Raw genomic sequence first — 72,089 nt, 5'->3', positions numbered from 1 at the left:
AAGGTCTCTGTGTTCAGCAACACTCCCTAGGACCAATAAGTGTACAAGTCCTGCGAGGATCTTTACCGTTGCAAGCAAATGGTTTATTAAGATCTGGCACATCCTTCTCAACCAACCTCCAATGTGCCTGTACATACTGGTGCAGCTTTCTCGTCTCCACTGTGCTTTCTATTACCATTCCAATGAAATTTACTGGCTCATCCAGTTTTCCTAAATCCGTCTTCCCATTTATTTTACTAAACCACCAACACTGTGAATTCAAATGGTCTACTTCATTGCAGTAAACTCACCTTTGCCTTTTACCCTCTCTTTCCTTTTTATGGGTTTCCATTATAAACTGTGGAAACCTATCTTTATTATCTTCAATGGAGTCTAGTTTGCCCTTGCCAACTGAGAATTTCGCTTAAGGTTAATTTCTATTCGTTATGAATTAAAATTGATGTTGGTAGCCAAGTTTTGATTAATGAACCAATCCATAACTATAAGCCATTTCAGCTGCTAACCTTTCAGTTTTAACTATCTGATCTTCCACATAAGTTTGCATGACTTCAAGAGATGATATTTTTAACTCCTCATAAATTATTGTCTTTAAGGGCGTCATAGGTTGGATCTATTTTTAACGCCTTTGTCCACTGAACAAAATTACTTTGATCTTTTCAAACTCAATGTATGGTTGACCAGGGTCCATCCTTAGATTCCTGAAACATTGTCTGTCAGTTGTCGGTACAAGCTCATGTACACTTCAGTATGGCTTTCTCACCCTCTCATACACCCATGATCCCTCTTCTGATCGTGATGCAAATATGGCACTCGCTATATCTACCAACTTTGTTTGGATCATTCAGACCAAATGGTGACTCGCCACTTCGTTTGTTTAGCCAGCTTCTGAAAAGAAATTAAAAAGGCATCTACATCCTTCTCATAAAATTTCGACAGTGCACGGATAAATTTAAACAGATTAACACCATGCCCCTGGCTATGATGGGTTTGCACATTATCACTATCATCCTCACTAAGATTACCTCCTCCACCTTCCCCTCCACACTTTTAAGTTGACTTTCCCTTCTAAGTGCCAATTTGTGAAGGTCAAAGTCTATCGCTTTCTCCTTTTCCTCTCTTTCTTTTCCCTTATGTTTCTTTGTGAGGGCATTCCTCTCCTTTTCTTCCTTTTCTGCGAGAATTATTCTTTCCTTTTTAATCTTTTCTCTGCATTAACCGTCACTGAAACTGTTGCAGCTACTTTTTATCTTCGAAATACTTCATATCCAATTTAAATCTCGTCAATTCCAAAGATTCGGATGGTGTTTGCTGCTAATTTAAATGTTGGGAAATTTCTGTAATTACCTCTCCCTTTCTCAGGCGAAGGTAAACACGACTCCAGCTGTCTGGCAATTCCAGCTTGCATTTCCTGCTCCTCGAATGCTGCCTGACATGCTGTGTTTTTTTCCAGTACCACAGTCTGACTTCCAATAGCTTTACCTTACTCGCCTTTTGTAAAACCAGCATACCTCTTCCCCGCCCCCGCCCCCCAGAAATCTGTCAGTGACTGAAAGCCATTACTGCACAAAACACTGTTTAAATCAATCGAATTGAACAACCCGAGCAGAAGACACTGTCACCTACCACTCGTCTTTGTATCCAACAACGCTAAACCGAAGGTGGAATGGTAGGATCAATCACGGGAAGAACCGTTATAGACTCGGCCAGACGCCCTCCAAATATTTTAAAAAGGTGGTCTGGCCCCTAAGCTTTTCTAATTATAAAGGAAGATGTGAAGTGGGTGGTCCTGATCTGATACAACTCGTCAAATCACTCAGCTTTAAGCAAAACAAAAATCATTTAAACACTACACTGGAAGCACAACCAAAAGAAAGCAGAATGTTAATTAACCCAACAGTGGAAAAACTCCACCGATCCGACGCAGTAACAAAGAATAATTAATTTTTCCAATACAGCAATAGCTGATAAATGGCAAAAAAGGTAAATTCCAACAAGATTCTTACAGGCCGGAGGGAACAACATCCAAAGAGACTCCAATAGAAAGTTACAATAACCCTTTACTGAAGCTTGCAACTCGCCAGCACTCCAGCAGGATAGCTAAGACTAAGTCGAGAAATAAACTTGAACTGGGAGAACTGACCACTTCCATGCCATTATTTAACTAGATGCTAAAGCACCTTTGCCTTTAGGACCTCTCCAGAAACAAGGACGAAATAGCTTTTCAAACTGACAGCATCGTCACACACCAATGTATTTTTTATACCACTTCTCCAACGATGGCATTAATCCTCAATCCCACCCTCTATTCTTTATCATGAATAGCTTGCTTGAAGATATTTAGTGTTATCTGGAATGAAAACTGAAAACCGTCCCGTGCTGTGTCCATTCCCAGGCCTTCAGATGAACAACTGTAAGTTTCCAGATTGTCAAGAACTTTTTATTGGCTGGGAGGATGGAATGCAGTACAGTTACATCCACGTAAAGTTAGTTAGGATGTGGAAACAAAATTCTCCAAAGTTGTTAATCTAGTCATGTTCTCTTATCCATTATTCGCAACTGAGTATGCAAATTCAGAAACTGGACAATTGTTCGAATGTGATGAGCTACAATACAGGTGTGGAGTCAAATTTTGGCAGTTGGGAAGACCAGACTACAGACTACAGGGATTAATGACAAAAAAAAACAATTCTCGATAGGAGTGAGAGAAGCAGGGTAGTTGTCAACGATCGAAATATTGACTGGGATCACTACAGTCCGAGTACAATAGGTGGGTCGGTTTTTGACCAGTGTGTGCTGGAGGGCTTCCTGACACAGTATGTAGACAGATCTACAAGGGCGAAGCCACTTCAGATTTAGTACTGGGTAACGAGCCTGGCCAACTGTTAGATTTGGAAGTAGGTGAGCACTTTGGAGACAGCGATCACAATTCTGTCAGGTTTACTTTCGTGATGGAAAGGGATAGGTGTACCCCACTGACTAAGAGTTACAGCCGGGGCAAGGGAAATTACAATGCAATTAGGAAAGATTTAGGAAGAGTAGAATGGGGAAGGAAACTGCAGGGGATGAGCTCATTAAAAATGTGGAGCTTTTCAAGGAAAAGCTCCTGTGTGTCCTACATAAGTATGCACCTGTCAGGCAGGGAGGAAGATAAAGAACACGTGAGCCGTGGTTTACTAGGGAAGTGGAATCCCTGGTCAAGAAGAAGAAGAAGAAGGCTTAAGTTAGGACAAAACGTGAAAACTCAGTTCGGGCGCTTGAGGGTTACAAGGAAGTCAGGAAAGACCTAAAAAGAGAGCTCAGAAGAGCCAGGAGGGGACATGAGAAGTTGCTGGTGGATAGGATCAGGGTTAACCCTCTAAGGCTTTCCATACATATATCACGAATAAAAGAATGACGAGAGTTAAATTAGGGCCAATCAAGGATAATAGTGGGAAGTTGTGTGTGGAGTCAGAGGAGATAGGGGAAGCACTAAATAAATATTTTTCGACAGTGTTCACTATAGAAAACGAAAATGTTGGCGAGGAAGATACAGAGATACTTGCATCGAGACTAGGAGAGATTGAGTTTCACAAAGAAGTGGTATTAGGAATACTGCAGAGTGTGAAAATAGACAAGTCCACTGGGCCGGATGGGATATATTCTCGGATCCTCTGGGAAGCAAGGGAAGAGATTGCCGTGCCTTTGGCATTGATCTTCAAATCATCATTATCTACAGGAATAGTGCCTAAGGACTGGAGGATAGCAAATGTGGTTCTCTTGTTCAAAAAGTGTAGTAGAGACAACCCTGGTAATTACAGACCAGTGAGTCTCACTTCAGTTGTTGGTAAACGGAGACATGGCTAGAACAGGGACAGGATTGGCTGTTGCAGGTTCCAGGATTTAAATGTTTTAGTAGGGTCAGAGGTGGGGGTAAAAGAGGGGGAGGTGTGGCATTGCTTGTCAAAGATAGTATTACAGTGGTGGAAAGGACGATGGATGAGGACTTGCCATCTGAGGTAGTTTGGGCTGAGGTTAGGAATAGGAAAGGTGAGGTCACCCTATTAGGAGTCTTTTACAGGCCTCCTAATAGTCCTAGAATCATTGAAGAAAGGATAGGGAAGGTGATTCAGGAGATGAGTGACAGTAATAGGGTGGTTGTTATGGGGTACTTTAACTTTCCTGATATTGATTGGGAAAGCTATAGCTCAAGTTCGTTAGATGGGTCAGTGTTTGTTCAATGTGTGCAGGAGAGTTTCCTGACACAATATGTAGACAGGCCAACAAGAGGTGAGGCCATACTGGATTTGGTTCTGGGTAACGAACCAGGCCAGGTGTTAGAATTAGAGGTAGGTGAGCACTTTGGGGATAGTGACCATAATTCGGTGATTTTTACACCGTGATGGAGAGGGATAAGTGTGTACTTCAGGGCAAGAGTTATAGCTGGGGTCAGGGAAATTATGATGCGGTGAGGCATGACTTAGGATGTGTGGCTTGGAAAAGTAGACTCCAAGGCAAGAGTGTAAATGATATGTGGAGCTTGTTCAAGGAGCAACTATTGAGTGTCCTTGATAATTATGTACCTGTCAGGCAGGGAGTAAAGGGTCGTGCGAGGGAGCCGTGGTTTAATAAGGAATTGGAATCCCTTGTTAAATGGAAGAGGGTGGCCTATCTCAAGATGAGACGTGAAGGTTCAATTGGGGCGATTGAGAGTTATAGGGTAGCCAGGAAGGACCTGAAGAGAGAGCTAAGAGCAGCAAGGAGGGGACATGAAAGGTCCTTAGTCGGTAGGATTAGGGAAAACCCTAAGGCTTTCTATAGATATGTTAGGAATAAAAGAATGACTAGGGTAGGAATAGGTCCAGTCAAGGATAGTAGTGGGAAGTTGCGTGTGGAGGCGGAAGAGATTGGGGAGACACTGAATGAATACTTTTCTTCAGTATTTACTCAGGAACAGGGCATTGTCGTCGATGTGAATACTGAGTCACAAATAAGTAGAATGGATGGCTTTGAGGTATGTAGAGAAGAGGTGTTGGAAATCCTGGAAAAGGTGAAAATAGATAAGTCCCCTGGGCCTGATGGCATTTATCCTAGGATTCTCTGGGAAGCAAGGGAGGAGATTGCAGAGCCATTGGCCTTGATTTTTATGTCCTCTTTGTCTACAGGAATAATGCCAGTAGACTGGAGGATAGCAAATGTGGTTCCCTTGTTCAAAAAGGGGAGTAGGGATAACCCTAGTAACTATAGGCCGGTGAGTCTCACTTCTGTTGTGGGCAAAGTCTTAGAGAGAATTGTAAGGGATAGGATTTATGCACATCTGGATAGGAATAATGTGATCAAGGATAGTCAGCATGGTTTTGTGAAGGGCAGGTCGTGCCTCACAAACCTTATTGAATTCTTTGAAAAGGTGACGAAGGAGGTTGATGAGGGGAAAGCGGTAGATGTGGTATATATGGATTTTAGTAAGGCGTTTGATAAGGTTCCCCATGGTAGGCTACTGCAGAAAATACGGAGATATGGTATTGAGGGTGAGTTGGAGGTTTGGATTAGGAATTGGCTGGATGGAAGAAGACAGAGGGTAGTAGTTGATGGCAAAGTTTCTTCATGGAGTGCCGTCACTAGCGGTGTTCCGCAAGGATCTGTTTTGGGACCATTGCTGTTTGTCATTTTTATAAATGACCTGGAAGAGGGGTTAGAAGGTTGGGTGAGCAAGTTTGCGGATGATACGAAAGTCGGAGGAGTTGTTGACAGTGAGGAAGGATGTGGCAGGTTACAGCAGGATATAGAGAAGCTGCAGAGCTGGGCAGAAAGGTGGCAAATGGAATTCAATGTAGCTAAGTGTGAGGTGATTCACTTTAGGAAGAATAACAAAAAAATGGGGTACTGGGCTAATGGTCGGATACTTGGTAGTGTGGATGAGCAGAGGGATCTTGGTGTCCATGTACACAGATCTCTGAAAGTTGCCACCCAGGTAAATAGTGCGGTGAGGAAGGCATATGGCGTACTGGCTTTTATTGGTAGAGGAATTGAGTTCCGGAGTCCTGAGGTCATGATGCAGTTGTATAAGACTCTGGTGCGGCCGCATCTGGAATATTGTGTGCAGTTTTGGTTGCCATACTATAGGAAGGATGTGGAGGCACTGGAACGGGTGCAGAGGAGGTTTACCAGGATGTTGCCTGTTATGGAAGGAAGATCGTATGAGGAAAGACTGAGACACTTGGGGCTGTTTTCATTAGAGAAAAGAAGGTTTAGGGGTGACTTGATTGAGGTGTACAAGATGATTAGGGGGTTAGATAGGGTTGACAGTGTGAGCCTTTTCCCGCGTATGGAGTCGGGTATTACAAGGGGGCATAGCTTTAAATTAAGGGGGGGTAGATATAGGACTGAAGTTAGGGGTAGGTTCTTCACTCAGCGAGTCATAAGTTCATGGAATGCCCTGCCAGTAGCAGTGGTGGACTCTCCCTCTTTATGGGCATTTAAGCGGGCATTGGATAGGTATATGGAGGATAGTGGGTTAGTATAGGTTAGGTGGGCTTGGATCGGCGCAACATCGAGGGCCAAAGGGCCTGTACTGCGCTGTATTCTTCTATGTTCTATGTTCTATGTTCTAAACTGTTGGACAAGATCATAACAGATAAGATTTATAACCATCTCGAAAAGAATAATCTGATCAGGGACAGTCAGCACAGTTTTGTGAAGGGTTGATCGTGCCTAACGAATCGTATTGAGTTTTTTGTCAAAGTGACCAAGCAGGTAGATGAGAGTAAACCGGTGGATGTGGTGTATATATATTTCAGCAAGGCGTTCGATAAGGTTCCCCACAGTAGGATATTATATAAAATGCGGAGGAATGGAATTGTGGGAGACATAGCAGGTTGGAGCAGTAATTGGCTTGCTGAAAGAAAAAAGAGGGTTGTAGTTCATAAAACATGTTCATCTTGGTGTCCAGTTACTAGCAGCGTACAGCAAGGGTCGGTATGGGTCCACTGCTGTTCGTCATTTTTATAAATGACCTGGCTGAGGGCTTAGAAGGGTGGGTTAGTAAATTTGCGGAGGACACAAAGATCGGTGGAGTTGTGGATAGTGATGAAGGATGTAATCGGTTGCAGAGAGACATAGATAGGACGCAGAGCTGGGCTGAGAGGTGGCAAATGGAGTTTAATGTGGACAAGTGTGAGGTGATATACTTTGGCTGGAGTAATCAGAATACAATGTAATGGGCTAATGGTAGGATTCTTGGGAGAGCAGATGAGCAGAGAGATCTCAGTGTCCATGTACACAGATCTCTGAAAGTTGCCACACAGATTGACAGGGTTGTTAAGAAGGTATACAGTGTTTTGGCATTTATTAATAGAGGGATTGAGTTCCGGAACCAGGAGGTTATGCTGCAGCTGTACAAAGCTCTGGTACTGCCACGCTTAGAGTATTGTGTACAGTTCTGGTCAACACATTATAAGAAGGATGTGGAAGCTTTGAACAGGGTGCAGAGGAGATTTACTAAGATGTTGCCTGGTATGGGAGGAATGTCTTACGAGGAAAGGCTGAGGGCCTTGAGGCTGTTCTCGTTCGAGAGAAGAAGGTGGAGAGGTGACTTAATAGAGACATACAAGATAATCAGAGGGTTAGATAGGGTGGACAGGAGAGCCTTTTTCGAAGTATGGGGACGGCAAACACGAGGGGGCACAACGTTAAAGTGAGGGGAGATAGGTATAAGACGATGTCAGTTTCTTTACTCAGAGAGTAGTAAGGGTAGTGGATTCTACTACTGCATCGGTAGAAGATTCGCCAAGTTTAAGTGCGTTTAAGTGCATTTTTTTTTGCAAAGGACAATTGTTTAAATGCATAAGTAAGTTAAAATACATGACACTTGGGGTCCAACGCATAGAGAAGTGAATGAAAGTGAAGTCTAGAATGCCTGGATCAGATCTTATTTTATTTAGTGCATTATGGAAATAAAACATTCTACACGATTGTAACTTATGTAAGCGATGAGTTAACATAATTGACTCTCTGGAGATGTGATGCATGTAGAAATACAGATTACCTTTCCCTCATGTTGGTCATACTGCAGCCATAGAACTTCAACGCCTGCAGCCATTCATTTTCAGAAATGGGGAAGCCACGTGTTTTGCTATTGAAGGAGATTTACTATCCATTTCTTGCGGCTGTTTGTCTTCCAGGTAAGCCATTCAACTTGCTTCTTTCGAATTGATTTTAATTTATCCGAGTTAATGTTGCATACCATATATTTCCCATTGTCAGTGTTCGCATAACAATGTCAAAAGCAGTGTTTGAACACTTTGGCTTTTCTCCTTTATCTGGAGCATAGCTGATGTAATAACAACCCTCATAAAAGTGTCACATGCAAAGGCTTTTGTTGATCATTCGACAGTCTGACAATACCATACAGAATGATGACAACAGCATTAAAACTATAGGTAAATTTCCTATTTTGTAAATCACTCAGAATGTATGTAAATCCTCTTAATAAGTATCTTCTACACTATTTCAAACATGCATTGCAATATTACCGGCCTTCTCTGTCTCTCTTTCAGCGAACACAATGACTGTTATAATTATCTTATGAGGAAACTGTGGTCTTTCTAAATGCATCTCGGCCTATCTGGTAGCCATGGAAACAATGGATTTATTGGTCATTATCCATGATGTTATCGCATATCGCATTTTGCATTATCATTTTCCTCTTTCCTTCTTGTCCTACACACCTGTTTGCAAGTTCATTATATACATAGCTGCTACCAGTCTCGATTTAACGGTTTGGTTCACCGTTTCCTTCACATTTGACAGATTTGTGGTGATCTGCTGCCAGAAGTTTAAAACACTATATTGTACAGAAAGAACTGCAACGGCGGTATTAATAATCATTTCGGTCCTGACCTTGTTAAAAAATATTCCACTTTTGTTTGCATATGAGTCAGAGCAAATCCTTAATAAAATCCAATGGGGCTGCCAGTCAAGCATAACTTTCTTTGCTTCATCTCCAGGGATAGCGTTTGTCTGGGTTTACAGCACCTGGGTTGCTTGGCTTCCATTTATCTTAATTGTCTCATTTAATTGTTTAACCATCCACCGTATTGTAATGGCGAACAGAACTCGGATTAAACTCCATGGACACAGAAAGGAGAATCAAAGCAATACAGAGCTGGAGAACCGGAGGAAGTCGATCGTTTTATTGTTCTCGGTATCTGTCAGTTTCATATTGCTTTGGTTGACACGTTCCGCTACTTTGGTCATTACCAGACTGTCAAACCCTAATTATTACCGAGGCGACTTTAACGACCCTGAATATATCGCAACTGAAACGGGAAATATTCTTAAGTTGTTGAGCTGTTTCCTGAACCCATGTATTTATGCAGCAACCCAGGACAAATTCAGAGAGGAGCTGAAGAATGTGGTGAAATCGCTATTGAGACAAACTCTCAGATTTGTTTTTAAAAATGTGTACAAGAGAAATGCATTTTATGGGAATCTTTTTGTAGCTGAGTCCTAATTAAGTCTTGTTTCCCACAATGGAGTTCTCTTCATCCCCCGATAGTTATAAACAAAATGTTTGACGCAGGTATTTCTTAGATTATCGAACCGAAATTTGACATGTGCAATCATTTCTGCTTCATACGATTTTTGGTTGAATTGTACAAATTGCATGTCCTTTAAAAGGTGATATCTTCAAACTCATGTATCAGTGTTTAACAAAAAAGTCTTAAGCTGAGATATTTTACACAGATATATGAATCTATTACTGATACCGGTATCAGATGCATCAGGTTGAAATCACCGTCATGTCTCCTGTTGTCTGGAAAAGAAAATCAAAGATATTACTGCCTCAAAATGAGAAAGTGGCTATTTTTGTGCTAATTTTGCAAGAAATACATTTGATTTTCCGACATGACAACATACTGAAACGCCATCCTCGGCAACTTTCAACAGGCACAAATCAAACAATGGAAACTTCCATTCTTGCCGTCCTGGTTTTTGCATGATACGAAAATAATATGTCAACAGGTGTAGCAAATAACCTCTGTCAATCAGCCGACAGTGTACACAGGTACGATGCCTAATACATTAAGCGATGAGTACACTTATGAACAATAGATTCGTAGAGATATCAAAAATAAGAGTGACCGTCCAACTCAGGACATTTTTTTCCATATTCTTCCGATGTCTATTCATTCTTGTAACCCACAGAAATACACATTGCTACTTCTTGGAAGTATTCACTGATTTGAGCTCAACCGATTTCTGTGACAGACATTTCAAAAGCCTGTGTATGAAATCTCTCTCATCATCTCAGTCATAAATATCCTATCGCATCTTAGGCAGTGAACCGTAGATCCAGCTCGCAGTAATCTGATGGGCCTTTTGTTTTGCTCTCACACAAAATGCAAGATTATTTGCTGCAAATCCCAATATTTCATTTTTGATTCAATGTCATAAATTTTCAGTCACTGCCTAAGGCAATACTCAATGTCCATTCCATTTTGCCCGATGGAAATTGGGGTGTGCTTTCTTCTTTAACTGATGAAGTGTCTTGTGGGAATACCAAATGTGTTAATGAAGTGTCTTGTGGTGGAGGAAGAGCAGTTCCAGTTATTCTCGCATGTCGTTCCATGCAGATACTATCCTCAATGAACGTTTGCTCTCAGAGCATTACAACATGATCACATTAATAACTCATCGAGTCACAGAGTCATGCAGCAGAGAAACAGATCGTTCCGTCCAGCCGATCATGCCAACCATAATCCCGAACTAACCTAGTCCCACTTGTCTTTGCTTGGCCCATATCCCTCCATACAATTATGTTTCTTCTCCAAATGTGTTTTAACGTTGTAGCTAAACCCGTGGGCCAAAGGGCCTGTTCTGTGTTGTACTTTTCTATGTTGTATGTTCTAAATCTGCACCCACCACTTCCTCTGGAAGTTAATTCCACAAGCGGACCATTCTCTGTGTAAATTAAAATAAAAAAAGTCTTTTTTTAAATCTTTCTCCTCTCACCATAAAAATATACACCCTTATCTTGAGCTCTGCCACGCTTGCTAAAATGAATTTATAATTCCCCTCTTCCATACGCATCATGATTTTCAAAACCTCTTTAATGCCAAGTCAGAGCCTCCTATGTTTCAGTGAATATCCAGTCTCCACCTATAAAGAAGCCCAATTCCCGGTAACATCCGAGTAAATCTCTTCTAAACACTCTCTAGCTTGATAAATCCTTCGTAAAACAGGATAACAGAACAGCATAAAGTACTTCAGAAGAGAACCCCCCACGCATCCTGTACAACCTCAAAACGACGTGCCAACCCCACATCTGAACAATGCAGGCAAGCTTGCTAAACACTTCTTAATTACCCTATCTGTGTGTGATGGAGGCTTCAAAGAATTATGTACCAGATCCTTGAGGTCTCTCTGTTCAACAATATTACAGAAAGCCGAACTTTTATCTGGATATGGCTTGCCTTTTTTATGTTATAAAAATGCAATACCTTGCATTTTCCAAACTAAACTCAATCTGTCACACTTCACCCTATTGGCCCAAGTGATCATTAGATCTATTTCTGATCTTAGGTAACCCTCTTCACTGTCCACTGTACCAACAATATTAATGTCATCCGTAAGGTTACCAACTGAGCTTTCTTTTTTATCACCGACATCACTTATATAAAAGACAAGCAAAAGTAGATCCAGAACTGATTGCTGTGGGACACCACTCATCAAAGACCTTCAGTCCCACAAAAGAACTCTTCAGTATTCTAAAAAAATTACATTATTTCGGAAATAAGATTCGTAACAAATCGTGATTTGGGATATTTTATAACGTGCTTCTACTAAAATGCCAACTCGCATCTTTCTTCCATTATGAAGATGATCTTTCTTCTCATAGTTATGCGAGTCCAGTAGTCCCTCTGTTTCTCACCCTCTGTTTCTCGCCCTCTGTTTCAGTACCTCTGTTCCAGCCCATATTTTAACCTACTATTAATTCACACTAACCTACATACCCTTCATTTTACTGCTTTAAATATGCCGATCCAAGGGCGGCTTAAATGTCGCTATTGTATCTAACTCTACTGCCATAGATGGCATTGCATTCTACTATCTGCAACTCTTTGTAAGGAACCGACCTCTGATATTTTCACCAAACCTTCGTCAAATCAGATTAAAATTATGCTGCCTCGTGATGGTTATTTTAACATTATCTGCGTCTCTCATCTTCATGTACATTTGGATCAAATCACCTCTCATTCTTCTTTGTTCCAAGGTGAAAAGCACTAACTTCCTCGTCAGGAGCCATGCCCTCTAGTCCAGGCATTATCCTGGTAAATCTCCTCTGCACTATTTCTGAAGCTTCTACATCCGAATCTTAAAATGGTGATCAGAAATAAACGAAATATTCGCAGTGTAATCTAACCAGGGCTCGAAAGAGGTGTAACATAACCACACGGCTCTTCATTTCAATCCCCCTCTTAATGAAAGGTAATATACAACACGCCTTCTTTATAAACCTATCAACTTATTTGACAACTTTGAGGGACATATGGACATGGACAGCAAGATGACTCTGTTTCTCCATGCTGCATAAAATCCTGCCGTTACTGTGGTATTTTAAATTCAAATCCGACTTTCTAATGTGAATGACTTCACACTGTTTCAGGTGTAAAGCCATCTGGCACTTATCAGCCCTATTCGTCATCCTGTCAATGTCCTGTTGCGACTTACAGCAGCTCTCCAACACAGCGCCTACTGCACCAACAGCTCTGTTAACGGAAACCTTACTAAAGCACTCTTCCACATCCTCAACCAAGCCATTGAGAAAAACCCCAATGGCCGAGGTCCAAGAACTCATATGTGCGGAACACCAGTCATCACTTAACTCCAGGCTGAATACTTTAAATCTGCACACTCTGTCTTCTGTGCCCCAGCCAATTCTGTGCCAAAAAGCGGGATTTCCCTATATCTCATGGCCCTTTTTCTCTGAATGAGCCAACCACGCGGAAGCTTAAAAATCGGCTTGCTTTATCACTTCCACTCTTCTGCCTTCATCAATGTGTTTTGTCATATCCTCGAAGAACTTAATAACATTTCTAAGTCATGACCTTCTCTTCATAAAGCCATGCTGACTAATTGCAACGAAATTATGTTTTTCCATTAAATCATCAATTCTGTCTCTTGGAATCCTCTCCAATAGTTTGCCAACCATTGACGTCAGACTTACTGGTTTGTATTTCCCAGGATGAATCGTGTTCTCTTTCAAAGAACAAAGGAATAACAAGTGCGATCCTTGAATCATCTACTCTGGTGGTCAGAGAAGATGCAAGGATCATCTCCGAAGGCGCAGAAATTTCTTCGTTCACTCCATGTAGCAACCTATGGCATGGCTCTCATGGACCAGAGAAATGATGCAGCATTATCTTCTGTTCATCAAAGTTTAAAGCACATGCTCGTTCTTAACATCAGCATGTTTGAACATATCATTCTGTTTCACGCTGTAATCGGAAACAACAACATCCCTCTTAGTAGTGAACACCGGAGAAAAGTATTGATTAATAACCTCCCTTATCTTACCCTTCACCAGGTGCAAGTTCCCTCCAGTATCAGTGATCAGGCCTATCCTCACTCTGGCCATCCTCTTGATCGTCACGTAAATGTTGAATGCCTGAGAGTTTTCCTTACTTCTATGCACCAAAGCTTTTACATATCTCCCTCTAGTTCTCCTAATTACATTCTTTAGTTCCTTGCTGGATAACTTCTAACCGTATACATGCCCTTCTGCCAACCTTAACAAATCTTCCTTCTTTCTCTTGATGGTACGTTCCACATCTCTTGTCGTCCAAGCTTCATTCAAACTACGATCCATGCTTTGCTTCAGTGGGATAAACCAGTCCAGTTCTAAAAAAATTGTTCCTTAACAGCCTCCACATATCTGTCATCCTACATTCTATACTTCGTCGTTTCTGGCCATTTGTCCCAACACATCCGCAACGACCCTTCGAATCACATTCCACTCAGACCTATTCCTCAAACCATTACTCTATACTTCCGCTAACCAAACCACCGAGCTTACACATGCCTGAACACTGTGAGCAATTTAGCATGGCCAATTCCTGCAGATCTTTGGGAAGGGGGAGGAAGTCGGAGCATTCGGTGGAAACGCAGATAGACATGTGAAGAATGTACAAACTCCACACAGACAGTCACACTAGGCCAGAATCGAACCCAGAAGCCTGACGTCAATGGTTGGCAAACTATTGGAGAGGATTCCAAGGTAACAGTGCTAAACACTGAGTCACTGCGCCATCGTGAGAACACCCGAGCCCAATTTAAGCACTGATTTCCTGCTTGACAGCATCGTATTTGCCCCTGCACAAATTAAAATGTTTCCCATAACGTCTTCTCATGTTGTCTCCATGAACATAGTAAAGGCAAGGGAGTTGTGATCACTATCACTGAAATACTCTCCGACAGTGAAATCTGACACCTGGCACGGTTCATTACCGAGACTCAAAACCCAATATCACCTTCCCCATTGTTGTCTTATCTGCATATTGTGTCAGGAACCCGTCCTGGACACACCAGACAAAAACTGCTCCATCCAAACTATTTGAACGAAGGGTATTCCAAATCAATATTAGGGAAGTTAAAGTTACACATGACAAAAACTCTGTTACTTCTGCACCTTTCAGAGACCTGCCTCTCAATCTGCTCTTCGGTGTCTCTGTTGCTACTGAAGCTGGGGCGAGTGTGTGGATATATGGAAAACTCTAAAGCGACTGTTCTTTTTGTCTAATTTTCACCCGTCATGAGTATGTAGACAAACTCTTCTCACGACCTTAAGTTTTGTAGTTGTGATGATATCATTGATTAGCAATGTCTCTCCTCCAACACGTTTATCGTATCCGTATTTATTTTGAAACATCTCAATTCTGCTAAATCCAAAAACCACTCCAGCTGCACTGATTCCACGTTGTTTGCAATCGCCACACATCCTTCGTCGAAGTACTGATCCATGCTCAAAGTTCTAATCCTGATACATCTTTCACTAAGCTGGACACACTTCACCAATCACACCTTCTGAACTTTTGCCCTAGCAACTCTCTAGCCCTCCTCACACACACTTTGCATGTTGTATCTGGCTGGTCACGACATTCTCCATCCGGTTCCTATCCTCCTGCTAAAATAGTTTAAATGCTTCCGAAGAGCTCGACTATACACTCCGCCCAGGGTATTTATACCCCTACTGTTAGGTGCAACCCATTCTTCTTGTACGGTGTCCTACCACCCCATAAGGTATCTCAACAATCCACATATCTGAAGATCTCTCTCTTCGACCTGCAACCAACGTGATCACCTGCACTCGTTCTCTCTTCCTAGTCTCCCCATCCAGTGGCACCTTTAGCAATACGGGGATTACTACTGTGCTCGTCCGGCCTTCTAAAATCCAAACTAACTCAGAAAGCTTAACAACCAATTTCAGAGAAATGAATTGACTGCCACAAACCTGGTCCCTTTTTTTCTGGAAGTTGTTCCTTTTCTCAAGGATAATGTTTCGTTGAATTTTTTTTTGTTTCAGAAGGATCATGAAGCTCTCCCTGTTCCGAGGTGACTAGTTTGGTACAGAGATGACAAAGGATATTGAGAGGTCTTTGGTTTACATGTAAACAATTCAGACTACAGGCCAAAGTGGTCATGTTTTAGCAGTGACCTGAATAATGTAAGGGTAGTGATCAGCTCTCCAGCTGAGTGGTTCAGTCTGGAACTAGTTTGAAGTTCAACAGTGAGCTGTGTGGAAACAGTTTGCTACACTTTCTCTCCTTCTACCCCTTTAACTTCAATTTATAAGCATTTGCCCACATTTACTAGTTTTGAAAGGGATTGTGCTTATTGGAAACGTTGTGTATATCTTAGCAGCATAATTAAGTCTAGTTTCTCTCGACTGCGTTCTGTAGGAGTTTCCTGTTCAGTTGGTTGTCTTTCAACGTGTAACTTTGAAAATATTTCTTATCTGTTTTAAAACCTGGTAGTCAACCAAGTTAACTTACTATTGCTCAATTTCACTGCGCACTTTCTGAAATAAAATGCAAAGTTTTGTTCTGTGCTTCTGCTTAAGAGTGTTTTGAGTGGGCTGGCCTTGTCCAATTCAGATTGTGGGCTCTTTGTAAGATTTTAAACAGCGAGCAGTAGGTGCTACTGTCTTTATTTCGTCTGTTGATTTGGTTGGGTAGGCAAAACTTAGGATAGTAATGGTTTTTTCTGTCGCCAAAACATTTGAGGAAGTGGATGCGCTAACTTTGGAAGTTTTCAAAAAGGTGAATAAGAACAAGCTGCAGGAATTAGCAGATAGCTGAGATTGGACCTGCCTGCTTCTGTGACAAAAGGAGAGATTATTGCAGCAGTAGGTCAGCACTGAAACTTGCCGGAAAAACGATCTGAATCTGTAGAGATGGCTAGAATTCAGTTTCAAATGAGGCAGCTTGAGTTAGAGGTGAGAGGTAAGGAAAGGTCAGCAGAAATGAAGCAGTTTCAGTTATGAACAAAGGCAGAAGAATGGGAAAAAGAAAAAGCAGCAAAACATAAAGAAAAAAGAGAGAGAGTCAGAACAAAGAGAAAAAAAAAGAGAGCTTTTGAACTTCACAAACTGAGGCTTAAAAAGGCAAGTCAGCTTAAAATGCTTGAGACAAAGGCTTAAGGTCGGCTAAATGAGGAAGAGAGTGACGATGAGCAAACCTTTGTTAGTCAGATGTCTGGTGAACAGCTGTTTAAATATGTTAAAGCATTGCCTAAATTTAATGAGAAAGATGTGGAAGCCTTTTTCATCTCATTTGAAAAGGTAACTCAACAACTGCAGTGACTATTGGCAATTTTGTTTTGGTTTATCTAAACGAAGTTGTAGGTATGGCTAGTGAGGCGTTCGCATCACTATTAACGGAGGTGTCTGGGGAGTGTGAGAAGGTGAAAAAAAAGCCATTTTGAGTGCATGTGAGCTTATAGTAGAAGCCTACAATGTCAGGAATCTAAGGAGGGATCCACGTCAAAACAACATTGAGTTTGAAAGGATAACACAAAGTAATTTCGATACATGTATAAGCGCTTTAAAACTCGAACAAACCTATGATGCACTCAGGGTGTTAAATATTTTGGAGGAATTGAAACATTCACTGCCTGATGTACTGCCAACCCGTGTGGAAGAACAGAGTTAAATCTATAAGGTTAACAGCTGAAGTGGCTGATGATTATGATCTGTTCCTTAAAACTCGGTTTGGCATCAAGAATCAATTTCAGTTCATGTGGGATAGAAATAGGGGCAAAGGAAAATTCTCATTTTGATCACGTAAGTGGGATAGAGCAGGAGCATACAAATATCATTAGCTCTGCGAAGCTGATTGAGTTACAGCAGAAGGATGAAAACTTAAAACAGTTATATCAAAGGCATAGATAGAGAAGGAGAGTGAATGCGTCCCTGCATGTTATTACTTAACAAATTATGTCTTAATGAGGAAATGGAGACCATCACAAATTCTAGCAGATGAGAAATGGGGAGAGATTATTATATTGTTTTGCCAGTAGGGCATTGGAAAGAGAAAGTGCTAGTGACGCATGAACTACCACTTGAAGGTTATTCAGGTTGAGGGAAACACAGGCTAGAATACAAAAGCATTTTTCCTGGCCTTGACAAAACATTGATGAAATTCACCTGTCATGCATGTCAGCTAATCGGAAATCCACAGGAATAATCGGAAATTGGAAATCTGCACTTTTAATACCTATTCCAACATTTGAGGAACCTTTACCAAGATACTTGATTGATTGTGTAGGAATGTGGAAATAAGCATTTATTAGCAATAGTGGATGTATCGATGAGATTTCCAGAGGCGATCCCATTGTGCAACATGACAGCTAAAATGGTTGCAGAAGAATTACTTTTTTTTTTACCAGATATGGACTATCATCAGAGATCTAGTCAGATCAAAGAACTACTTGACAGCACACCAGACAGGAAGAAATCTCACGGAGTGTGTCATGTCTGACACATGTCTGAATATGCTCAAAAGATATTTTGATAGAGGAGGAAGCAAGAGGAGGTGTTAATCATTACAGCACATAAGGAAGAACCAAGTTCAGAGGATTCTGAATTGCACATTCCTCAAATTAACTTGGACAATGAGCAAGTTGGGATAAATTATTGAGTTACCTTCCACAAGAAAATCAAAATGACCTGAAAGAGTTATCACTATCAAATGGGGAGATATGTGGAAATACACTATGAAGTACTAACCGAATTGTGCACGATGTAGGTATAGGAGATGCCGTTCCGATTGACCAACAACCTGATAGACATAACCCTCTAAAGTCAGCACAGGTTCAGAAGGAGAGAGAATGTATGCTTTGAGATGGCATAATGAAAGTGAGTTACAATGACCGGAGCTCACGCATAGTCATACTGCCAAAGCCAGAAGGTACCCAACAGTGATGTATGAACTATCGCGAAGTCAACGCCATTACAAAGACTGATGCATATCCAATTGCACGGTTGGAGGACTGTTTCGAAAGAATGGGACAAACAACTTACATTTCTAAGTTGGACTTCGTCAGAGGCGACTGACAAGTTCGTCTGTGAGACTGAGCAAAGGCGATCTCTGCTTTTGTAACGCCAAATGGACTATATCAGTTCAAAGGAGAAAGTGGAGAAAGTGAGGTCTGCAGATGCTGGAGATCAGAGCTGAAAATGTGTTGCTGGAACAGCGCAGCAGGTCAGGCAGCATCCAGGGAACAGGAGAATCGACGTTTCGGGCATGATTCCTGAAGAAGGGCTTATGCCCGAAACGTCGATTCTCCTGTTCCCTGGATGCTGCCTGACCTGCTGCGCTGTTCCAGCAACACATTTTCAGCTCTACATCAGTTCAACGTCATGCCATTCGGTATGAAAAACGCTCCAGCCCCTTTTCAGAGACTGACTCATAACTTCATTTCCGAGTTACGGGTTGTGCTGTTGATATTAATGACCTGGTGATTTTTAGTCACTCATGGAAGGAACATTTTCAGCATTAATCAGACTTCGGAAGGCAAGCTTAGTGATAAACCGAGCAAAATGTGAATTTGCCAAATCCTAACTCACCTTCCTGGACCATTTTATTGGACGGGTCAAATGGCCCTATGGGATGTGCAACGAAAGGAATTGGTAAACTTCCCACATCATCAATGAAAAAGCAGTACTATGGTTCCTGGGATTGAGTGCATTTTACCGAAGGTTTGTGCCGAACTTTAGCAATGTGGCTGCTCCGCTCATCGAATTGTTTTATAAAAAGGGCAAGAAGTTTCAGTGGACAGCGGAGTGTCAAAAGTCATTTGACAGTATAAAGACTGTGTTAACCACTGCCCCAATATTAGCTATACCTGATGACAGGAAGCCTTTCAAGCTGGCTATCGATACCAATGATGTGGGTGTCGGTGCAGTGCTCCTGCAGGGGGATGAGAAGAGGATTCAAAGGCCCATCGTGTATTTTTACATGATTTAGAAGTTCATCAACAGAAATATTCAACAATGGAGAAATAGATTTCAAGCTTGGTGTTGATGTTACAACATTTCGGTGTTTATACTACCAGCAGTGCAACTGAGACAATCGTACACACTGACCATAACCCGTTGACACTTGTGGAAAAATTTAAGGACAAAAATGCCAGACTGCTTAGGTGGAGCTTGTTATTGCGGCTATTCAATTTGACAATTGTGCAGGTGGCAGGTCACGAAAACGTGATATCTGATATATTGTCGAGACTTGAATGGGGGCATTCTGTGGTTGGTATGCCGCAGCCCGAATTCGCATGTGGTTGTGCATGTTTGCATATGCATAATTAGTAGAGTGTATATATGTGTTTTAGACGACCAACCAGTTTGTTTTCGAAGGGTTTTAAAAATGAAACCTATATTTGCTAATGATGGATATTTTTTTTAATGAGAGTGTCACAAAGCTGGTCCTTTTTTTTTATAAAAGCTGCTCCTTTATTCAAGGATACCGTGTGCTTGATTTGTTTTTCCAGAGGAGTCATAAAACTCTCCCAGCTCAAAGGTGACTAGTTTAATACAAAACTAGTTAGGAAGTCAACAGTGAGCTGTGCGAAAACAGTTTGCTACAATTTCTCTCCTTCTGAATCTCTAACTTCAACTTGTAAGCAATTACCCATTTTTATTGTTTTTTTTAGGGGGTTTGCTTTTTGGAACTGTTGTGAAAATTCGGAATAGCATAATTAAGTCTAGTTTCGATAGATTGAGTTCTGTATGGGTTCTTTATTCAATTATTTGTGTTTCATCGTGTAGTTTTGTGACTTTTTTTCTGTTTTAAAAGCTGGTAGTCAACTTCACTAACTTACTCTGGGTAATGTTCCCTGTATATTTACCAACACAAATTACGAAGTTATGATCTGGCTGCCTGATTAAGATTGCTTTGAGTATTCTTGCCTCGTCCATAACACTGAAATGAAAAGCTAAAATCGCTGCATCGAAAAGCATGCAAAGCGCAATAATCTGGATGTATTTGGGACCAATTGTCTATTTCCAAAACTATTGCCAAGGAAGATGACTAAGGATTTGACAAATTAACTTCTAGCGAGTTATATCACCAAGCTTGCATCCCAAAGTCAATCCAACATTTCTGACAAATGTTGGGAATGTGCTTCCTTTGAGTGACTAATAATCACCAGGTCAGCTACGTAAACTCTAAACTCAACATAATCCGGAAATGGCCTCATATGTTCGTCTCTGAAATGTATCTGTTGCGTTTTTCAAATGGAAAGGCGTACATTTAAATTGATCCACTCCATTCGGTGTTATGAAAGGCAAAGTAGTCTTCAATCTTCCAGTCAACAGTACCTAGCAGTATCCTCTGAGCAAATCCAACATCTATAATGAAGTTAGTTGTCACACCTTTTTCAATACAATCATCCAAACGTGGAATCGGATATGCATCTGTCTTTGTGATGACATGACTTCGTGATAGTCTGCACACAATCATTAGTTACTATACAGTTTTGGCATCATTACTATGGGTGAATTCCATTCATTTTTTGGAGAGCAGCCTTCTCCTGCAATGGTCTGTTTCTTTTTCGACTATCTTTTATGACTACAGGTTGCAGGCACAAAGATAGAACTAAATAATTGATTATGTGGTAACTACGTTCTGTCCAACACTTGCACCTGATGCTGTTTAGCATGCAAATCGGTCTGTTTTGTAACTGAAGACAATAAAAGCCTCTCCAGGTTGTCCTTTCATATCTAGGTCTGGCTCGTGCTGCTCCAGACATGTCCTGCACTCTTCGTTTAACCAGGGTTGATCCCTCGCTTCATAGTTACTATAGAGTGTGAGATGTGCCAAGCCATGGGGTTACAGATTTATGAGTGGTGTAGCGCAAGGTTCTGCTGCTGATGATGGCCCACTGCGTCTCATGGATCCCTCGTGGTTAGTTGCTCGATCTACTTGAAGTGTGCTCCATTCACCACACAGATTGCAACTTGACATGGTGAACTGTCTACAAAAATGTGAAGGTAGCCCTACCGCCCCACTAGGTCTGTGCAATGTACGTTCTTAGCGATATATAAAATAGAGAGCTGTATCTGCAGCAGGCGAATTGGTGACTATGTAGTCAGCTATACGATTCTCTTTTATTTATTCCTGCATAACATGCCGCAGAGAAATTTGGCAGTCACCGGATCCAGCATCAATGCTGTGCACGAGATTGACTTTGTACGAAGGAGCTGACCCCTCTGCCTGATTCTGATTTGTCAGTGGGACGGAACCGACCAGAGAGCATGGTGAGCTTGTCTGGCACATTGTTCTGTTCACAACATCTGACTGTTGCTGGATTAGTCTGTCGGAAATATACTCTAGATCACTTTTACATTTTGTACAGTGACGGTCACTTTATTTCTGACACATTTTTAAAAAAATCAAACATTGCTTTTCTTTCTCAGTTCAAAACAATTTAAGTGAATAATAATTAAATTACCAGAGCACACGCCTAACTGTTACACAATTCAGTGACTTGAATACACAGCTGATTCCTATTCAGATCAGTGAACACGCCATCTTGCTGTCTGAAAAGCTGTTGAAAATAACTTTAGAAAGAACCTGAAGTCGGACGCAGTGGTACTGCACTTCACTACAATCTCTGAAGCATTGGCTATCTCTTATAGCTGTCCAGAGACCTTCCAAAGTGGAGCTCGACAATTATTCACACAATCCCTCACAGGAGACCAGTGACAAACATACCTGATCAACAGGGAAATATGTGGGGCAAACTGGCCAATAGGTGTCACATGGCTCATTGCTGATTGAAAAATAGTTCAAATTCTGTAAAACCGGCTCCAGGTGTGACCTGCTATTTCATCTCTTCTGGTTTGCCACCTTAAATCTGTAATTCTGCACCTTGGATGAAGGATTATACAAAGTGATGGACTTCTGCAGCACATGGCGTTCCACATGCAATGCCTCATTAATTAGATTAGATTTTAGATTACATTACAGTGTGGAAACAGGCCCTTCGGCCCAACAAGTCCACACCGACCCGCCGAAGCGAAACCCACCCACACCCCTACATTTACCCCTTACCTAACACTACGGGCAATTTAGCATGGCCAATTCACCTGACCCTGCACATCTTTTGGACTGTGGGAGGAAACCAGAGCACCCGGAGGAAACCCACGCAGACACGGGGAGAACGTGCAAACTCCACACAGTCAGTCGCCTGAGGCAGGAATTGAACCCAGGTCTCAGGCGCTGTGAGGCAGCAGTGCTAACCACTGTGCCACCGTGCCGCCCACTAATTATATTCATTGCATGCCAGCTTCGCAATGTCAGTATCCAAACAGAATTGTGCAATAAGATTGATGGCCAGCGTGATCCCAGCCCAAACTTCCTGTGCATGCCTTGAGCTGAAATGTTCTGTGTAAATGTTTTCAGCATTGTGCTAATCATTAACAGCAAAGTGTACTTCCGAAGAGCTGACATTCTTTGATAATACCAAACTTTCTATTGTACAGTAAACACAAAATGTCCCCATTTATTCAGGTCACTTTTATGACAACAATATGATGAAAGCAATGCACAAATCAGAGTAAGGGGATTTGAAATGACGAGTCTCACTACTCTACTCAAGAACAAATTATGTTTTTGTACACGGATGTTAAAAATAGGCAACTGTTTTCCCTCCTGTGCTCATATTCACACATAATCATTTTCCTGACAACACCATCATGTGTCTATGCGTTCTACAGTCAAATATGAGTACGTTTCAGTTGTTTCTGTTGATCTAACAGCTCACTAATGTAGTGTGTGAGTGTCACTATCTGTTTGACGATTGGTGTTTAGGCCAAAACTCTGACAGAAAGACAGATTGTTTCAAACAGCATATTCCTTAAGCAGTTCACAACAAACAAGATGCTGACTGAAACCAACGAGCCTGCACTCACAAATCCTAAAACGCAGTGTTCAGTACTGGGCATGTTTGGACAATATTTTACATTCCAATTTATTCATGGAATGTGATTGGGTCGGTATTTACTGTCCATCCCTTTTTGTCATTGAAGGTAGTGGTGAACGGCCATGTTAACCGCTGCAGTCCATGCACTGCAGGTCAACTTACAATACTAGTAGGGAGGGAACTTGGAATAGTGACACTGAAGAAACAGGAATGTTCTCCCAAATCAGTATGGCGGATGGTTTGGAACTGAACTGGAATATTTATCTGCTGCTGTTGTCCTTCTTGATGGTCGTGGTTTCAGAGGTTTTTTTTAAGGAGTCTTGCTAAATTTCTGCAGAGCATTGCACAGATGTCAGACATGGCTGCTACTCGGCGTCAGTGTATCAGTGGTGAAGATGGACTCAGCCAGGCAAATGGCAGTGGTGATAGGGGTGTTAAGCATACACACATCCAATTTTTGTCTGATAGACTGTGGACACGTTTTCGAAAATCATGAGGAAAGTTATCTCAGCTGGAATACTGGCCCCTGACAAATACGCCTACCTGAAGTGTGTGGTGCTGGAAAAGCACGGCCGGTGCATTTCAAGCATAAGCTCTTCATTAGTATTGTGATGGGAATTCTTCATAAAGAGCTTTTGCTCGAAACGGCAATTCTCCTTGTATGCTGCCTGACCGGCTGTGCTTTTCCAGCACCACACACTCTTCAGCTCTGATCTTCAACATCTGTAGTCATCACTTTCTCCGACATCATTGGAGAAAATGAATGGATATAGTTCAAATCTTTTGGCACTGAAAAGCACAACAGGTCAGGCAGCATGTGAGGCGCAGGAGAGTCGACGTTTTAGCAGAAACCATTCACAAGATTGTTGAATGTATTTATATTGTCAGTCTTAGAGTCATAGAGTCATAGAGATGTATAGCATGGAACCAGACCCTTCGGTCCAACCCGTCCATGCCGACCAGATATCCCAACCCAATGTTGTCCCACCTGCCAGCTCCTGGCCCATCTCCCTCCAAACTGTTCCTGTTCATATTCCCATCCAAGTGCCTTTTAAATGCTGCAACTGTACCAGCCTCCATCACTTCCTCTGGCAGCTCATTCCATACACGTACCACCCTCTGAGTGAAAAAGTTGCCTTTTCGGTCTCTTTTATATATTTTCCCAGTCACCATAAACCTCTAGTTCTGGACTCCCCCACCCCAGGGAAAAGATTTTGTCTATTTATTGCATCGATGCCCCTCATGGTTTTATAAACCACTATAAGGTCACGCCTCAGCCTCCGACGCTCCAGGGAAAACAGCCCCAGCCTATTCATCCTCTCCCTATAGCTCAAAGCCTTCAATACTGGCAACGTCCTTGTTAATCTTTTCTGAACCCTTTCAAGTTTCACAACATCTTTCCAATAGGAAGGAGACCACAATTGCACGCAATACTCAACAGTGGCCTAACCAATGTCCTGTACAGTTGCAACATGACCTCCCAACACCTGTACTCAATACACTGATCAATATAGGAAACCATAACAAAAACCTTCTGCACTCTCCTATCTACCAGCGACTCCACTTTACATAGAACATAGAACATTACAGTAGAGGCCCTTCGGCCCTTGATGTTGCGCCGACCTGTCATACCAATCTGAAGCCCATCTAAACTACACTATTCCATGTACGTCCATATGCTTGTCCAATGACGACTTAAATGTACTTAAAGTTGAAGAATCTACTACCGTTGCATGCAAAGCATTACACCCTTACTACTCTCTGAGTTGTGCAAGTGTTATTTGTCAGTTTTAAGAACGTGTCTGCATATTTTGCCTAATTCAGTATCCGACTAATCTGCGAATAGTTTTAAACATTATCCTCTCATTGGCATCACGTCACTTGTAATATTTATTGTGGATTGATGGCAATTTATGCAGCTCAAAATTGTTGAGACAAGGACAGCGAACACTCTTATGTCTCACTGATATTGCCCCTCCCTCTCAACTAGGACGTTTGCTTCAAATTCCAATTGCTCCATAGATATGTGGTAACTTATCAGGATAGACCAATATTAAAGTACCTGCACTAAGGAGTTGAGTGAGAACTTGGTTAGCTCAATCATTTGGATGGCTAATTTGTAATGCGGATTAATTCCAACAGTGTGGGATCAATTCCTGTAAAGGACTGTCCTACTCAACGTCTCGCTCACTTGAGGTATGATCACTGACTAGTTAAATTACCACCAGTTGTCTCTGTCTAACGAGAGAGCAACACTACCATTCCGTAGGAGTACTGTGGCTTACCATTACATTTCTTATCAACAGGTGTAACCAGAAATACCTCGATTGGGGCACTACTGCAGAACTGTCCTGTAGCTGAGACGGCTGCTCTCAACCATCTTTCTTTGTAATCAGGTACGACTTCTAACAGTGCAGACGTTTCCCTAATCCCTATTTGCTGCGGTTGTGCTATTAATTCTGGATGCCACACTCAGTAAAACAAAATTACTGTTGCCTCACTGTCGACTTCAGCTGTCTGCTTTCTTGTTTTCCATCTGTACACCAAGGCTTCAAAGAAGTCACGGGATGAGTGGCCCTGGCAGATTCCAAATTGAGCTTCAATAGCATGCTGGTGCTGCGGAAGTGCTGTTTGATACCACTGTAGATGACATCTATCATCACTTTAACAATGATAGGTATTATGCCAATGGGGCAGTCAATGATCACCTGTTTTAGATTAGATTAGATTAGAATACATTACAGTGTGCAAACAGGCCCTTCGGCCCAACAAGTCCACACCGACCCGCCGAAGCGCAACCCACCCATGCCCCCACACGTACCCCAAACCTAACACTACGGGCAATTTAGCACGGCCAATTCACCTGACCTGCACAGCTTTGGACTGTGGGAGGAAACCAGAGCACCCGGAGGAAACCCACGCAGACACGGGGAGAATGTGCAAACTCCACACAGTCAGTCGCCTGAGGCGGGAATTGAACCCGGATCTCTGGCGCTGCGAGGCAGCAGTGCTAACCACTGTGCCACCATGCCACCCACTGTTGTCTTGTCTGTATGTGTACAGGACACATCCAGATAGTTTTCCACATTTTCAGGCAGTTGCCAGTGTTGTAGCCAAGCAAAAACAGCTTGAAATGAATCGTGCCAGGGAACAGAGCATTCCCATCCTCCAATCCCTTCAGCTGTGTGTCGACACTGCACGAAATGAATCGAATTAGCTGATGTCTGCCAACTGGGGCCGACTAATGTACATCATCCCAGCGACACGCCTGTCTGAACATTGTTACGAACGTTTCAGCCCTACTTCTTCTATTCTGCTGGGCTCTTCCATCATGAGGAAGGCGACATTGTGGAGCTTCCTCCTCCAATGAGTTGTTCGATTGTCCACCACAATTTATCCATACCGCATGTGACAGGATTCCGTAGTTTAGGTCTAATTTGTTGGTTACATTTGGCTATCACTTGCTGTTTACGCTATTTGGTAGTACGTTTGGTAACTTCACCTCATATTTAGGTGCGCTTGGTAATTGGTGCTACTCTTGGGAAGCCCTCTTGCATTCTTCATTGAAAAAGGGTTAATGCCCTCAATTGTGTCAGGGTAAATTCGAGCATATACCAGACAGTCAGTGTGAAACTTGCACTGTATTACAATTCTGATGCTGTTGGTAATGACCTAAATCAAGTCAAACAGCGCAGTGTTGATTTATTAGATCGATCTGACAACTGCCCCTTTTCACATAGTGATGGTGTCGCACACACACACAGAGTGTTCACAAAGTGGTACTTTGCCTCCAGCAATACTGTATGCGATAGTCAGTGTTACAATATGGTCATCGTTCAATGCGTCTGCAGCTGGTAGATTGGTAAGGATGTGTTCAATTATGTTTTTTCCCTCTTAATAGTTCCCTCTCTGTCAAGTGTTTATATCAGAGTGGTGCTGGAAAAGCACAGCAGGTCAGGCAGCAACCGAAGAGCAGGAAAATCGACGTTTCGGGCAAAAGCCCTTTATCAGGAATAGAAGCAGGAAGCCTCTAGGGGTGGGGTGCTGGGGTTGAGGAGAAGGTAGCCAAGAGTACAATAGGTGAATGGAGGTGGGGATGGAGTGAGAGGTCAGCGAGGAGGGTGGGGAAGGTAGCAAAGAGTATAATAGGTGAATGGGGGTGGGGATGGAGGTGATAGGTCAGAGGAGTGGGTGGAGCGGACAGGTGGGAAGAGATATTAACAGGTAGGACAGGTCATGACGACAGTGTTGAGCTGGTAGGTTGGAACTGGGGTACGGTGGGGGGGAATGAGAAAACTGGTGAAGTCCACATTGATGCCCTGGGGTAGAAGTGTTCCAAGGCGGAAGATGAAGCGATCTTCCTCCAGGCGTTGGTTGATGAGGGAGCGGCGGTGAAGGAGGCCCAGGACCTGCTTGTCCTCGACAGAGTGGCAGGGGGAGTTGAAATGTTGGGCCACGGGGTGGTGGGGATGATTGGTGCAGGTGTCCCAGAGATGTTCCCTGAAGCCCTCTGCGAGGAGTTGTCCAGTCTCTCCAATGTAGAGGAGACCGTACCAGGAGCAACGGATACAATAAATGACATTGGTGGATGTGCAGGTGAAAGTTTGATGGATATGGATGGCTCCTTTGGGGCCTTGGATGATAGTAAGGGAGGAGGTGTGGGCCCAGGTATTGCAATTCCTGCGGCGACAGGGAAGGGTGCCAGGATGAGATGGTGGTTTGTTGTCGGGCGGGGACCTGACCAGGTGGATACGGAGGGAACTATCTTTGCAGAAAGTGGAAAGGGGTGGTTAGGGAAATATATCTCTGGTGGCGGTGTCCGTTTAGAGATGTGGGCGGATGATACGGTTAATGCGAATGTTGGTAGGGTGGAAAGTGAAGACCGGGGGGGTTATGGTTGCAGGGGTGGGGTTTGATGGCAGAGGTGCGGGATGTGGATGAGGTGCGTTGGAGGGCATCTTCAACCACGTGAGAAGGAAAAGTGTGATCTCTAAGGAAGGAGGCCATCTGGTGTATTCTGTCATGGAACTGGTCCTCCTGGAAGCAGATACGGCGGAGGAGGTGGAATTGGGAATACGGGATGGTATTTTTGCAGGAGGTAGGGTGGGAAGAGATGTAATCCAGGTAGCTGTGGGAGTCGGATGATTTGCCAAAAGTGTCAGTGTGAAGTCGGTCGACATTAATGGAGATGGAGAGGTCCAGGAAGAGGAGAGAGGTCTAGTGTGTTCTGTGGTGGAACTGGTCCTCCTGAGAGCAGATACTTCTGGTGTGTTCTGTGTGTGTTCCACCCCGAACTTAAATTCACTTGGACCATCTCTAACACCACTCTCCCCTTCCTGGACCTCTTCATCTCCCTATTTCTGTATCCTTCTCCAGCTACCACACCCCTTCCTATCTCTGTCACCTGCACCAATTATTCCAGCCATCTTTATCGCTGTGAACGTCTCCAAAAATCACACTCCTCCCAATCTCTGTAACCACCTCCAGAGAATACTTCTTTCCATATCTGTCTCCTCCTCCATCAACTGCACACTTCCTTTGCTCAGCAGTCACCGGCAGACACTATTCCTTCCTCATCTCTGTAATCCCCTCGAGCACTTGCAATCTGCTCTATTACTGAAACCACTTCGAGGTCCTACACTGTTCCCTAATTTTGCAGCATCCTTCAGCCAATGCACACGTCCCTAATTGTGTAACGTCTCCAATCCCTAACCTTTCCCTAGCACAGTAACCGCATCACCTATTTGAGCCCTTTCTTTCACTGTTATCACCACCATCGCATACATCCCACATGATCGCTGTAACCTCCAACCCCTACACTCCTCCGTATCTCCATTATATCCACCAATTTCCTACAAACCTCCTCATCTTTGTGTCCTCCTGCAGCCCCCTACAAGCTTCCCATTTCTGTAATCTCGTAAAACCGGTACATCATTTCATATTTCTATAAGTTATTCCAGACTCCAAAGATAATGCCATTTCTACACTCCTTCATGTTTCTGTAACCTCCTCGAGCCCTGGCATCCCTCCCTATCCCTGGAACTTGCTCCTGCCACGACAACCTTCCTTCTCACTGGAAACTTCACCAGCTATTCCAGTCCTCCCCATCGGTGTAATTTCCTTAAGAATGTGTCGCTCTACATCTCTGTAATTTCATCCAGCTGCGAGATTCCTCCTTATCTCTGTAAGGAGGAATCACCCCTCCCATTCTGTGTAACCTTCTCCAACGGTACTCCACTATTTCTGAAGCATCCTCTAGTACCTTCACCCCTCTTTATCTCTAAAATGTCCATTAATGATGAGAGCCCTTCCAATTGTTATAACCTCCAAGAGTAAATAAATATTACCTGTCTCTCAAACCCCCTCCTTCACCAACCCCCTTCCATATCTCTCTAATATCCACCAGCTCCTTAACCCAATTCTCCTTATAAGTTGCACCTCCTCCGGCACTTACATCCCTCTTATCTCTGTAGACTCCTCCAGCATCTTCTTTCATCCTTTCATTGTGACCACAGTCAGTGCTTAAGTCCCCCCATATGCCTGGAATCTGTTCTAGCACCTACACGCCGCCCTATTGCTATTAACTTCTCAAGACACTACGTCCCTCTTTATCTCAGTACATACCTTCACACCTGTCGCTGCAATTTCAGCCACCTTCTACACGACTCCATATTTCTGTCATATTCTCAGTCGTTACACACCTTCAAACTTCTGCATCTTTCTCTTACACTGACGCTCCCCACAATCTCTATCATCACTTCCAGAATATGTCCATCTCTATTAGCGTAAAATTCTCCAGCATCGATATCATTGTTATCCATGTACTCTCCTCCTTTCTGCACTACTCGCTGTCTTTGTATTCTCTACCAGCACCTTACAGGTCTGGTGGCCCTGAGGATAAATCACTACCAGTCGTTCCTCTCTTCAATGAAAGAGCAGCCTTAATGGTCTGGTAACACTATGGCAACACAACAACTCCTCTTTATCGCTGATACCTCCTCCAGCCTGTGAATCTCGGCATGCCACAGTACTTAGTTTGAGAATCAGCGGAGCGAAGGCTGAACAGGAGCGGATGGGACACGGGAATTGACGGGTAAGTTAACTTATATACTCGTTAAAGCCGAAGGACTGCACGAGTAGCATTTCCTACCCGACATCCTCCTCCTCTAAACAAAACAAATTACTGTAACATGATTGGTAACATTAGAATTCTTTAAAAAGAAAATATATTTGGCCAATTTGGAGAACAGCGATGGACACTAGGGCAGTTCATGCTCCTCTTGCCGTATGTGGAAGAGGAGGATCACAACGAGTCTCTCCGCTGACTTCGCCTTCAAGACGTGTATCCAACTAAAGCTCCTCACAGATCCTGTTACGGAGCTGGAGCTGGAGTTGGATGAGCTTTGGATCATTCAGGAGGCTGAGGGAATGATAGGAGGGGTTATGTGGAGACGGTCACAACTAGGTTAGAGGACAAATTATCGTCAAGAGATCAAAAGTGAATAAGCAGACAGTGGAGGGAACCCCTATGGCCATTGCACTTAATAATAAGTATACTGCTTTGAGTAATGTTCCGAGAGGAGGGGGAATGATCTACCAGGGGAAAGCCAAAGCGGACCGGTCTCTTCAACTGAGCGTGGTTCTGTGGCTCAGAGGGAAGAGGGTAAAATAGGAGACCGGTAATGATAGGAGATTCAATGGTTTGAGGAACAGACAGGGATTCTGTGGTCGCGATCGAGACTCCCTGATGGTATGTTGCCACTGGGAAACAAGGTCAGGGATGTCTCAGATCGAGTCAACAGGACTCTGAAGGGGGAGAGGGAGCAGCCAGAAGTCGTCGTTCACTTCAGTAATGACATCAGTAATGACATGATCCACTTCCGATGGAAGCTTATTCCATATGTATATTACCCTCTGTGTAGAAAGAAAATGCCCCCATGTTCCCTTTTCGTCTTTTTGTGTCTCAACTTAAATTGGTGCGCTCTAGTCATCGATTTCCCAACCCTGTGAGAAAGAGTGAGTGCATTCATCCTATCCATGCCTCTCATCAGCTTATACACTTTTATCAATGCCCGCTTCAGTCTCGTACACTCTGAACAAAAATGTCCTTGGTTACCCCACCTCTCCCTGTAACTCACACTATTAAGGAACTTGTCCAAATGCCACTGCTCTACCCATACATGTGCACTTTAGTCCTTGTGCGGTCCCTTTTCTCTTCGTGTTTAATGTACTTTAACTATCACTTCGAATTCATCCTAATATTCTCAGCCCAGGATATATTTTGTCTTCTTTTCTCCCTTCTGATTTCCTTCTTTAGCAACTATTGTATACCTTATGTACCTGGAGGGATTCTCTTGGTTTGAGCTGCCTGTCGCTTTCCATATCTCCTTTCTTCTGGTCAAAGCTTCAATATCCAATGTCATCCAGTGTTCCTTATTCTTGCCAAACTTGCCCTTCACCCTCAAGGGAGGTATATCCATGAACATTAGCTGTCTCCCTTTCAAAGGCATCCCACTTGTTGGAGGTCTCTTTATCTATAAACAAACTGCCCCACACAAGTACTGTCTGTCCTGTCTAATTATATCAGATTTGTTTTGCCCTGTTACGAACTTGAACCAGTCGACCAGTTTTGTCCCTCTCAGAAATTGTTTTTAATTGAATAGAACTTTAGTCATTGGTCCCAAAATGTCCCCCTACTGCCACCCGTGTCACCTGTCCTACTGTATTTACCAAGAGTACGTCGGGTTTTGCCCATTCCCAAGTAGAACCCTCTATGTTGTGTTTGAGAAAACTTCTCTGGACAAACTTAACAAATTCCATCCTATCTAATCCCTTAACGTTCTGGCACTCCCAGGCTATATTGGGAAAATTAAACTCCTATTATGAAAACCATGCTGCTCCTGCAAGTCTCCACAATCGCCACGAATATTTGGTCATCTAATTCCTGGAGACCATTTGGGGACCGATATTACAACCCAATAACGTCTCCATCCTTAACATATTTCTTAGCTACACTAACAAAGTTTATTAAATGATTCTTCAGTTACTTGATTGCCGATAGCTGCTGTGATACCAACCTTCATCAAAAATGCAACGCCGCCTCCCCTCCTTAGACCATGTGTGTTCTACCTAAAGAACCTGGACCCGATCTCATTAAATTGTCAATCCTGTCGCTCTCTTAGCCATGATCCTGTATTAGCTATAACATCCCAATCCCACATATCTATCCACGCCCTCAGTTTTTCGGTCTTACTGGTCAGCCATCTAGTATTGAAATAGACACAATTTAATCTAACAATCACCCTTGCTCCCTGTTGTGTTCCAGCCTGACCTGCCATTTCACTTTACTATTTCTGATAACTGTACCTCCTTCCAACCTCGCACTTGCCTCACTGGTGTTAAGAATCGCACATCCCTGTCAATCTAGTTTAAATCCTCCCTTGAAGCACTGGCAAACCCGGCCGTCAGGATATCGTCACCAAACAGTTCAGGTGGGACCCATCCCTCGTGAACAGATCACCTCTGTCACAAAACAACATTCCAAAGCTCTAAAAATCTGAATCTCAAACTTCTTGACCATTTCGTTTAGCCACACATTAATTTGCCATACCCTCCTGTTCGTAACCTGAATAGAACGTTACACTGGAAGTAATCCATAGATTGTCACCAACGACGTCCTGGTTTTGAAAGATTTTGTTTCTTCGAGCTCTCTATAATCACTCCAGAGGATCTTATCCCTATTTCTACGTGTCGTTAGTCCCAACATAGACTCATAGAGTAATAGAGATGTCTAGTATGGAAACAGACTCTTCCATCCAACCCATCCATGCCGTCCACATATCTCAACCCAATCTAGTTCCACCTGCCAGCACCCGGCCCACACCCCTCAAACCCTTCTTATTCATATACACATCCAAATGTCTTTTAAATGTTGCAATTGTACCAGCCTCCACCACTTCCTCTGGTAGCTTATTCCATATACGTACCACCCTCTGTGTAAAAGAATTGTCCTTTATATCTCCTTTATATCTTTCCCGTCTCACACTAAAACTATGCTCTCTCATTCTGAACTGCTCTACCCCAGAAAAACGAACTTTGTCTATTGATCCGATCTATGCCACTAATAATTTTGTAACCTTCTATAAGATCGCCCCTCAGCTTCCAACGTTCCAAGGAAAACAGCTCCAGCCTTTTCAGAATCTCCCTATAGCTCAAATCTTCCAACTCTGGCATCATCCTTGTAAATATTTCCTGAACCCTTTCAAGTTACACGATATATTTCCAATAGGAAGGAAACTAGAATTGCACGCAATCTTCCAACAGCGGTCGAACCAATGTCCTGTACAACCACAACATGACCTCCCAACTCCTTTACTCAATACACTGACTGATAAAGGAAAGCATATCAAACGCCTTTTTCACTATCGAATCAACCTGCAACTCCACTTTCAAGGAGCTATGAACCTGCATTTCAGGGTCTCTTTGTATGCAACATTCCCTAGGACCTTACCATTAAGTGTATAAGTTCTGTTAAGATTTGCTTTCCCAAAATGCAGCACCTCGCATTTATCTGAATTAAACTCCATCTGCCACTTCTCAGCCTATTGACCAATCTGATCAAGATCCTGTTGTAATGTGAGGTAACCTTCTTCCCTGTCCACTACATCGCCAGTTTTGCTGTCACATGCAAACTTACTAATTATAGCTCTTATGCTCACATCCAAATCAATGACTTATGGCTGCTCATCCTCCCCCTTGAGAACATTTTGCAGCCCACACTGGGTAATCATGGATCCAGGCATCTGGAAGTTAACGCACCATTCTGGATTCCTGTTTATGGCCACAGAATCTCCTGTCTGCCTCCTTTATTATCGAGCCTCCGATCTCAAAGGTACCGTTTACATTGTCCTTTTCTCACTGGGCCCCAGCGTCGGCCATAGTATCAAAAGCCTGGGTCCTGCTGCTTTCCCCTGAACGGTTACACGTAATCTATTCACCCCATTGAACAGTATCCACAATAGTGCATTTGTTTCCGAGGCGAATGGCCACGTGGCGCCTGCACTCTCTGCCTTCATACTTTAGTGGTTTCCTGGTGGTTACCTCGCTGCACTCTGCCTGGAACACAACTGGAAGCCTGTTGGGTTAAATTATATTTATTTCAATGCAAGACGTTCGATAAATAAGGCCGACAAAATCAGTGCGTGGATAACCATGTGAAACTGGAACATTATGTTCATTACAAGAACATGGCTGATGTAGCCACTTGGGTGTGACCATGTCACAAAATCTCTTATCTATAATGTGCTCAGTATCTCGGATGATGCTGAGTACATCCAGGGCCAACCTCAGCTCCAGAACACGGTCTTCCAGGAGCTGCAGCTTGCTGTACTGTCCACAGGCGCAGTCATCAGGGATGGTGGAAGTCTCCCTTAGCTCCCAGAGCCTGCCTAACTGCCATCTGAACTGCTGTCAGATGAAAGAAAACGAGCTTATCTGTAATTTGCTGAGCTGTTTCTCTCTAAATACTCTTGAAATAAAGCCTTTCCGCTTATTCTGCTCCAATAAGTTTTGCAACAGCACATCGCTCCATCCCTCAAGAATTAATCATGGTTAGTAAAAGCCGGAAACGCTGCAATGCTGAAGTACTTGGGACTTAAGCCTACTGCAAGTAACATTCCCAAGTCACTGCGAGTGACGGTCTACCATCCAAATTCTAACCAAGCCTGACTCTGCTTAGTTTCTTGAGATCAGATGAGATCAGATATTTTCAGACTAATATTGTCACAGGTCATCTTCACACATTGACACCAGGCCCATGTATACCTGCTCTTCAGTGCAGGTCACTGCTTGTCTTTGGAGAGTGACTTGAGGAGATCTTCCTTCTGGTAGCAGTGACTGCAACGATGCAAACTTTCATGCCAACAGCCCGTCCATTTTATCGTAGCCCACTGCTCGTGCTTTCCATGTATTAGTACTCTTTCTATAAAAATCCTTGCATCCGTCTATTGCAATCTAAAATGGGGGAGGGAGAGAAATTGATGTTCTAGTGCATACGGAGTTATTGGGAAAAAAAAGCATATGACATAGGAAGAACAGTATGCACATCTGTTCCCTTAATCTGATTTACATTTCAATACGTATATATTTATTCTGATTCAGAGAAGGAGCGTCGCTCCGAAAGCTAGTGTGCTTCCAATTAAACCTGTTGGGCTATAACCTGGAGTTGTGTGATTTTTATATTTATTCTGATAAGGCTCCATTCCACTTTCCCAAGCTTTCCCACATGTACCACTTGTTCAAAAATCTATCTACCTCAGCCTTGAAGATATTTAATGATTCATCCTTAACAGCCTTCAGCTTTTCCTAGAATGTTTCCCTCTCACTGATGTGTGACTTGGTGGTCTTTAAGTTCCATGTTTTTTTTTCAGCGTTCTGTGTGAAAGTTGAATCGAAAGTTTAATCGACACTTATTCTTTCACACCTCGTCTGTGGCCAGAGGCAAAATAAAACGAAAAATAAAGGTTATGAAGCTTGTAATTTCCTCCCTCATCCCCCACATCAGCCTAAGATACAGCTCAGCCAGAACGGGGTGTTGTCAGCTGTTTATCTCGCATTAAATTCCTCTTCTTCCTCAGCTCTTGTATCAATCTGCTCAAGGTTCACCTTGCCACTCTCCCTGAATCCAGTCAGTGCTTCTCCAAAGTGAAGAATGATACGAAGAACATGTTTAACCTATTCTGTGGCTCCATGCACAGTTTGCTTCCTTGATCCCTAATACACACCATTCTTTCCTTCCTTATTGTCTTCACCTTAATAAACTGAGATAATATCTTGAAATTCTTGTTTATCTTACCCACTAATCTTTTATCATGCCAATTTTTGCTGTGGTTACTTCCCTATACTTCGTATATTATTCTTGTATCTCCACTAACATGTTGAAGTTATACCTGCTCGCAAGTCAAAGCTTTTCCCTGCGCCTCGGTAGACGGGGCAATACATTCAATTCAATTTAGTTCAAGCTGATTTTCGTTACTCCATTCTGAATATTTATAGACCTGCATGGTTCACTTGGCTTGCTTTGCTAAATTTCATCGATGGTGTAACATGTTGGGCTGACGTTCTCTTCAATTCAGTTTAGAGCATGTGACCACTACCCCCCTTCCGCCTTACACTGTTCTGACATAGGTTTACACAAAAGTAACTGTACTTTGACCAGACTCTGCCTTATTTTAATGAAATCTCCCTCCACAATCCTAAGACTTTTTTTTTGTCTGAATCTTTGACTTTTGTCTTTTCCTGAATAAACTTGAAATGTATGGTGTTAAGGTCACTGCTCCTAAATTACTCTCCTCATCTTGCCTAGAACACCTGATTGGTTGCGTTCCCACAATAAAACTCAGCACTTCGCCGTCTCTTGTAGTATCTGCTACACGTTGACATAAGAAGCTGTGTAGAATAGCTTTCAGACCATCAGGCCCCTCTCAAAAAGTTATCACTACCCCAATACATGTTGGGAATTGAAGTGTCCGAATGTAATTATCCTATTATAGTTTTTGCATACTACAGTGAACTGATTATATGTCTGTTCCTGTATTTTCATTTTTCTGCGGATCTATAATATATCCCCAAAATTGTGGCTGTTTTTCTTTTCATCCTGAGCTCTACCCACAAAGATTAATTTGAAGATCCTTCCAAGATGTCGTCGCACCTTACTGCAGTAACTCATACAATAATTAGTAATGCAACACCACCTCCTCTTTTACACCCTCCACTGTCCAGTCGATAAATCCTGTACCACAGAATACTTTGTTGCCAGTCCTGACCTCACTCAACTCTGTGATATGGTGAAAACATCACTTCTCCATATGTCAATTCATTCCCTTATCACATTTGTCTGTCTGATAATTCTGCTAGGTAAAGTGCATGCAACATGAAATATCTCACTCGGAATACTCTGTACCTCGGAGATCTTCAGTACTTCATTGTTTGTTATTAGGCTGCCCAATCTGTGAACCCAATCTGTAACTCTGGGGCTGAACGGATATTTATTGAATTGCATTTTATTTCCAAAAATAAGTATTCATACAGTTCAACTATCCATAACTGAGCAATCAACTCCACATGCCTTGCCTTTGTGGAGATTATTTCCCTGCTCAGGGACAGCCCTCAGTAATGGAGAAAGTGAGGACTGCAGATGCTGAAGACTTAGAGTCGAAAACTGTCGCGCTGGAAAAGCACAGCAGTTCAGGAAACATCCGAGGAGGAAGACAGTCGATGTTTCTGGTATAAGCCCTTCATCAGGAGTGTATTGATGCCTTCCCATTATATCCATCAATGATTCACTAGATATTGGGTTTTGTACTCGCTGGGGCACGCAGCATTGTTTATATCCCTGAAATAAAAAGCAGTCAGTCAGTGGGGGAGACAGAACAATATGGAGTGGGGCAAGTTCCGCAGAAGGACAGCTTTTTTCATCATTTTTTTGAATTATAATGAATTGATGAACGTGTGAGGGCGTGCGGTGTCTGAGAGCAGGAAGCTGGGAAGGGGCATTAGGCCAAGCCGTTCAGTTATGGTATGCATAGTTATATTCAATATGCTAATTAAAAATAGTGAAAATACAGCGGTCTTATTAGGCGCCATCAATCAGTTCTTAATGGGATCAGGAGATTCTAGCTCTATTCGAGGGTAGGTGAGAAAGCCCCCTTCCTGGCAGTACAGTGCTTCCACTATTGTTCTTCTGTTAGTGAGTTATTTTGGTGACTCTCCATCTGACCTGTCCTTTGTGTGGCTTTCTTATCACTGGGGTATGAGATTGCCCTTCAGGTTTTGGGATAACTATGTTAATTGGGTCGAGGAAGATTATTGTCAGGTTGTCTTGGGAAGTGTATTACCTGGTCTGCGAGTGAATGTGGTCATGTTTGGTTTCCCACGTTAACGTGTTTGGGTCAATGCTAAAGCATTCTGGGTGCTCATTGTATGGTTTGGATAGGCTTGACATCCTGTGCTCTGTGTGGCCATGCTGTGAGTAGGCAGGGTGTCAGATCTTTTCCCACAATTCCCCTTTTTAAGGGAGGGATGAGACGGAGAAAACGTAGCTGGATCCAGGAGTCTTGTCGTGTTGAGGTGTGGGTTTCGCCATCAGACAGGTAGCCTTTGGTGTCTGAGTCCGACTCAGCAGGGGTTGTCTCAGGGGCAGGGATGCTGCCCCAGTGGATCTGCACCAGCTGAGTGGTGAGGTGGGTAAAGGGGGGTAGTACTGCATGCAGCCATGAACAGCGAAGTCGGGTGGCCATGTTCAGTGTCACACTCCCGGCAGTAGCAGCAATAAAGGCTATCAATCCTTGTTGCAGGACTGTGCCCCATGAGCCCAGCTAGGACGCTACCCAGTCCCATAAATATCACTGGCAGTTCTGATAATGGAGTACAGAAGCCGTCTGCTGGATATGCTGGTTCCGCTGGTCAGGAATGTCAGTGGAGCAGTCAGCACCAATGAGGCAGCATGTGTCCTCTTTTGCAACGTTCATGCAGTCTCAGGCCATCCTATTCTGCAGGGCCACGTTGTAAATGGTAACAACCTCTGCATTCAGCTGGGTGAACGCCTCAGCTGTGGAATTCAACCCCTCTTCTAGTGTGGTGGCCAGTTCATGGACATCTACGTGCAACCACAAGGTTGGACAATGGGGTACCAGCAGGTAGAGAGCTGTATCAATGGCAACGAGCGCTAATTTGCTGAGGGTTATAGGCTTTTGAAAGGGAGAGGGCATGAAGTGATAGTTGAATGGTACCGCATACTCGACAAAGTAGCTTCCACCCAGGACAATGGCTGCCAGGGTTAGGCTTTTTAGCCAAACATAAAATAGGTGCCGTTGTGAGTCTCGAGATGGAGGGTGTGGGTCCCTGTCCAGACGAGGAGGAAGGTGGTATCCTGATTTCGAGATGCCGGTGTTGGAATGAGGTGTACAAAGTTCCAAATCACACAGCACCAAGTTATAGTCCAACAGGTTTAATTGGAAGCACGAGCTTTCAGAGCGCTGCTCCTTCATCAAACTTCTGATGAAGAAGCGGAGCTCGGAAACCTAGTGCTTCCAATTAAATCAGTTGGACTGTAACCTGGCTGTATTCTGCATCGTCTTGTTGAGGACATGTAGGTTTAATATGTTGCTTTCTGCTGCGGATCGGCGTGTTATGTGAGTTAGGAGCAGGACGTCAGTGCACCGGCTCCATCCAGCCTCCCATCCGGATTGCTGCCTGCTCCTTAAACAGACGGATCCTGCAGCTGGCCGCTTCTTCTTGGTGTCAGTAATGGTCAGGGCTGGCTTTCATGTGAGAGGTTGTAGGCGGGTTAAAACCACTGTTTAAATTTGTCCAGGTGGTACCGTCCAGATTTCAAGGGGTTGGGCTATTATCCGCGTATTTGGTGATTACTGTTGATAAATTGAATGTTGTAACCTTAGGGGATCTGTCTGGTTCCAGCCACTACTCCGCCATGTCTGTGATGATAACAGGGATAGAAGCTAAAAGGAATACCCACGTGAGAGTGGACAGGGACCAGAGTGCAACCCCAGCAGCGTTTCTTGATAAATCGCTGAGCATACCCATGGGCTATACTCAGGAAAGTGTTGGCCCGCAAGTCATGGCTGATTATTAAGTGCCTCTCCATTGTCCCTGTTTACCAGCAAGCCACAGTGTGGCAGTCAGGCAGGTCAGGCTGAGGGCGGTGATGGTGATGGCTGTGGCGAGAAGCTGGATCTGTGTTCTGTGTTCTGAGTGGAGTCTTCTCCGGTCTGGTCCCTGTTAGTCGGAGGTGGGGTTCTTTTGCAGCGGGTGGCATCTGTCCATTCGGGCCATCCTTCCACTTTTACAGTTGTCCAGGATGTCAGCAGGATCAGGTAGGGGACTTTCCACCTAGGAGAGAGAGAGTCCTTTTCCAGTGATTTTATCATGGTATAGTCCCCGGGTCGGAACATATGTAGTGGCATTGGTAGGAGTGCGGGCAGCACAGCTCTGACCTGGTCGTGCTTTACATGAATGATTCTGCTAAGGGCTTGTACATAATTCAGCAGAGCATGTTGCGTCAGGGGAAGAGGTGTGTCCGTGGAGAGTTTTGGGTGCCTGGTAACTGTGCACATACGTCACCCCATACAAATGGGGTGAGTCCGGTCATGCAGTTTGCCTGGTCATGTATAGTGTAAAGAGCTAGTGTCATAGCATCTGGCCAAGTCAGTCCTGTATCTTGGGTGATCTTGGTCAGTGTGGTTTAAAGGGCGCCATTCATCCATTCGACCACGCCTGATGAGTGCGGTTGGAGGGGATGTGGTGTCGCCACAGTATCCCTCGTGCTTCACCAGTAACAGTCGTGAGCCTAACAGTGAAATGAGTTCCCCTGTCTGCCTCGATAGTACTGAGGACGCGAATCTGGGGATGACATCACTGAGGAGGCATTTTATCACTCTCCATGCATCATCCTTTTCAGTAGGGAATGTTTCCACCCATTCAGAGAAGATGTCGATGTTGACCAGGATGTATTTGTAAAACAGTTTTTTGGGGGGCATGTGAGCAAAGTAAATTTACAAGTGGTTGAAAGGCATCTCAGGGACTGGTAATTGGTCATTCCTGGCATGAATCTTTCCTGCATTGTTTTACAGGCAAATGATGCACTGTGATAACAGGGCTTTGGTCGTGGCAGCAAATCTTGGTGCATAACAGGATTTTGTGGCAGTGCATATGATTTCCCTCTTGCCTGTGTGACTGACGCCGTGTGCTGTTACGGCAGTGTGTGTAGGTGGGCTCTTGAGGAAATGCTGCAGCCATCGGGATTGTCAAGCACCTGTAGGGAAGGTGACCTCATGGCCCCAATGCAGTTCTAACTGTCCTTTCCTCGTGGTCGTGCAGCCTGTCGGGCAGTCTCACTGCCTCCATGGGGTTAGGGAATACTGGGGCTTCGCCATTCAGGGGGGCTGCAGGACGAAAGTGGTGGGGTGCAGTGAAGCTTCCCGGGCTGCTGTATCAGTTGAGGCATTCCCGAGCGTGACAGGGTCTGTGGCAGAGGTATGGGTTGCACATTTTATAATCACTTTGGCGGAGGGTAACTGGAGAGCTTCCAGGAGTTTGGAGATTAGCATAGCCTGGTGCAGTGGCCTCCCTGCTGAAGTGATGAATTGGAGATGTGTCTCTACAGTGTGCCAAAGTCTTGAACAACTCCAAAGGCACAGCTGGAGTCAGTGAAAATGTTGGCCGTGTGACCCTTTGCAATGATGCAAGCCGTAGTGCGCATGAATAGCATCATAGCCTGTGCGGATGTACCATCTGGTAGTTCAGGTGATTCCAGGATTATGAAAGGGGTGCACACGGCATACCCTGATTTTGTGCACTGGTCTGTTGGCCTGAAGGAGGACCCATTCATAAAGAATTTGAGGTCAGGGATGTCTAACGATATTTTCATACTTGAGGGTGCTGGGTGATGAACTGATTAACGACATCTAAACAGTCATGGTCGTCCGCAGAGGAGTCCTGAATGAGTAGGAGCAGGGTGGCAGGGTTTACGGCAGAGGCACACTGTTGAAACAGGTTAGCTTTGGACAGTAAATCGACCTCATAGCCAGTTCTCCGGGTGGCAGTGGAAAATTGGTTACTGCTGAATTTAGCAACAGAGTGACAGAATGCTGAACCAACACAGTTCAGGTGTGATCGAGCACGATGGGGGTTCTGATCAGCATTAATCAATGCTGATACATTCTGGGTGTTCCTTGTATGGTTTGGACAGGCTTGATTATCTATGTTCTTTGTGGCCATACTGTGGGTAGGCAGGGTGGCAGATCTTTTCACACAATCTTGAAACTTTCATAGATCCCTGTGTCTTTTCCAAGCTCTGCAGACCTGGTACATCCAGTCATAAATGGTGATGGACACATGAAAAACAGAGGAGGACGGTCTGCAAATATCCCACAGCCAATGTTAGAAGAGCCTGTTCATCACTGAAAAATGCAAGGCAGATGAAGCTGCACTATCTTCAGCTAGAAGTGGATGATTTGCTCTTCTTCGTCGTGATGCCCACAGAACCATCAAAGACAATCTTCAGACGATTCGATTTTCTGCTGATGAAATTAAGGAAAAATTGAAAGTAATAGGTGCAAAAAGCCCTGATATTATTTCTGCAATTGCACTAAGGGCTTCGTGCTGCACAATAAACCATGCCCATGGGGAAGCTCTTTCGGTGCAGCTCATGATATCTGACATCTCTCTCACAATGTGGAAAATTGCTCAACAGTGTTCAGTCTGCTCAGAGGTGTATAATTACAATTTACCCAATTGGCACGGCCTCAGTGTCAGCGCGAGTGTCAAATTGGCAGAAGTTCTCTCTGACAAAACTTTCAAATAACGCTTCAGTCAAAATTGGCATCGATCCACATTGTTCCTCGTCTGCCACTGACACTTATTTACTCCAGTTGTCTAAGTTAGGTTGCAGCTTCTTTACCTCCCTCTTAGGCTCATTCCTGAAGAAGGGCCTGTGCCCGAAACGTCGAATCTCCTGTTCCCTGGATGCTGCCTGACCTGCTGTGCTGTTCCAGCAATAAAGTTTCAACTTTTTATCTCCAGCATCTGCAGACCTCACTTTCTCCTCCCTCTTATTCCAACTTACTGTTCCCTGTCAGGGCTCCCATTTTCCATCCATGCCAGGATATTTGCCCCAATCTCGTGTGCTTTGATTTTGCACTCGAGACTTGTGACTTAATCAAAAATGTTTTGAAAAATCCAAGCGTGAACAGATTTTCTTTATCTACCACTAGGCTTGTCAAACGTGGATTCCCATTTCAACCTACATTAAACTTTTCTCTGTGAATTGATTTTTGGTTAAACTAATACACAAAGTTCCCTGGCATTGCATCCTTTGTAATGGAATCTCACATTGTCCTGACTCTTTATATGTGGTGAACCAGACTGCAAATTCCGTTGACTCCTTGCCACCCTTATAACTCAGAGGGTTCTATTTGCTGCTGTCAAATCCGTGCCAGCATCATCCCGAATTTGGATGATGACAAGCAAAACCTTCATTATTACAATGCCCATCGCCTTTAATAACCAAAGATGTGGACTAATCAGGCGTTGGAGATTTATCAGAATTCAATCCAAATGATGTCTCCAAAAGTGTTCATTAATTAATTTCATTATCTATTCTTTTTGCTTTCTAGACGTAATTTTGCAGGCATTTACGGGTTTTTTTTTAAATATTTGCTTCTGTGGAGATAGAACTGGAGAAGTTCCTTCATAGTCATGCAATTTTCATGTCATCTGTTCTTTTCTCTCTCCCTTTAAATCCATCCTTCCGAGTATTAGACATCACAACTCTGGGGAAAAATATTCAGGCAACCAAAACCATCTATTCATCTAAAAATATTATGGCGTTCTCTCAAAACTCCTCTCAGTTACTCTAGAGAAAACACCCCAAGTATTTCTGGCCTTTCCTTATAGGCCATGGGCCTTCCCCATGATCTAGTCCATAAAGCATCCTGATAAACCTCATCTGTACTCTCCCAAAGCCTCCACGTTCTTCTTCTAACCTGGTGAAAAGAATTGAATGCGGTCGAACCAAAGTGCTAAGTGCGGTCGAACCAAAATCTAAAAAACACGCAAAAGGACACCCTGAATATTGTCCTCAATCCATTGAACAACAAAGGCAGGCATGCCAGATGTCTTCTTAAAAAGCCTACCTATTCCATTGCCAGTTTCAGGGAGTTATGGACTTGAAATACAATATCCCTTTCTAATTAATGTTATCAGGACCCAGCCATTTACTGTACACTTTTCCTTTACATGTCATTTACACACCTCATGCTTACCCGGATTAAACTGCTTCAGCCCATATCTGCAACTACAGTATATACCGCTATAATCTTTGACAAGCTTCTACACTACCCATAACTCCACCAATCTGTGTATCGTATGCAAACTTAGTACCCGCTTTTTTTTTCCACAATTTGTTTCGGGTAGGTTGTGGCTTACAGACCTTATTGAGTTCTTTGAGAAGATTAGCAAATAGGTGGATGAGGATAAAGCGGTTCATGTGCTGTATATGGATTTCAGCAAAGTGTATGCTAAGGTTCCCGGCGATAAGATTTTGCAGAAATTACAGAAGTGTGGGATTGAGGATGATTTATTGGTTTATAGAACATAGAACATAGAAGAATACAGCGCAGTACAGGCCCTTCGGCCCTCGATGTTGCGCCGTTCCAAGCACACCTAACTTACACGAGCCCAATATCCTCCATATGCCTATCCAATGCCCGCTTAAATGCCCATAATGAGGCAGAGTCCACCACTGCTACTGGTAGGGCATTCCATGAACTCACGACTCGCTGAGTAAAGAACCTACCCCTAACATCTGTCCTATACCTACCCCCCTTAATTTAAAGCAATGCCCCCTTGTAATAGCTGACTCCATACGTGGAAAAAGATTCTCACTGTCGACCCTATCTAAACCCCTAATCATCTTGTACACCTCTAGCAAGTCACCCCTAAACCTTCTTTTCTCCAATGAAAACAACCCCAAGTGCGTCAGCCTTTCCTCATATGATCTTTCTACCATACCAGGCAACATCCTGGTAAACCTCCTCTGCACCCGTTCCAGTGCCTCCACATCCTTCCGATAGTATGGCGACAAAAACTGCACACAATACTCCAGATGCGGCCGCACCAGAGTCTTATACAACTGCAACATGACCTCAGGACTCCGGAACTCAATTCCTCTACCAATAAATGCCAGTACGCCATATGCCTTCTTCACCGCACTATTTACCTGGGTGGCAACTTTCAAAGATCTGTGTACATGGACACCAAGATCCCTCTGCTCATCCACACTACCAAGTATCCGACCGTTAGCCCAGTACCCCACCTTTTTGTTACTTTTACCAAAGTGAATCACATCACACTTAGCTACATTCAACTCCATTTGCCACCTTTCTGCCCAGTTCTGCAGCTTATCTGTATCCCGCTGTAACCTGCCACATCCTTCCTCACTGTCGACAACTCCTCCGACTTTCGTATCATCCGCAAACTTGCTCACCCAACCTTCTAACCCTTCCTCCAGGTCATTTATAAAAATGACAAACATCAATGGTCCCAAAACAGATCCTTGCGGAACATCGCTAGTGACGGCACTCCAAGATGAATCTTTGCCATCAACTACTACCCTCTGTCTTCTTCCAGCCAGCCAACACCTAATCCAAACCTCCAACTAACCCTCAATGCCATACCTCCGTATTTTTTGCAGTAGTCTACCATGGGGAACCTTATCAAATGCCTTACTAAAATCCAAATACACCACATCTGCCGCTTTCCCCTCATCCACCTCCTTAGTCACCTTCTCAAAGAATTCAATAAGGTTTGTGAGGCCCGACCTGCCCTTCACAAAACCATGCTGACTATCCTTGATCACATTATTCCTATCCAGATGTTCATAAATCGTATCCCTTACAATTCTCTCTAAGACTTTGCCCACAACAGAAGTGAGACTCACCAGCCTATAGTTACTAGGGTTATCCCTACTCCCCTTCTTGAACAAGGGAACCACATTTGCTAGTCTCCAATCTTCTGGCACTACTCCTGTAGACAACGAGGACATAAAAGTCAAGGCCAATGGCTATGCAATCTCCTCCCTTGCTTCCCAGAGAATCCTAGGATAAATGCCATCAGGCCCAGGGGACTTATCTATTTTCACCCTTTCCAGAATTTCCAACACCTCTTCTCTACATACCTCAAAGCCATCCATTCTACTTAATTGTGACTCAGTATTCACATCGACAACAATGTCCTGTTCCTGAGTGAATACTGACGAAAAGTATTCATCCAGTGTTTCCCCAATCTCTTCTGCCTCCACACGCAACTTCCCACTACTATCCTTGACTGGACCTATTCCTACCCTAGTCATTCTTTTATTCCTGACATACCTATAGAAAGCCTTAGGGTTTTCCCTAATCCTACCAACTAAGGACCTTTCATGTCCCCTCCTTGCTGCTCTTAGCTCTCTCTTCAGGTCCTTCCTGGCTACCTTATAACTCTCAATCGCCCCAATTGAACCTTCACGCCTCATCTTTACATAGGCCGCCCTCTTCCAATTCCTTATTAAACCACGGCTCCCTCACACGACCCTATCCTCCCTGCCTGACGGGTACATACTTATCAAGGATACTCAATAGTTGCTCCTTGAACAAGCTCCACATATCAATTACGCCCTTACCTTGAAGCTTACTTTTCCAAGCCACACATCCTAAGTCATGCCTCACCGCATCATAATTTCCCTGCCCCCAGCTATAACTCTTGCCCTGTAGTGCACACTTATCCCTCTCCATCACTAGAGTAAAAGTCACCGAATTGTGGTCACTGTCCAAAAAGTGCTGACCTTCCTTTAATTCTAACACCTGGCCTGGTTCGTTACCCAGAACCAAATCCAGTATGGCCTCACCTCTTGTTGGCCTATCTACATATTGTGTCAGGAAACCCTCCTGCACACATTGGACAAACACTGACCCATCTAACGAACTTGAGCTATAGCTTTCCCAATCAATATCAGGAAAGTTAAAGTCCCCCATAACAACCACCCTATTACTTTCACTCTACTCTTGAATCATCCTCGCAATCCTTTCTTCTACGTTTCTAGGAGTATTAGGAGGCCTGTGAAAAAACTCCTAACAGGGTGAGCTCACCTTTCCTATTCCTAACCTCAGCCCAAACGACCTCAGATGGCGAGTCTTCATCCATCGTCCTTTCCACAGCTGTAATACTATCTTTGACAAGCAATGCCACACCTCCCCCTCTTTTACCCACACCTCTGACCATACTAAAACATTTAAACCCTGGGACCTGCAACAGCCAATCCTGTCCCTGTTCTACCCATGTCTCCGTAATAGCCACAACATCGAAGTCCCAGGTATCAACCCACGCTGCAAGTTCACCTACCTTATTTCGTATACTTCTTGCATTGAAGTATACACACTTCAAGCCACTTTCCTGTTTACAGGCACCCTCCTTTGAAATTGCTACCATGTTCCTAACCTCCCTCCACTCCAGTCCCTGCACCCAAAAGCTACAGTCTGGGTTCCCATGCCCCTGCAAAGTTAGTTTAAACCCCACCCCCCCAAGAGCACTAGCAAACCTTCCACCAAGGATACTGGTGCCCCTCACGTTCAGGTGCAGACCATTCTGTTTATAGAGGTCCCACCTTCCCCAGAAAGAACCCCAGTTATCCAAATACCGGAATCCCTCCCTCCTGCACCATCTCTGTAGCCACACATTTAACTGTTCTCTCTCCTTATTCCTCGAATCTCTATCACGTGGCACGGGTAACAAACCAGAGACAACAACTCTGTTCGTTCTAACTCTGAGCTTCCAACCTAGCTCCCTGAAAGCCTGTCTAACATCCTCAGTGCTCCTCCTACCTATGTCATTGGTGCCAATGTGGACCACGACTTCGGGCTGCTCCCCCTCCCTCTTAAGGACCCGGAAAACACGATCAGAGACATCACGTACCCTTGCACTTGGGAGGCAACATACCAAACGTGAGTCTCTCTCGTTCCCACAAAACCGCCTATCTGTGCCCCGAACTATCGAGTCCTCAATTACTATTGCTCTGCTCTTCTCCACCCTTCCCTTCTGAGTAACGGGGACAGGCTCCGTGCCAGAGGCCTGAGGCCCGTTACTTACCCCTGGTAAGTCATTCCCCCCCACAAGTATCCAAAACGGTATACTTGTTCTTGAGGGGAACGGCTGCAGGGGGTCTCTGCACTGGCTGCTTCCTCCCAGTCCCCCTCACTGTCACCCATCTATCTGCCATCTTTGGAGTTACTACTTCCCTAAAGCTCGATCTATGACCCCCTCTGCCTCCCGAATGATCCTAAGTTCATCCAACTCCAGCTCCAGTTCCCTAACACGGTCTTGGAGGAGCTGGAGTTGGGTGCACTTCCTGCAAGTGTAATCAGCAGGGACGTCCATGGCATCCCTCACCTCAAACATGTACTAGGAGATCCAAATCCCTTTCAATGTTAGCTCAACCCAATTCTTGGGTCTATGTACACTGGTCAGCGTGCAAACGCGATTCCAACTGTAGACTTCTGGCTTCAGAATTCGTTGCCCTGCAGGGACCTTGGATGTCTTCGCAGAAGAAAGCAACAAAAAGCACCAGCATTCCCTTTTGTCGATCAACATTTCTCCATGAATCCTTTTTCAAGTGGTCTCCTTTCCTCGCACTTGGTGCACGATGTCACATCTGTCCGTGTTACCCTTCATCTGACACGTTTTTGCCCATTCACTCCAGTTGTCTCAATCACCTTGTAAGCTTCTTTACATCACTTTTTAAATAGGAATTGCTAATTGTAGTGTCCAAAGCATCAATTCCTATGATGCTCCATAAGCCGTCAAGTTGAACAAACAATGTTTAATTCCTACTCAATGTTTACTGCCAGTTCTTCCATTCTAAAACCATATCGATATTGGCCCCAATTTCACAGGTTGATTTTGCAACTTGAGACTTTGTCAATAATCTTACTCTAAACACAAATGCATTATATCCCTTATTTCGCCACTACGTGTACAGCAGTCAGTTTCTCAAATCTGATTCCCATTTCATACATCTATGTTGATACTATCTGTGCCCATTACTTTCAGTCCCAATGATTTCTACAACATCGTTTCATTACTAATTTCATTCTGTTCATTTTTTCTCAGCAGACCGGGGTTTCCTGATGCTGCTGGGAAGATTGTTCTGTTTTGTTTCCTTCTATGAAAACGTAACTGAAGCAGTTGCTACACAGTCCTGCCATTGCCCTGATCACTATTTTTCATTCTCTGATGTTAGACTGTAGGGAAGCTGCATTTGTTTTCTGTTTTCTTTCCCATTTACATACATTTAGAAGATATTACCCTTCACTCTCGTAACCTTTGTTAATATACCGTTCACAAACCCAGCAACTCCTGGCATAAACTGATTTATAATGGATCTTACACAACCAAACAATTGCAGAAGCACAGTCTCTGTACCATCAGAAATACTGCAGGATCTATATTAGTTCCACTTTCCTACACGAGACCAGCAACCCTGAAAGTTATGACATTTCAAGTGCTCATCCAAATACTTTTTAATGGTGTGAGATTACCCACTGCACCATCCGTCTCAGGAAGTCCTTTCCAGACCACATCGTATTCTACGTTTAAAAAGTCTTCAATTTAAGCATCAAACGCTTCATTTTAAAATTGTGTTCATTGTACTTGACCCTCTACTAAAAGTAACAAATGCTGTCTATTCACCCTGTCTATACCCCTTATAAACGTACACTTCTGAATCAAGTCCCCGCCCCGAGCCTTCTTAGTTACAAAGCAAAAAAACCCAACTTATGTTGCCTCTGTCCATAGCTGAGCTGCTCCATGCCATGAACGTCCTGGTGAATCTCCTCTGTACGTCCTCCAGTACAATCACATTTTTCCTGTGATGTGGTGCACTGAACTGTACACAGAAATCCATTTGACCTAACCAATCCCATGTACATCTCTTATATTCTGTACCTGAATGAATAAATGCTATGCTTACGATCTCCTTTGCCTTGTTACTTAGTTATTATCCAATCATGTCACATTGAGGGATTCTTGGAGAATCACCCTCTGAGCTTCCTAGTGTGCTGCCATTCATTGAATAGCTCCCAGGTTGGTTCCCTCTTCCAAATTGTATCATCTGTGATGTGGCACGGTGGCTCAATGGTTGGCACTCCTGTCTCACAGAACCAGGGACCCGCATTTTTTTGCATCCTTGGGCGACTGTCTGTGTGGTGTCTGCACGTTCTCCCAGTGGCTGCGTGAACTTCAATTAGTTGCTGCAGATTCCTCCAACAATCAAGACATGTATATGTTAGGTAAACTGGCAATGCTTAATTGCCTATAGTATTCAGGGATGTGTTGTTTAGGTGCTGTAGTTGGGGTACGTTTAGGTTAACTGGGTAGGAGAATGAGTATGGATGAGTTACTGTTTGGCGGCTCGGTGTGGACTTATTGGGCTGAAGGGCCTGTTCCCACTTTGTGTGGTTCTATTCTATATATATATATATATATATATATATAAAATCGTGGAACATTATACCTTCCTTATCACTGTCGAACACCCAGCAAATTTTTGTGTGAAGCTCAAACTTATCACAATCCCTCCAACCCATTCCACATTGACATCCGCATCACTAAAGAATATGATAATAATACGGGACACAGCAAAAACCTTGTGGTTCATCAGGGGTCAATGCCCTGCCACTAAAACAAAATTAGATGTAGCTTGACAAATTACTCTAGATACTTTTTTATCTAGATTTTGCTTTTTTATCTATTTCCCATGTCGAGTTTTGTCAAAAGACTTGCTAAAATACCATATAAGCGGCTTCCTCGAGAAAAAAATATCTCTGACAACGTCATGCTAACTATTCCTGATCAAACATTGTTCATCTTGATAGAGGTCAATTTTCTCCTTTCCTATTTTCTCCAATAGTTTCCGCAATACTATTGGGTGAAGGCCCTTCCCTTCTTGTCGACAGCAGCAGCCTGTGATAGAACTCACACAGACCTGAGCATTTGCCCAATTTTACACCAGAAAAAGCCTCCAATCCCTGCTGTCATCTTTTACAAACTGCTCAAGAGTTTCACAATCCAACCTCTTAAATTCTGCACTTACATCTTCCTTCTCACAAGGAGAACAGATGTGAAGCAGTCATGTAACAATCCATCAGTGTTTTTCAGCCTTCACATACAGATTGCTCCCTTAATTCCTAATTGGGCCTAAATAATTTCCTGGTATTCTCCTCCGCTTGGTGCAAACTGGCTTGGAATTCTGCCTATCCATGTCTGCTCTCACTTCTGCATGCCGCTGTGCTACTCAGTTCTCTCTTTATGAACCGTCTAATATTCACTGCGATCACCACTCATTCTTTGAAACTCCAAAGGACACAGGCGGAGTGTCCTCATCAGGCAATCTTGACATCTGATGGATTTATCGAGAGAATGTCCATTTTACTTCCTCTGTGGTCATTATATTCTCTCTTGAAGGTAAACGTAACGTCCTCCCTTTCATTTATGTATTTTCCACCAAATAACATTCGGTTCAATTGTTTCTACAGTAGGCTTTCAATTATGACTTTTGTTTCTTTCTATTTATTTATTTTTTGAAATTGCGTGTCGCTGGCTGGAAAGCATTGATGGCGTATCCCTATTTGCCCTGGAGAAAATGATGGTGAGCTGCCTTCTTGAATCGCTTCACTACACTTGCTGTGGGTTGACCCACAATGCAAATAGATAGGTGATTCCAGGATTTTGACCCACTTCAAATGGCAGTTCATACCATACGCGCATGACCCACTGCGTGAAAAAAGTTACAGCTTAGGTCTCTTTCATATCTTTCTCTCTCACCCTAAACCTATGCTTCTAGTTTGTGACTCCACCACTGGAGGGAAAATACATGATTTCCCACGCACAAAGCCATGTTGACTGTCCCTAATCAGTCCTTGCCTTTGCAAATAAACGTACATACTGTCCCACAGGATTCCGTCCAACGACTTGCCCACCACTGATGCCAGGCTCACTAGTCTATAATTCCCTGGCTTGTCCTTACCACCTTATTAAACAGTGGCACCATGTTAGCCAACCTCCAGTCTTCCGGAACCTCATCTGTGACTATCCACGATACCAACATCTCAGTCAGAGGCCCAACAATCACTTCCCTAGCTTTCCACAGAGTTCTATAGATACACCTGATCAGCTGCTGGGATCTATCCATTTTTACGTGTTCCAAGACATCCAGCACTTCCTCCTCTGTAATGCGGACATTTTTCTAGATGTTACCATCTATTTCCCTACATATTATACTCTCTATGTTCTTTGCCACACTAAATACTGATTCAAAATACTCGTTAACAATCTCTGCCATCTCCTGCGGCTCCACACAAAGGCCACCTTGCTGATCTTTGAGGGGATCTCCTCTCTCCCTATGTTACCCTTTTGATCTCAATGTATTTGTAAATTGGATTCTACTTAATTCGATTTGCCAAAGCTATGTATGTCCCCTTTTTGCCCGCATGATTTCCCTCTTAAGTATACTCTTCGTGCATTTATACTCTCGATCTATCCTGTCTATACCTGACATATGCTTCCTTCTTTGTCTGAACCAAAACCTTAATTTCTTTATTTATACAGAATTCTCTACACCTAGTGGCCTTTCATTTCACCCTAACAGGATATACTTTCGCTGAACTCTCGTTATCTAATTTCTGAAGTCTTCCTATTTTCCAACCGTCCCTTTACCTGCAAACATCTGCGTTCAATCAGTTTTTGAAAGTTCTTACCTAATACCGTCAAAATTAGCCTTCCGCTAGTTTAGAATTTTAATTTTTAGATCTGGTCTATCCTTTTCCATCACTATTTTAAAACTAATAGAATTATGGTCGCTGGCGCTATAGCGCTCCCCCACTGACACTTCATTCACCTGCCCTGCCTTATTCCCCAAGAGTAGGTCAAGTTTTGCACCTTCTCTAGTGGGTGCATCCACATACTGAATCTGAAATTTTTCTTTTACAGACTTAAGAATTTCCTCTCCATCTAAATTCTTAACGCTACGGGAGTCCCAGTCTATGTTTCACAAGCTAAAATCCGCTACCATAACCATCCTATTATAGTTACAGATAACTGAGATCTCCTTATAGATTTATTTCGCAATTTACCTTTGACCTTTAAGGGGATCTACAATGCAACCCCAATAAGGTGCGCATACCTTTCTTATTTGTCAGTTCCATCCAAATAACTTCCCTAGATGTATTTCCAGGAATATCCTTCCTGCAGCATTTGTATCCTGAAACATTACGCTGCCTGTCCTGTCCGTCCTGAGCCATGTTTCTGTAATTGTTATGATATCCCAGTCTCATGTTCCTAACCATAACCTGAGTTCATCTGCCCGCTCTATTAGGCCTCTTGCATTGATATAAATGTAGTTTAATTTATCAGTCCTACCTTGTTCTCTGTTTTGTCCCTGCCTGTCCTGATAGTTTTTACTCACCGTTGTCCTCAACTGTACCAGTCTCAAATTCAAATCTTTCCTCACTATAGCCCAGGTCCCCTCGCACCGCGCCTTGCTAGTTTAAATCCTGGCGAGCAGCTCTAGCAAATCTCCTTGCCAGTATGTTAGTCTCCTTTCAACTTAGATGCAATCCGTCCTTCTTATTAAGGTCACGTCTACCTCAAAACAGCTTGAAATTATCCAAAAATGTGAATCCTTCTCCCATCCACCAGCTCCTCAGCCATGCATTCTCCTGCTATTCCTGCCCTTACCAGCTCATAGTACCAGGGGTAACCAGATATTGCTACTCTCAAGGATCTCCTTTTTAACTTCCTGCCTACCTCCCTGTAATCACCCTTCAGAATCTCAACCTTTTCCCTTCCAATGTCATTGATTCCAATGTGGTCAATGACCTCTGTTGACCCTTCTCCCCCTTGAGAACATTATGCACCCTGTCTGAGACATCCTTGATCCAGGCAACGGGAAAGCAACACAGCATTCTGATTTTTCGCTGCTGGCCACAGAAGCATCAGTCTGCACCTCGGACTAGAGAGTCCCCTAAGAAAATTCATCACTTGGAACCCGACGTACCTCTCATTACGTCAGAGCCAGTCTCAATACCATAAACTTGGCTGGTCGTGCTATATACACCTGAGAATCCATTTTCAGGAACTGCATATTTGTTTGAAATGGGGATCACCACTACCTGCCTACCTCTCTTACCTTTCCTGGTGTTAACCCATCTATGTGACTGTATCTGAAACTTACCCCCTTCCTTTGACTGCCATCCATCGCACGCCCTTGCTCTTGTAAATTCCTCATTGCCTCTAACTGCCTCTCCATCTGATCCATTACATATGATAGGATTTGCAACCTAAGGAATTTATTGCAGATATAATCCTGCATAACCCGTAAACTCTCCCTAAATTCCCAGATCCGACAAGAACAGCATAGCACTTTCGGGCCATTTTTGCTAGTTTCAATCTACAGACCCGAAAAATAGCACTGTGTGATTCTGCTATAAAACACTGCTCAAGGTTAAATTAATACTTATAGCTTATATTTTAAGATTAATTAAGAGTCATAGCTCCATAACATATAATCAAGAACGAACCCAATTTACTCACTACTGCAAGCTTATTTTAAGACCACGCTTGGTGTTAAATGTTCTCGGGAGGAGTGACGGGCAATTGACATGGCACCTGATGTGAATATGTTGGTCTGATAGGCGAATTGGGTCAAGAGTTGCAGGGAGTTGATAGATGCCCTGACTAGCTTATCAAGCTCTTCATAATCACCAAAGTTAGTGCCACTGGGAGGTTGTCATTGAGACATGCTGCATGAGCCTTCTTAGGCACAAGAATGATGTTGGTTCTCTAGAAACAGGCATGGACAGCAGCATACTGAAGGGAGAGTTTGAAGATGTCCGAGAAGACCTCTTCTAGTTGATCTGCGCATGCCCTGGATTGTTACTCGATCGCTTTCCTTGGATTCACATGAAGGAAAAATGATCAGACCTCTGATTCAGTGACTGTTGGGATAAGTTTGTCAGGACTTGTCAGAATGGGCGTTATCTCTCCGTCAATATTCTGCTCAAAACGTGTATAGAAAGCATTGAGACGGTGTGGGAGGTGTATGTCACCCTCTTCTATCTTGCACTGGTTGTTTTTCGAACCTGTGATGTAATGCAGTCCTTGCCATAGACGCCGGGTGTCTGCCTGGGTCTCCAGTTTGGATCAGTACTGGTCATTCGCTGTCTGAATGGCTCTGCGAAGGTCATACGTGGATTCCTTATATTTGAATGGGTCTCCTGATCTGAAGGCCCCACGCTTGGTTTTTAGCAGTTTCTCTATGTTCTGTTTCATCCAGGGTTTCTTGTTGGAGAACACCTGATTTGACATCCTCGGTATGTAATCCTCCACGCACTTGCTGATAAAGTCTGTGACGGTGGTGATGTACTCGTCCAAGGTACATGTGAACTGTTAGAACATGGCCACATCAGCCGATTCCAGACAGAACGGGAGTTGACCCTCTGCCTCCTCCAACCAGCACCGGACCTGTATTCGTGAGTAGGTCTCTTGCTTGAGCTTTTGCCTGTAACCCGGGAGAAGAAACATGGCATTGTGGTCAGAGTTCCCGAATTGAGGGCTGGTGATGGAGTGGTAGGCAACTTTCGCAGTGGAGTAGCAGTGGTCTAAAATGTTCTGGCCCCTGGTGGGGCAGGTAAAATTCTGGTGGTACTTGGATAACACATTCCTTAGATTGGCTTGATTGAAGTCGCCAGTTACAATTAACAGGGCCATGGGCTGTTCCGTCTCCAGGGTGTTAGTGGTGGAGTGCAGCACATCCAGGTCTTCCTCAACATTTGCTTCTGGTGGTATGCACACAGCAGTTAGTATAGCAGAAGTAAATTTTCGTGGTAGATAGAAGGGGTGGCATTTGATGGGGAGGAATTCAATGTTTGGGGAGCAATGGCTGTACAGGTATGGAATGTCCACACACAATAATTTTTGGACTAAAGATCAAACCTCTCCACCCTTGGTCTTACCAGAGTATGCTGTGCGGTCCATAGAATGTAATGAAAAACCATCAGCCTGAAGTGTGCAGTCAGGAACAAATGGTTTCAATCAGGTTTCTGGATTAATAGTCGAACAATACTACCTCCCGACAAAAACATTATTATTCTCTTCGGTTTCACTGTTTATTTCTAAGTATCTAATATCACGGTCTTTATGACATATTCCAACAGATTCTACATTAGGGATACACCACGTTATAGGTCCGTAGTTAGTCAATCTTCTTCTACTTCACTTCCATCTGTAATGATCCAACGATCTTTATAACTTTGCAGATTCCCAGACTGGCTTCCTGTCTTTGCAGAATGTTTCGGAAGATAACACAGTGTAATGAATATGTCTGTTGCTGCTTCCACCAGAATTCTGGTGTGAAGTACATTTGCTTCGGGCAGGTTCATCAATTTTCAATTTAGCTATGTTTCCAAATATTACGTCGTCACTGATATGATTGATTTTAACCTTTAGTTACACAAGTCCCATGGACACTTGTTTCTGGGAAATGTTCTGGATCTTCCTACATGAAGACTGACACAAAGTAACTGTTTAGTTTCCTGTAATTTCAATGTCTCTACAAGAAATCATTATTTTCACACACATCCTGTCAACATGGGAGAGGATTATTCCATATTTGATCTTGTTTTTCTTTTCTTTTTAAAAAGCAGTGGAAGCTTTTTGGCAGGCTGCATGTTCTTGTTAGCTTGCATTATTGTCCGATATTTCATTTTCTTTTCAATTTATTGCCATTAAATTTGCTCATTCCAAATGTCTGGACTGGGCATTTTCTGAACTGCTTACTTTGCCTATTGCACCTTGGATGATATACTTTTATTGTACTCCTTACAGTGTTTCTGCAAATGCCAGCCATTGCCTGTCTTCGATTGAAATCTTTCCACGTACATTTCAAATTCACTGAAGCCATGTTCCACCTCATATATTCATAAATTGCATGACGTGGGGATATAAGAGTAATTTTAACAAAAAGACAAAAAACCGTTTTGTACTCAGGTGTCATGCAAAATTCAATATATTATGATCACTACCACTAAATTATAGCTATCAAAAAGGTATTCAATTGGCTCTTCTGATCACCCTTCCTGAAGAAATGTCGATTCTCCTGCTCCTTGAATGCTGCCTGACCTGCTGCGCTTTTCCAGCAACACATTTTAAGCTCTTCTGATCAACCAACACCAAATCCACATCAGACTGATGTCTAACGCAGTTCTCCACATACTGTTAAACCAAACCATCTCTTTCACGCTCATGAAATCCATTTTCCTGCATTAGCATTCACTTGGGATAACACGGTTTATATGCAACTTGAATTTAAACTAAATGCAGTACCGACAAACGTGTAAAATGAATTTTCTGTTCTACAACATTTGAAAAGTGTTTGAGCAGAGTAGCACTAAATGTGTGAATTAGGGCAGTGTCAAATTATAAGGGAGACTTCTGCCACGTGGCCCTAGATGGGAGAATTGGTGCATACTCAACATTTAGAGCTGAACTGCTCCTTACTATCCTCACTGTATACCCATGGCTGCGTCGCCATATATCAGACTAGTGCCATTTGCAAGTTCACTGAAGATGCCACCACAGTCGATCGAATCTCAGATGCCGATGAATCAGACAACAGTTGGGAGGTGGAAGACCTGGAAAAATGGTGCACTGAAAACATTCTAGCTCTCAATGCCGGCAAAACCAAGGAACTCATTATTGACTTTTGGCAGAATGTTACTCATGCCCCCCCCCCCCACACACACATATTAACAGCAGAGAGGAGGAACGAGTGGAGAGTATCAAACTCCTGGGAGTTGTCATCCACAACAAGCTTTCTTGGACGCTTCAGGTGGATGCACTGGTTACAAAGGCCCAACAACGTCTCTTCATCCTCAGGCAGATGAGGACATTTGGCATGACGGTGAATACCCTTGCCAACGTTCATAGATCCGGCACCTAGAGCATTCTGTCTGGATGTATCACTACCTGGTATGGCATCTGTACCATTCAAGAGCGGACTTGAATCACTAAGGCCAACCTCCCATCTGTAGAATCCATCTACCAGGCCGACTGTCAAGGAAAGGCCGCCAGAATTCTCAAAGATCCATCCCAACCTGGCAATGTTTTTCTACAGCCTCTACCATCAGGGAGGAGATATAGAAGCCTGAACACACGCACCAGCTGGTTTCACAGCAGTTTCTACCCTACTGGTGGTAGAATACTGAATGGACACACAAGCTCTTAACATTCACTTGTACCCGTGGTTTTGTCTGGTATACGTGACAATGAATTCAATTCAAATCCAAATTCAAAATTCAGATGTATTAGGGAATTGAAAGAAATTGGCTGTTTATGGGAAACCACATAAGCAAGCAGTTTTCTAGGAGGGAGGAAGTAACAATGCTACTTAACCTGCTGCCTCACGACAAATAGTTGCATAAGATTGGCTTCAGAAGGAATGTCCTGCGGTTGTTTCAGCAAAAGCTGCCCTGCAACAGACCTTCAGTTCGGAATTTATCAAGTAACAGGGGATCTACCTTTGATATGAGAGCAACCTGCCTCCATGATGGCTCCAGATGAGTCGTCAATACAGTGAACGAAAATATTGAAAGGATCACCACTAATTTTACACTTTAAACTTGCGGGACAGAAACTTCAATAAAAATTCAACACCAGGATACTTGAGTCACAGAACTTCGGTAAACAGCACTGCACTACAAAATAATCAAATAATTGGCGCAGCTCGAAACAAAAATGTTTGTTTGAAATCGTAGCTAAATTCCTGCGGTTATTTGGTAAGGGCCAGACTGTGTTGTCAGATATAATTTGCTGACTTGTGTGGCCATATTTTGTTTGCTCCATGCAATAAAGTTGAAGTTAACTGTTCCAGTCCCTGTTTGTAAGATTTCTTAACAAGTCCCCGAATTAAATGTAGATTCTGTTAATTTACACACAACCAAAAGCTTCAAATTTACGGGGATAATTCCTACAGTGTGGAGACAGGCCAAGTCAGTCTAGCAAGTCTACACCAACTCTCTGTAAAGCATCCCACTCAAACCTGTTTCACTACCTTACATCTGGCACTGACTAATACACCAAAACTGCACATCTGTGAACTGTGAAAGGAAACTTGAGCACCTGGGGGAGAAAATGCAATCTCTACACAGACAGTCACTGAACGCTTGAATTGAACCAGCGCCCGTAACGCTAAGAGGCAGCATGCTAACCACTGAGCCACTGTGCCGCCCAATGGTCAGCAAAGCTGCTACACAGCTGTGGAGAAATAGGTCAGCTATCACTTAATGGCAGAACAGGCTGAATTGGCCGAATGTCCTAATTCTGTACAAATATCTTGTCGTCTGAGTCATAGAGTCATACAGATGTACAGCACGGAAACAGATCCTTCGGTCCAACCCATCCATGCCGACTACATACGCCAACCCAATCTAGACCCACTTGCCGGCGCCCGGACCATATCCCTCCAAACCTGACCTATTCATTCCAAACAAATGCATTTTAAATGTTGCAATTGTACCAGCCTCCACCACTTCCTCTAGCAGCTCATTCCATACATGTACCACCCTCTGCGTAAAAAGGTTGCCCCTTCGGTCTCTTTTATATCTTCCCCTTTCACTCTAAAACTATGCCCTCTAGTTCTGGACTCCCCTACCGCAGGAAAAAGACTTTGTCTATTTATCCTTTCCATGCCCCTCATAATTTTGTAAACATCTATAAGATCATTCCTCAACCTCTGACACTCCAGGGAAAAAAGCCCTGAACATCCTGTTCAGCCTCTCCCTATAGTTCAAATCACTCAACCCTGGCAACATCCCTGTAAATCGTTTCTGAACCCTTTCAAGATTCACAACATATTTCTGATAGGAAAGAGACCAGAATTCTACGCAATATTCCAACGGTGGCCTAAACCATGTCCTGTACAGCGGCAACATGACCTCCCAACTCCTGTAATCAATACTCTGACCAATAAAAGAAAGCATATCAAACGCCTACTTCACTCTCCTATCTACTTGCGACTCCACTTCCAAGGAGCTATGAACCTGCACTTCAAGTTTTCTTTGTTCAGCAATATTCCCTCGGCCCTTACCATTAAGTGTATAAGTTCTGCTAAGATTTGCTTTCCCAAAATGCCAGCAACTCGCATTTATATGAGTAATACTCCATCTGCCACTTCTCAGCCCATTGGCCCATCTGGTCAACATGCTGTTGGAATCTGAGGTAATCTTCTTCACTGTCCACTACACCTCCAATTTTTGTGCCATCCGCAAACTTACTAAGGGTACCTCATTCTCACATGCAAATCATTTATGTAAATCACAAAAAGTAGTGAACCCAGCATCGATCCTTGTGGCACTCCGCTGGTCACAGGCCTCCACTCTGAAAAACAACTCTCCACCATCTTGTGTCTTCTACATTTGAGCCAGTTCTGTGTCCAAATGGCTAGTTCTCCCTGTATTTCATGCGATCTAAATTTGCTAATCAGTCTCCCATGGGGAACCTAGTCGAATGCCTTATTGAAGTCGATATAGATCACATCTACAGCTCTGCTCTCATGAATCCTCTTGGTTACTTCTTAAAAAAACTCAATCAAGTTTGTGAGACATGATTTCCCACGCACAAAGCCATGTTGACTAAACCTAATCAGTCCTTGCCTTTCCAAATGTACATCTCTATGACTCTATGACACTATGTGCATCCTGTCCCTCAGGATTCCCTCCAACCACTTGCCCTCCACGGACGTCAGGCTCACCGGTCTATAGTTCCCTGACTTATCCTAACCATACTACTTAAACAGTTGCACCACGTTTAGCCAACCTCTTGTCTTCCAGCACATCACCTGTGACTATCGATGATGCAAATATCTCAGCAAGAGGCCCAGCAATCACTTCTCTGGCTTCCCACAGAGTTCTCGGGCACACCTGATTAGGTCCTGGGAATTTATTTATCCACCTTTAGGCGTTTCAAGACATCCAGCACTTCTTCCTCTGTAATCTGAACATATTGCAAGATGTCACCAAGATGTCAGAATCCTACATTCTATATCTTCCATATCCTTTTCCACAGTAAATTCTGATGCAAAATGCTCGTTTAGTAACTCCCCCATTTACAGCGGCACCACACAATGACCGCCTTGCTGTTCTTTGAGGGGCCGTATTCTCTTCCTAGTTACACTTTTGTCCTTAATGTATTTGTAAAAACCCTTTGGATTTTCCTTAATTCTATTCGGTAAAGCTGTCTCATGTCCCCTTATTCACCTCCTGTTGCCTTTATACTCTTCTAAGGATTCACTCAATCTATTCTGTCTATACTTAACATGTGTTTCCTTTTTTTATTTTCGCCAAGTCATATTAAAATTGTACAAGACGTTGGTTCGGCCGCATTTAGAATACTGTGTACAGTTCTGGGCGCCACATTACGAAAGGATGTGGATGCCTTGGAGAGGGTGCAGAGAAGGTTTACGAGGATAGTGCCTGATATGGAAGGTACTAGCTATGAAGAGAGGTTGAGTAGGTTAGGTTTATTTTCATTAGAAAAAGGGAGATTGAGGGGGCACCTGTTTGAGATTTACAAAATCATGAAGTATATAGACAGGGTGGATAGAGATAAGCTTTTTGCCAGGATGAAGGGTTCAATAACGAGAGCACGCTTTCAAGATGAGAGGTGAAAAGTTTAAGTGGGATACACGCAGTAAGTACTTCACACAGAGGGTGGTGGGCGTTTGGAACGCGTTGCCAGCGGAGGTGGTAGAGGAGGGCACGGTAGATTCATTTAAGATGCGTCTGGACAGATGCATGAGGAGGTGGGGAGCAGAGGGATTCAGATGCTTAGGAATTGGCCGACAGGTTTAGACAGTACATCTGGATCGGCTCAGGCTTGGAGGGCCGAAGGGCCTGTTGCTGGGCTGTAAACCTTCTTTGTTCTTTGTTCTTTGTAGTTAAACCCGCAAATAATTTGGTCCTCCAGCGTTCACTATACATACCAGCCTTTCCTTTCACCCTGACAGGAACATACTTTCTCTGGATTCTCATTATCTCATTTCTGACGACTTCCCCACTTCCAAACATCCCTTTACCTGCTAACATCTGCCTCCAATCAGCTTTCGAAAGTTCTTCCCTAATACTGTCAAAATTGGCCTTTCTCCAATTTAGAACTTCAACTTTTAGATCTGGTCTGTCCTTTTCTATCACTATTTTAAGTCTAATAGAATTATGGTCGCTGGCCCCAAAGTGCTCCCCCACTGACACTTCCATCACCTGCCTGCCTTATTTCCCAAGGTGTAGGTCAAGTTTTGCACCTTCTCTAGTAGGTACAACCACACACTGAATCAGAAAGATTTCTTGAACACACTTAACAAATTCCTCTCCATCTAAACACTTAACACTATGGCATTCCCAGTCGATGTTTGGCAAGCTAAGATCCCCTACCAAAACCACCCTTTTATTCTTACAGACAGCAGAGATCTCCTTCCAAGTTTGTTTCTCAATTTCCCTCTGACTATTGGGGGGTCTATAATGCAATCCCAATGAGGTGATCATCCCTTTCTTATTTCTCAGTTCCACCCAAATTATTTCCCTGGATATATTTCCGGGAATATCCCCCCTCAGCACATCTGTAATGCTATCCCTTATCCAAAATGCTACTGCCCCTCCTCCCTTGCCTCCCTTTCTATCCTTCCTGTAGCACTTGTATCCTAGAACATAAAGCTGCCAGTCCTGCCCATCCCAATTGCTATGATATCCAGTCCCATGTTCCTAACAATGTCCTGAGTTCGTCTGCATTCCCAGTTAGGCTCCTTGCGTTGAAATAAATGCAGTTTAATTTATTAGTCCTACCTTGTCCCTGCCTGCCCTGACTGTTTGACTCACTTCTGTTCTCAACTGTACCAGTCTCAGATTGATCCCTTTGTTTACTATCTTCCTATTATGAGGAAAATTTGACATATTATACTTTTAAGGTCACGTTTTAATTTTCACTTTGTTAATTAATTTTATTAATCCTTTCGGCGTGTGGCCATGGAACAGCGACTCATGTGGTTGGATTATCAAGTATCCCTTGCCACCTGTATTGGATAGTTTATTTTCACTCATTGTGAGAACAAAACCTTTTTAACTTTGAAAATAACACACTTATGATAGTGTACATTTGCCACCAAGTAACTTATTAAAGACAGTTCAACGAGCAAGGTGAGCTCTGTGATTTACCTGATTCTCGATTTGTTTTCCAAGTTCAGATTTTACCAATTAAATTGCTGCTGTAATCGCTGATAAATGAGATTGCAAAATACACAACTATTATGAGGAAAATCCTGTCATTTCACAAAGGGAACCAATATCCAACATTCATTATGTCGTTCACTCTTTTCCTCCCCGTTCTATTTAAACTGTGTTCGTAGTTGAATGAAGCAGTGAGTTACAGTGTAGCCAAACTCCCACTGGACTCGTATGACTATGAGAAGAAAGATCATCTTCACAATGGAAGAAAAATGTGAGCTGGCATCTTAATAGAAGCACGATATGAAATATCCCAAATCCCGACTTGTTATGAATCGTATTCCCTAAATAATGTAATTTTTCAGAATACTGAAGAGGTCTTTTGTGGGACTGAAGGTCTTTGACGAGCCGTGTCCCACAGTGATCAGTGCGGGATTCACTTTTGTTTGTCTTTTATACAAGTGATTTTGATGATAATATCGAAAGCATGGTGCGTAACATTGCAAATGACACTAATATTGTTGGTACTATGGATAGTGAAGAGGCTTATCTAAATGAGAAATAGATCTGTTGATCACTTGGGTCTTAGTGTTAAAGGTTTAGATGGAGAGGAATTTCTTAGATGTGTACAAGACAATGTTTTGATTCGGTATGTGGATATACCGACTAGAGAAGGTGCAAAACCTGACCTACTCTTGGGAAAGAAGGCAGGGCAGGTGAGCACTTTGATCATAATTTTATTCGTTTAAATCGTGATCGAAAAGGATAGACCAGATCTAAAAGTTGAAGTTCTAAATTGGAGAAAGGCCAATTTTGACCGTATTCGGCAAGAACTTTCGAAAGCTGATTGGAGGCAGATGTTCGCAGGTAAAGGGGCGGTTGGAAAATGGGAAGCCTTCAGAAATGAGATAACAAGAATCGAGAGAAAGTATATTCCTGTCAGGGTGAAAGAGAAGGCTGTTAGGTATAGTGAATGCTGGATGACTAAAGAAATTGACGGTTTGGTTAGAAAAAGAAGGAAGCATATATCAGGTATAGACAGGATAGATCGAGTACATCCTTAGAAGAGTATAAGGAAAGTAGGAGTATACTTAAGAGGGAAATCAGGAGGGCAAAACGGGGACCTGAGATAGTTTTGGTAAATATAATTAAGGAGAATCCAAAGGGTTTTTACAAGTGCATTAAGGACAAAAGGGTAACTAGGGAGAGAATAGGGCCCCTCAAAGATCAGCAAGGCGGCCTTTGTGTGGAGCCACAGAAAATGAATATTTTGCATCAGTATTTACTATGGAAAAGGATATGGAAGATAAAGACTGTAGGGAAATAGATGGTGATATCTTGCAAAGTGTCCAGATTACAGAGGAGGAAGTGCTGGATGTCTTCAAACGGTTTAAGGTGGATAAATCCCCAGGACCTGATCAGGTGTACCCGAATACTTTGTGGGAAGCTAGGTAAGTGATTGTTGGGCCTCTTGCTGAGATATTTGTATCACCGATAGTCACAGTTGAGGTGCCGGAAGACTGGAGGTTGGCAAACGTGTTTAAGAAGGGCGGTAAAGACAAGCCAGGGAACAATAGACCGGTGAGTCTGACCTCGGTGGTGGACAAGTTGTTGGAGGGAATCCTGAGGGGAGGATGTACATGTATTTGGAAAGGCAATGACTGATTCGGGATAGTCAATATGGTTTTGTCTGTGGGAATTCATGTCTCACAAACTTGATTGAGTTTTTTGATGAAGTAACAAAGAAGATTGATGCGGGCAGAGCAGTAGATGTAATCTATATGGACTTCAGTAAGGTGGTCAACAAGGTTCCCCATGGGAGACTGATTAGCGAGGTTCGATCTCATGGAATAAAGGGAGAACTAGCCATTTGGATACAGAAGTGGCTCAAAGGTAGAAGACAGAGGGTGGTGGTGGAGGGCTGTTTTTCAGACTGGAGGCCTGTGACCAACAAGGATGTTGCCAGGGTTGGAGAATCTGAGCTACAGAGAGAGGCTGAACAGGCTGGGGCTGTTTTCCCTGGAGCGTCGGAGGCTGAGGGGTGACCTTATAGATGTTTACAAAGTTATGAGGGGCATGGAAAGGATAAATAGACAAAGTCTTTTCCCTGGTTGGGGAGTCCAGAACTAGAGGGCATAGGTTTAGGGTGAGAGGGGAAAGATATAAAAGAGACCTAAGGGGCAACTTTTTCATGCAGAGGGTGGTGCATGGAATGAGCTGCCAGAGGATGTGGTGGAGGCTGGTACAATTGCAACATTTAAGAAGCATTTGGATGGGTATATGAATAGGAAGGGTTTGGAGGGATATGGGTCGAGTGCTGGCAGGTGGGACTAGATTGGGTTGGGATATCTGGTAGGCATGGACGGATTGGACTGAAGAGTCTGTTTCCATGCTGTACATCTCTATAAGTCTATGACTCTATGAGCCAATGGTCTGAAGTGTGGCAGATTGGGTTTAGCTTGGAAAATGCGAGGAATTGCATTTTATAACATAAAAAAGGCAAGCCATTGCCAGTTAAAAGTTGATCTTGTTGAACAGAGAGACCTTAAGGATCTTGTACATAATTCTTTGAAGTCTCCATCACACACAGATTGGGTAATTAAGAAGTGTGTAACAAGCTTGCCATCATTGGTCAGATGTGGGGTTGGTACGTTACTTTAAGATTGCACAGGATGTGGGGATGCCTCTTCTGGAGTACTGCATACAGTTCTGTTATCCCGTTTTCAGGAAGGATTTATCAAGCTAGAGAGTGCTTAGAAGAGGTTTACTAGGATGTTACCGGGAACTGGGTTTGTATTATAAGTGGAGACTGGATATGCAGGAACTTTTCCACTGAAACATGGGAGGTTCAGAGCTGACATTGAAGAAGTTTATAAAATCATGATGAGTATGGATGAGGTTAATTACAAATTCATTTTCCCTAGCTTGGAGGAGATCAAGACAAGGACATAAATTTTCAAGGTGGGAGGAGAAAGATCCTAAAAAGACATGAGATCATTTATTTTAATTTACACAAAGAAAGGTTCGCTTGTGGAATGAACATCTAGAAGAAGTGGTGGATGCGGGTTTAGAACATACAACATAGAAAAGTACAGCACAGAACAGCATCATACCTGTGTACACTGTGGGCTGATTGACAGAGGTTATTTGCTACATCTATTGAAATTTTTTTTTCTTATCATGCAATAACCAGGACGGCAAGAATGGACGTTCCTATGTTTGATTTGTGCCTGTTGAAAGTTGCTGAGGGTGGCGTTTCAGTGTGTAGTCATGTCGGAAAATCAAGTGTCTTTCTTGCAAAATTTGCACAAAAATAGCCAGTTTCTCATTTTGAGGCAGAAATATCTTTGATTTCCTTTTCCAGACAATTTCAACCTGACGCCTCTGATCACGGTGGAAAGTGAGGACTGCAGAAGCTGGAGATCAGATGCTGAAAAATGTGCTTCAGGAATCCTGAAGAAAGGTTTATGCCCGAAATGTCGATTCTCCTGTTCCTTGGATGCTGCCTGACCTGCTGCGTTTTTCCAGCAACATATTTTTCAGCATCTGATCACGGTATCAGTAATAGATTCATATATTTGTGCAAAATATCACAGCTCAAGACTTTTTTTGTTAAATATTGATACCTGAGTTTAAAGATATCATCCTTCAAAGGACATGTAATTTGTACAATTCAACCAAAAATCGTACGAAACAGAAATGACTGAACGTATCGAATTTAGGTTCGATAATCCATGAAATAACTGCGTGAAGCATTTTGTTTTTAAATGCCGGTGGATGAAGAGAACTCCATTTTAGAAAGCAAGATGAAATTAAGTCTCAGCTACAAAAATATTCCCCTAAACTACATTTCCCTTGTCCACATTTTTAAAAACACATTTGAGAGTTTGTCTCAATAGCGATTTCACCACATTCTTCAGCTCCTCTCTGAATTTGTTCTGGGTTGCTGCATAAATACATGGGTTCAGGAAACAGCTCAACAACTTGAGAATATTTCCCGTTTCAGTTGCGATATATTCAGGGTCGTTAAAGTCGCCTCGGTAATAATTAGGGTTTGACAGTCTGGTAATGACCAAAGTAGCGGAACGTGTCAACCAAAGCAATATGAAACTGACAGATACCGAGAACAATAAAACGATCGACTTCCTCCGGTTCTCCAGCTCTGTATTGCTTTGATTCTCCTTTCTGTGTCCATGGAGTTTAATCCGAGTTCTGTTCGCCATTACAATACGGTGGATGGTTAAACAATTAAATGAGACAATTAAGATAAATGGAAGCCAAGCAACCCAGGTGCTGTAAACCCAGACAAACGCTATCCCTGGAGATGAAGCAAAGAAAGTTATGCTTGCCTTGCAGCCCCATTGGATTTTATTAAGGATTTGCTCTGACTCATATGCAAACAAAAGTGGAATATTTTTTAACAAGGTCAGGACCGAAATGATTATTAATACCGCCGTTGCAGTTCTTTCTGTACAATATAGTGTTTTAAACTTCTGGCAGCAGATCACCACAAATCTGTCAAATGTGAAGGAAACGATGAACCAAACAGTTAAATCGAGATTGGTGGTACCTATGTATATAATGAACTTGCAAACAGGTGTGTAGGACAAGAAGGAAAGAGGAAAATGATAATGCAAAATGCGATATGCGATAACATTATGGATAATGACCAAGAGATCCGATGTTGCCATGGCTACCAGATAAGCAGAAATGCATTTAGAAAGACCACAGTTTCCTCGTACGATAATTATAACAGTCATTGTGTTCGCTGAAAAAGAGACAGCATTTCGGTAATATTGCAATGCATGTTTGAAATAGAGGAGAAGATACTTTTTAAGAGGATGCGAATACATTCTGAGTGATTTACAAAACAATAAATGTACCCATATTTAATGCGGTCGCCATCTATCTGTACGGTATTGTCAGACTGTCGAAAGATCAACAAAAGCCTTTGCAGGCGACATTTTTGTGACGGTTGTTATGCTAACAGATAAAGGGAAAAAGTAGAAGTGTTCAAACACTGTTTTTGACAATGGTATGTGAACACTGACAATGGGAAATGTATGGTATGCAACATTAACACGGATAAATTAAAACCAACTCGAAACAAACAAGTTGAATGTCTCACCTGGAAGACAAACAGCTGCAAGAAGTGGATAATAAATCTCCTTCAATAATAAAATCGGTGGTTTCTCCATTTCTGAAAATGAATGACTTCTGTCGGAATAGAGGTTCTATGGCTGCAGTATGACCAACATAAGGCAGATGTAATCTGTATTTATACACGCATCACATCTCCAGAGAGTCAATTATGTCAACTCATCAATTACATTAGTTGCAATCATGTAGAATGTTTTATTTGCATAATACACTAAATAAAATAAGATCTGATCCTGGCATTCAAGACTTCACTTTCATTCTCTTCTCTATGCGTTGGACCCCAAATGTCATGTATTTTAACTTATTTATGCATTTAAACAATTGTCCTTTGTAAAAAATAACAATAACATTGTCCTTGTGAATTTTTTTGTCGTTAATCCCATTATGGTCTGTGGTCTGATCTTCCCAACTGCCAACAGTTGACTCCACACGTGTAGCTCATCACATTCGAACAATTGTCCAGTTTCTCAAATTGCATACTCAGTTGCGAATAATGGATAAGGGAACATGACTAGATCAACAACTTTGGAGAATTTTGTTTCCACATCCGACCTAATTTTACGTGGAAGTTACCGGACTGAATTTCATCCTCCCAGCCAGTAAAACGTACTTGACAAGTCGGAACCTTACTCTAGTTCATCTGAATGCCTGGGAATGAACACACAGCATGAAATGTTTTTCAGTGTTCCTTCCAGAAAGCATTAAATATCTTCAAGCGAGCTGTTAATGATAAAGAATAGAGGGTGGAATTAAGGATCAAAGCCATCACTAGAGAAGTGTTTCTCTAGTGGTATAAAAATAACGCACTGGGTGTGTGACGATGCTGTCAGTTTATAAAGGTCATTTCGTCCTTGTTCCTGGAGAGGTCCTAAAGGCAGAGTGCCTTAGCGTCTAGTTCAATAATGGAATGTCAGTGGCCAGTTCTCCCAGTTCAAGTTTATACCTCGAGATTGTTTAACTGTCCTGCTGGAATGCTGGCGAGTTGCAAGCTTCAGTAAAGGGTTTTTCTAACTTTCTATTGAAGTCTCTCTCTTTGGATGTTGTTCCCTCCGGCTTGTATGAATCTGTGTTTGTATTTATCTTTTTTGCCATTTATCGGCTATTACTGTATTGGAACAATTAATTATTCTTTGTTACTGCGTCGGATCGGTGGAGTTTTTCCACTGTTGGGTTAATTAACATTCTGCTTTCTTTTGGTTGTGCTTCCAGTGTAGTGTTTAAATGATTTTTGTTTTGCTTAAAGCTGAGTGATTTGACGAGTTGTATCAGATCAGGAACACCCACTTCACATCTTCCTTTATAATTAGAAAAGCTTAGGGGCCAGGCCACCTTTTTAAAATATTTGGCCGAGTCCATAACAGGTTGTGCGTTCTTGCTGTAATTGATCCTAAAATTCCACTTCGGGTTCAGCGTTGTTGGATACAAAGGTGTCAGTGTCTTTTGGGCTGGTTGTCGAATTCGGTTGATTGAAACAGTGTTTTGTGCAGTAATGGCTTTCAGTCACTGACAGATTTCTGGGGGGGCGGGGACGGGGATATGGGGGTTTTACAAAAGGCGAGCAAGGTAAAGCTATTGGAACTGAAAATGTGTTGCTGGAAAACGCAGCAGGTCAGGCAGCATCCAAGGAGCAGGAGAATCGACGTTTCGGGCATGAGCCCTTCTTCAGGAATGAGGAAAGTGTGTCCAGCGGGCTAAGATAAAAGGTAGGGAGGAGGAACTTGGGGGACGGATGTTGGAAATGCGATAGGTGGAAGGAGGTTAAGGCGAGGGTGATAGGCTGGAGTGGGGTGGGGACGGAGAGGTCAGGAAGAAGATTGCAGGTTAGGAAGGCAGTGCTGAGTTCGAGGGTTGGGACTGAGACAAGGTGGGGGGAGGGGAAATGAGGAAATTGGAGAAATCTGAGTTCATCCCTTGTGATTGGAGGGTACCTCGGCGGAAGATGAGGCGCTCTTCCTCGAGCCGTCCTGTTGCTATGGTCTGGCGATGGAGGAGTCCAAGGACCTGCATGTCCTTGGTGGAGTGGGATGGGGAGTTGAAGTGTTGAGCCACGGGGTGGTTGGGTTGGTTGGTCCTGGTGTTCCAGAGGTGTTCTCTGAAATGTTCCACAAGTAGGCGGCCTGTCTCCCCAATATAGAGGAGGCCACATCGGGTGCAGCGGATGCAGTAAATGATGCGTGTGGAGGTGCAGGTGAATTTGTGATGGATATGGAAGGATCCCTTTGTGCCTTGGAGGGAAGTAAGGGGGGAGGTGTGGGTGCAAGATTTGCATTTCTTGCGGTTGCAGGGGAAGGTGCCGGGAGTGGAGGTTGGGTTAGTGGGGGGTGTGGACCTGACGAGGGAGTCACGGAGGGAGTGGTCTTTTCGGAATGCTGATAGGGGAGGGGAGGGAAATGTATCCCTGGTGATTGGGTCCGTTTGGAGCTGGTGAGAAGGTTTTACTTACACCTTCCACCCTGACTTCAAATTTCCCTGGACCATCTCAGACTCCTCCCTCCCCTTCCTAGACCTCTCCATTTCTATCTCGGGCGACCGAATCAACACGGACATTTACTATAAACCGACTGACTCCCACAGCTACTGAGACTACACCTCCTCCCACCCTGCCCCCTGTAAAAACGCCATCCCATATTCCCAATTCCTTCGTCTCCACCGCATCTGCTCCCAAGGAGGACCAGTTCCAATACTGAACAACCCAGATGGCCTATTTCTTCAAAGACCGCAATTTCCCCCCAAATGTGGTCGACGATGCTCTCCACTGCATCTCCTCCACTTCCCGCTCCTCTGCCCTTGAGCCCCGCCCCTCCAATCGCCACCAGGACAGAACCCCACTGGTCCTCACCTACCACCCCACCAACCTCCAGATACATCGTATCATCCATCTTCATTTCCGCCACCAAACGGACCCCACCATCAGGGATATATTTCCCTCCCCTCCCCATCAGCGTTCCGAAAAGACCACTCCCTCTGTGACTCCCTCGTCAGGTCCACACCCCCCCACCAACCCAACCTCCACTCCCGGCACCCTCCCCTGCAACCACAAGAAATGCAAAACTTGCACCCATGCCTCCCCCATTACTTTCCTCCAAGGCCCAAAGGAATCTTTCCAAATCCACCACAAATTCACCTGCACCTCCACACACATCATTTACTGTATCCACTGCACCCGATGTGGCCTCCTCTATATTGGGCAGACAGGCTTCCTACTTGCGGAACATTTCAGAGAACACCTCTGGGATACCCGGACCAACCAACCCAAATACCCCGTGGCTCAACACTTCAACTCCCCCTCCCACTCCACCAAGGACATGCAGGTCCTTGGACTCCTCCATCGCCAGACCATAGCAACAGGACGGCTCGAGGAAGAGCGCCTCATCTTCCGCCTCGGAACCCTCCAAAAACAAGGTATGAACACAGACTTCTCCAGTTTCCTCATTTCCCCTCCCCCCACCTTGTCTCAGTTCTAACCCTCGAACTCAGCATCACCTTCCAAACCTGCAATCTTCTTCCTGACCTCTCCGTCCCCACCCCCACTCCGGCCTATCACTCTCACCTTATCACACTCACCTTAACCTCCTTCCGCCTATCACATTTCCAACA

The 72,089-nt window shown here is 43.4% G+C and overlaps 1 protein-coding gene and 1 long non-coding RNA gene across 2 annotated transcripts; one reads left to right on the top strand and one right to left on the bottom strand.

The window, feature by feature from the left end:
* Positions 1–20,133: 20,133 nt before the first annotated feature.
* LOC122562493 (uncharacterized) lies at positions 20,134–55,533 on the top strand. The gene is made up of 3 exons (XR_015760643.1): positions 20,134–20,153; positions 25,767–25,856; positions 55,400–55,533. It is a non-coding gene; the product is annotated as an uncharacterized LOC122562493 (long non-coding RNA).
* Positions 55,534–66,713: 11,180 nt separating this feature from the next.
* LOC148146648 (putative G protein-coupled receptor 139) lies at positions 66,714–68,764 on the bottom strand. Its single transcript, XM_087998101.1, has 2 exons — positions 68,461–68,764; positions 66,714–68,100 (listed from the first exon to the last, which is right to left on the bottom strand). Exons 1-2 carry the CDS (start codon positions 68,528–68,530, stop codon positions 67,172–67,174), a joined length of 999 nt encoding a protein of 332 aa, XP_087854227.1. The 5' UTR covers positions 68,531–68,764; the 3' UTR covers positions 66,714–67,171.
* Between the last annotated feature and the right edge of the window lie 3,325 nt (positions 68,765–72,089).

The sequence above is a fragment of the Chiloscyllium plagiosum genome, unplaced genomic scaffold, assembly GCF_037043375.1.
Source record: "Chiloscyllium plagiosum isolate Xiang-an unplaced genomic scaffold, Cpla_swu_hap1 HiC_scaffold_20, whole genome shotgun sequence".
Lineage (NCBI taxonomy): Eukaryota > Metazoa > Chordata > Chondrichthyes > Orectolobiformes > Hemiscylliidae > Chiloscyllium > Chiloscyllium plagiosum.
Note: the sequence above shows the minus strand (reverse complement) of the source record. Positions and strands in the feature narration are given on the sequence as shown.

Bases quoted from the DNA above. Each gene is read 5' to 3' on its own strand.
- LOC148146648 (XM_087998101.1), bottom strand. From the start codon at position 68,530: ATGGAGAAACCACCGATTTTATTATTGAAGGAGATTTATTATCCACTT. The intron at 68,101-68,460 runs GTGAGACATTCA...TCTCTTTTTCAG, and splicing joins TGCAGCTGTTTGTCTTCCAG to CGAACACAATGACTGTTATA.